The sequence below is a fragment of the Aythya ferina genome, assembly GCF_964211825.1.
Source record: "Aythya ferina genome assembly, chromosome: 1".
Taxonomy (NCBI): Eukaryota; Metazoa; Chordata; class Aves; order Anseriformes; family Anatidae; genus Aythya; species Aythya ferina.
This window is the reverse complement of record NC_140296.1, coordinates 83,520,154-83,586,293: the sequence shown is the minus strand read 5'-3', so window position 1 is coordinate 83,586,293 and position 66,140 is coordinate 83,520,154. Positions and strand designations below refer to the sequence as shown.

The window sequence follows — 66,140 nt, the reverse complement described above, 5'->3', positions numbered from 1 at the left end:
GAATGAAAGGATAAGAATATAACTAACACCAGTAAGTGTGGTTTAAGGAAAAAAAAAAAAAAAAAAAAAAGAAAAAAAAAAAAGATCTTGGCAAATATACTGAGTTTCATTACTTGCATAGGTGAGAAGCCTGAGCACAAAACTGTGTAGACAGAGTAGACTTCGGTAAAGTGCTTCACACTGTGCACCAGTGAGTCTCACTTAGCGTAATAGATTAAATGGTTTAAAAGCTAATGGACTGACAGATCTGGAGAAGTGATGAAACAGTTGGATTGCTCATAGAAGTGGAGCCTTAGTTATGGTTATCTGGCCCAACAGCTCCATCCATGGTCTAGAAGTAATCATGGTCCGTGCTACTTGTGACAAAGATGGTGGAGTGGGTAAGTAATGAGGAGGAGGAAAAAGACAATAATGCAGAGCAGTCATGTAGGCTGGATTACTCTATAAATGGGACATTAAATAAGTTGTCTTAACATGTCCAAACACAGAATTACCTATCTAGGATTAATGAATACAAGTCATGTACCTAGAAGATATTACTGAATCCTGAAAAGCAGAGAGTTCAGAAAAGACTGAAGGAACGCAATTCCAAGACACCTCAAGAAGAGTCTCTGGAGTACAGCTGGGACTTAAAAAGGATCATCGATATATTGTAGAAATAAGGTGAGTTTATACCTGCTTAAAGTCTAAATAGCCTGAAAACCAGAGAGAGCACAAAGAATCAGAAAAGTGATTTAAAAGCTTAAAAAATATTTTGCTGTTTAGTAACAGCAGAAGCAGACAAACATAAAAAAACAACAACAAAACAGAGATAGATGAATTAGGTAGTGCTTTTCTGGTAAGAGGTCATTTTAGTCTAGACAAAGACATAACCAAGATTGATAGCTGGAAGTTTAAACAAGATGGATTCATTTTCAAAATTAGACTTGACTTTCTGAACAATAAAATATGAGCAACCACAAGCAAAACAAAAGGGATAGCATGGGTTCTCTACCTTGGCTTATTCAGCTCAAGATGGGATAGCGTTCTGGTATATTTCCCTGAATCCAAGTCCTTCAGGGAGCGAGTGAAATTTAGTGGCTTATGACACAGAGAAATTTAAGTGACCTCATCATTTCAGAAGTGGAAGGAATTACAGGTACCCAGAAGAATATAATTTATTGAAGTCATATTTTTTAGTATTCAGATTTTTTCTATTTAAGAATAACTAAAAAAAAAATTAAAAATAATATTTCAAATCATGCCCAGTAGTAGTTGTCACTATTTGGTAGACAGTAAAATCTGCATAGAGCTGTTCAAAATTTCTAAAGAGTTGTCCAGACATAATTTACATTTAAAAATTAAACTAATGTAATTATCTAATGAAAGCCTGTGAAGAGATCGGAGTAGAGTCCTCTAGTGTCTGTGCTCTGCTGCTTGCACACGGTCAGTAGTGCCTATTTCATCCCACTCACATTTCTCTGTATTGCCAGTCCTTTGACTAGCAAAATGAGATGCTATTGCTGTTTTTCTTTGCTGACTGCTTTAGGAAAGGGTCCTTCTGTGTCCACCACAAGAGAATGTTGCCACCACGGTGCTGTCACCAGCCCGCCCTTATCTCTTGGCAATCACTTGGTCTTTAACCAAAACTGTCCCAGGTTAGGTAGTCTCAAGGGTTTCCATGCAGGACACAGAAACACCCAGTAAAGAACAGACTGAGGCCTGCAGAAGGAAATGCATCAGAGATGATTTGATCCCAGGCACCATGCCCCAAAATGGGTCTGTAACTCTTCTCAATTTGAGCAAAAATTTTACCAGGAAAACAGTTGCTGGAGCCTCCCGCAGCGGTGCTGGTTATTGCTGTGTGCTGTGATGAAGGCTTATGGCCGTGCACAAGTCTGAATGTGTGAAGCAAAGTCCCTTGAAGCTGCCTACAGAAAAGTGAAGAGAGCTGAAGTCATCTGTAAGTCACAGGATGTTTTATCCACAGTATGAAGTTTTAATAATTTTATGTCTGAGAAGCCAACATCATCAAATTCAGAGAACTCACAGCATGGGACAGATGCAGTGAGACAAAAGGATGCAAGATACTCCAAGGTGTGAAAGGCTGTTGAGAAGAGCCAGGGCCTGGAACTCCTGCTGGGTAGAGGAAGGAGAGGTTTATATGATTTATCTTTCTTGCAGGTAAGGAATCACAAGCCTATAAATCTGTCCAGGGCCCGGTATGCATTATGTGATCCACAGGCAACAAAGGGCGAGTGCTTTTTAACCTCACAGCCCTCTCCCAAATCACAGCTCCGTTTGATATTTTTTTGGCACTAAAACAGGCACAGGCTGCTCACAAGTAGAGGCTTCCTTTCTCCAGGTAGCTCTGCTCGTTATCTGCCTCATTAAAAACAGGACTAAATCAGTGCAGAACTCCAGGACAGTCACCTGCCATGTCCCCTGACTTTGGCACCTAGCAATCCCCATGGATTTGCTGCATGCTCCTGCCAGGTGGTATGCCCCCCACAGAGCTGGAGCACTGTCTGAATGCCACAGCTGGGTGTGCTGCCCATCACCCTTCCCCCAGGAGGCTGTGAATGGCTCTGACCAGTCCATCTGCTCTTCTGCCATCACCGCTGGTCTTCAGAGCATGGTGAGACCCAAAGGGAGAACTGGCTTGATGTTGGTGGGAAGCTTCGCACGGCTCCTGGGAAACAAGGCTTGGAAAGCACAACACGAGCTGGAAAAGTGCCCAGGCTATCAAAACACCCAGGCTTCAGGTAGCATCTAGCCTGATGTTTGTCAGAACAAACAGCTGGACCACCAAGACATGCATGCCACAGCCCTTACACCAACACCCTCAGCACGGAGCCACCGACTGACTTCAACCGGTGGAGCTCAGGGACAAAAGTGCCAATTGAGCTTGGGCATACAGAGCCACCCCATGGTATAACTCAATAATTACCTCTAGGACCAGAAACAATTTTTTTGGTTTTGTTTGTTTGTTTTGTTTCTGTTTTGTTTTCAGCCAGCTTGGTTGAACTTGACCATGTGTGTCTGTCTCCACATCTCCACATCTCCACAAATGTAGATAGCCAAATAAGACATTTTAACTGGACTGCCCATGTGTACAGGCCGTCAAAATGCCCTGGAGCCAGCGGGCTGGGTACAAAGGAAGATGGCTGAAGACAATGTAAGAGAGAAATATTTTCTTTTGATGAGAAAACTAGTTGCAATGAATGAAGTAATGTAAAAAAATAATATTAATCAACCTGGTCAATCATCTATTACTACACAAACTTCCTTTGAAGAAATTGCCACTAAAAATGCTTATCTTGGATAACCTCTCTAGTTAAAAACATTAGAAGCAGGCAGCATAGTGTCACTTATTTTGAAGCTCTCTGACGTTTTGCATTATACAGGTTTTTAGTTGCTCATAAAACCTTGCCAGTTTCACAAGTCTGAAATTTTCCATTAGGGGTGTTGGCCTCAAACTGAATTTTTGGGAAGATTCCAGACACAGTTTTTTCAGCTGCCTAAGATCAAAACTGCAGATTTTTTTTTCCCTTGTTAATAATAATAAATTAAACATCATAGTTACAGAAAGAAAAAAAAAGTTTTGAAAAAAGATCTTATATTTAACAGCAGGGTGGTCCTTGTGTTGTGTAGGGGCCTCTGGCATCCTCTGGGGAACTGACAAGTGGTTTGGCTGCATTAAAAGCTTTGAAATACGTTGGTTTACAGATATTCAGTAGACTTGTCAATGTTTAGTTGCTAAAGGTAGGGTTTCCACAGGCAATTTTAGTTCTAACTCTTCCTTATCAAGTGCTGTGCATGCTGAAAGGAATTTTTAATTAGGTAGGGAGGTTAATTATTTATTCTACAATTTCAAATAACGTCTCCTTGGTTCAAACTCCCATTGTTTTAGGGGGGGAAAGGAAAAAAAATATTCAAGGCTTGCCCTATAATTCTGTAAGCTCACTTTTCAGTTGCCTTATTTCTCCATGAGTCAACCCTACCACTTCCAGAGCTGCTGGTGAGTACATGCAGTAAGGGCGAAAGGACTGGTAAACATTCAGCTCAATACGTTGCTGGAAGATAGCCTAATAGGTTATGAAAAAGAAAAGCTAGAGAAAATTCAAACAGTTAAAAGGTATTTCTATTTTCTCTTCTTAGCCAAAAAAAAAAATTGCAAATGGCCCTGAGGGCTATCTGCTTCAGTGACTACACAAGCATTGTATTTTGAAATAGGACTGTGCCAGCCCCTCCCTGTTTCTTTAATAAATAGTTTAGCAAGACAGCAGGGCATTACAAAACAAAGCATTGCATTAAGGGACCAACTCTGTTTTCAGTGTGACTTGAATAGGAACAAAATTTGCTGCTAGAATAGCATGAACTGATTTTTAGGTTTGGATTTGTCAATTCAAAACTGTGTTACTTGCTCTCTTTCAAGCAAAGCTCTGTTGTAGCTGCAGCAGCTGTGCTCTACGTGAGCTGCAACAGTACTTTGAAACATTGAGATGTCAAATACCCTATAAAAATGAAAAGTGGGTTTCTCCAGCACAGACACGAGCAATCTCTTTCCTAAACTTGCATAAAAAATACATGTCACGACGTGAAACTTTCATATAGGACTGGACTGATGGGACTCAAGAATGGAGCAAAAGTGAAAAACAAAAACACAAATGAAATTCAAACTCCTGGAAGTAAAGCTTAAACTCCTGAAGAAACTCCTTGTTCCTCCCTGTCCTTACGTGACTTGGGATGTGGAGTCTGTGGTCTACTTAAATTGATAGTTGTTTGCGATCTGCTCAGTACGTGTGGAAGCTTGTCAATAGTCCATAAAGTTGCACCACTAAGTACAGAGAGCCCACTCTTTTATTATTTTAGTATTAAGTGTCTAAACAGACACTTCAACATAAAGTTATAAACTCTTTCCAAGTCAAATGTGAGGTTTTAGCTGCACGAATAAATTGCCATCGTGAGAATACATGATGGGGAAACAGTGATAGCGTGAACTGTCATGTAAAGAAAGAACTATACCTTCAGGAAAATCGAAGTAACTTGAGATCAAAGTTTCCATAACACTTAAACCACAAGCTTACCTTTAAGCAGATAATAGTCCCACCGGTATTAACAGGACAATCCGTGTGTCTGAGGCGTACACATGCATCGCTTGCGTGGCCGCACCAGCATGTGCAGGCTCAGCATGTTTAACACACGTGTTATCAGACAGCCAGAGAAGAGGCAAGGAGCCAAAACCATATGGAGAATATGTGAATGCTTGCAATTGTTATGGAAGAAATAATTACGCTCTCATACCTTTGTTGGTGAAAAGTATGACTCCATTTTAGATTTATAAAGGATTAAGTTGTATACAATTACTGCCAAAGGAATAAACGGGAAATGCTTTTTGCTAAATTTCATCATCAGCATTTTGGCTGTAGGCAGGAGAAGTACAAAAGAAAAAATATTCTACTCCTGTATGTACAGTATGAGTTATGTTAGATTAAAAAAAAACAACAACAACAAAAAAACTTTTTGAATAAAAACTGCCAAAAGCTGAGACTGAATTCTGAATGCATGTAATGCATGTAGTAGTTAGGGCTATGTGGCAAACGAAACATTTTGAGATTCATAATGGATTACATAGTCTAACAGATGATTAAGCAAAACCAGGAACAAAAATGGACCAGAGAACTTTACAGCACATTTACAGAAGAAAAAACTTTTCAGGGCTTCATCATTAAATAAACTGAAACAGTACATAAACATAGAGTCGGGTACTATTTTGCAGGGGATGAGGCTGAGGCTGTCTTTGTATTTAGAATGACTCCTGTCTGACATTTTAGATTTCTTTACAAATGTCAACCAAGAGACAATAAAAGAGAGCTGGTGCTCCGGTTAACTTGAATGCTTCAAAAGTTCCTCAGAAAAGTCCTACATAAAAAGCCCCCTAAATTGCTAGGTGGTGATAAAATCATGTAATGCAGTCTGGTGGGCCTTGTTCCTGCTGTGAATGTGAGAACTGAAATGACTGATAGACACCTTCTTGCCTACCCTATATTTTTTTCTTTTGATACTTATTATTCTTGGGATTATGGAACATGAGGCTTTTTTTTTTTTTTTTTTTTTTTTTTTGGTAGATGTACTGAAATATTAAAAAGAATATATATGCTGGGCTTTAGAAGCAACTTCTTGATCTGAAAAGTTGGTGTTTTCAAAATGCAGGCCCTGTAAATTTTCAACGAAGCCTTCCTCAGCAAAAGTAAAAATCACATATGCACATTATTTCAACTATTTGGACTATTTTCATCCATGCTTGAGCTTGGTGTTCTAATTCCTTGTATCTTATAGAAGACATTTAATATAGAATCAGAACCATCAAGGTTGGAAAAGCACTCCAAGATCCTCTGCTCCAACCATCCCCCTACCACCAATGTCACCCACTGAACCATGTCCCCACATCCAACCTCTCCTTGAACACCCCCAGGGACGGTGACCACCACCTCCCTGGGCAACCCATCCCAGTGCCTGACTGCTCTTTCTGAGCAGAAATGTCTCCTCATTGCCAACCTGAACCTCCCCTGGCGCAACTTGAGGCCATTCCCTCTTGTCCTATCAGCAGTTACCCATGAGAAGAGGCCGACCCCCAGCTCCCCACACCTTCCCTTCAGGTACCTGCAGAGAGCAATGAGGTCTCCCCTGAGCCTCCTCTTCTCCAGACCAAACAACCCCAGCTCCCTCAGCCACTCCTCACACGTATTTATTTAAATGCTTGAAGTAATTCCTTTGACAAGATTCCTATTCCTTGCCACCAAAATTCTCCTAGTTCCTCCTCCTGTGTTATACATTGCCCATGTTAGGGTTTAGGGTCTTTTGTTTCTTTGTTGTTTAATCCTTTCAAGATTAAACAGAAAGGTGAAATTATTTATGTGCTTGTGCTCCTTACATAAGTTTTTGACTGTTACAAATGAAATGTTATTCAACACAAACAAAAAACTGTCTAAAAATGTTTATTTTGCCTGGGCTTAGTCCAAAATGATGTGGAACGAGCACTCTTACTATGGCAGTAAGACAGACTGGAGACGTATGGGAAATTAGATGTGCACAGAAAGATGCAGATTTACAGAAACAAGAACAGCAACGCCAGGACACACTCATAATTTTAGCATCACGGTACGTGAGCATCAGCTTTTAAGCCAGCTGTGCCAGAATAGTGGTGGTAATGGAAGAACTGATGCGCGACAGGCCGTACGCAGGAAGTCTGGCGGTTTGGGGACAGACCACTGGATGTAATCATGCATACACAAGCGCCATCGCATGGTCAGGAAGAGACAAGCCCTGGAAAGCAGGACTCGGTGCAATGTTTAAATATTACTAGTGGAAAGGGGGAGGCAGCTGTTTGAAAGTACGTAGGGGTTTTTGGCCTTGTCCTTGAAGCAAGGCGTGATGCAGAAGGGCAGGGGCGTGCATAGCCGGGGCCTCTGCCTGGTGGAGGAGCGATGGGATCCCAGCACATCAACAGGAGGGGGGCAGAAGCCACATGGAAAAACAGTGGAAGCTCCTTTTCCAGGAGCGAGCTAGAGAGAACTCGAGGGGGCAGATAGAATACATAATAGAAGTATCATTTTAAAATGCTTGTGGATTTTTACTTTTACTATTTTTTTTTTGTAGTAGTAGTAGAACAAAATCAGCAAAGATGTTAGCTGAAAATTAGCAAAGATGTTAGCAGAACATGACCTGAGATTTGGCTGAGAAACGGCATTTCCCAAGTACGTGCTAAAAATTCAGAAATAATTAGTCTGACACGGCCCATTAACTTTGTACCACTGCACAAGATACCTCCTTATTGTACTAAAGAAAGGCTCCGTTGCATCAGGCTGCCTTGTTAAATAATCTTGAAGTAATGCAGCCTGACAACGTCTTCAGTCAGCACTGTATCCTTCAACAATGCCTTAGTTTAACTTGAGCCAGTACAAAGCACTGTGTGACAAGTCAAACTTTCTTCCCTGTTACACCACTCAAAAGCATTCAGTGTCTCAGCCAGGAAGCCAGAAGGTGTTAAAGTATCAGAACAGCTGTTAAAGTATCAGAACCTCTAATTGCCCTCATTTTTCCCCTTCTGCATTTAATTTTGGCTACTTTAAAAGAAATCTCTATGAGATACCGGGAGAGCACTCTTCCGTGAGAACTGAACTATGAAACTGGAAGGTTTCACCACTGGTATATTTAAACTCCCACAAGAACAGATCTATACGTCAGAATATAACCACAGGGTTTTAATAATGAGGTAGAGTTTAAACATTTACTTTTGGAAACTAGTCCTGCATGTTGGAGCCAGACTACTTAAGAAGCATTTTCTTATTGCCTCCATATGTGAAGGGATGAAAGACACAGACTCCTGATGGCTCTTGAACAGAAGGCCTTTATTGCCCTTTTTCACTACTACATACACTTTCCCTGTAGCCCCACGCGCTGTCCACATGCCCGAACCTGTCATACAGCTGGTTTGAGACCCTCAGACACACGCCTCAAGCCAGCCAGCAACTGGCCACTGCCCAAAGCTCATCTTCAACACTGTCACCAAGTTACTTTATCTCAGCCTTGCTCAAGTTTTTGTTTCTACCACTTTTTCCCTTGTGATCTCTAATTCAGGAACGTGTGAAACAGCACGAAGCTACCTGCAAATTCCTTTCCCACATTTCCCCTTTTTTATTTCCAACCAACCAAACGCTTTCTATAGATTTTTCTATCAATCATCGCAAACATTGCAATAAGCACAGTACAGTAAGCAACAGGGTGAGAATCACATGCAGAATTACGACTGTAAAGCAGCGTGCCTACTAGAGTCTACATCAGTCAACAAGCCACTAAGCGCTAGGGATGTTGCTTCGCAGCAATGCTGCTTCTCACTCACACAGCACAATCACACAGTAATGCAAAGAGGCCTCTTGCACTTCTCATTCATACCACAAGAAAATATCACTTAAAATAATTTGTCCATGGCTTCAGGGGGTCCTTGTCTACTCCTGTAGTGAGTGGCTGAGAGTGGAGACCCCTCCGAGGAAAATGCTTGGGGTGCAGCTAGGGGCGTCCGTTCCACAGTCGATCCCACAGCCGAGCAGAGCAACTCCTGGCACAAGGAATGATGCCATTATAGTTTTGTATAATTACACCAAAGAGATGCATTGCAATAAGGAGCAAGTGTGGCGTTGACCATTTGTTTCATAATCTGTTTTTTGCCCATGCAATTGAACCTTACACATGCTGTTGCTATTACACATCCCAGGATGTCTAATTCCTGCGGCTCCAACGGGGCTATCGGTAATTGGACCACCCAACCATCCCAGTTGTTCATTGCCTCTCTGGAGGCATGTCCTGTATCCGAGAGGTTCCACCCCCCCCCACAAGGTGTGGCCCTGTCGATGTGCCCCTAACCAAATTTGTCAGATCCTTATCTTCTAGTGGAATCTAGGCAGGTCGTGAACGGATTTTGCATGCTTTCCATAGACAGACACATATGGTTTTGTCCAGTCATGTTGGCAAGGGTGACCCAGATGTTTTGTCTGGGCTGGATTGAGACCCAGGAGGTGGTCAAGCTGCAGAGATGGACGAGGACGATGGTCCCAACCATGGTCGCACGCCACGAGCCGGCACCCATCATGGTCCTTGTCCTGTGGAAACACAAGCGTACCCTCACCCCCAGGTTATGAAGGGATATGGTCCTTCCCAACCCCCAGTATCCAGATTTCTCATCATAACCATCGCTTTTCCTGTTGGAATGGACGTTAGTCCTGATTCCATTGATTTAAAATGCTTAATGGTGGTATTTCTTTGTATTGAAAAGGTAGTGTCAAATGATTCATGACCTATACCACTTTGTTTAATCTATTCTGTGGGGTCTCCTGTGTCTTCCCCTTTTTCTGTTTTGCCAATAAGTCCTTTAATGTGCAGTGAACGCGCTCTGCTATTGCTTGTCCTGTGGGTGAGCGTTGGATGCTTGTCTTGTGAGTGATGCCCCAAGTATGGAAAAAAACCCGCATAGAGCGGCTCACATAAGCCGGGCCATTATCAGTTTTTATTTCTTTAGGGATTCTGAGGGCGGCGAAGGCTGCACGGAAAGGCACCTGTACGTGACAGCTTGTTTTGCCCATCATCGCAGAGGCCCAGAGCACATGCGAAAAAGAATCTATGGACATATGAACATATTTTAGCCTCCCGAACTCAGGAAGGTGAGTAATGTCAGTTTGCCAAATCTGAAGAGAAGAGAGGGCCCTAGGATTAATTGTATTTGGTGGGCCTGATTGTTGTTAACAATCCAGGCAGGTCTGTACTATGTGCTTAGCATCTCCTATGGGGATGGAAAATTGTTTGGACAATGCTTTTGCTGCCTGGTGGAAGAACTGATGTGATAAACAAGCCTGGGACAATGTATTTGGCACGGGGACTTGCAATGCAATGTTGGTCAGTTGACAGGCCCAGGCCTTTCCTTCTGTAAAGAATCCCGGGAGTGTCGTATGACTTCTAATGTGCATCACACAATAAGGGTGGGTACGGTGCTCTACAAGAAATAATAACTCTTTAAATTTTAAGAATAGCGCCTCGTTCTGGATGTGTTTGATCTGAGATCTTTTGATTCATTGTGCTACTGCATAATGTGAATCAAACACAATATTTAGTGGAGCCTGGTCCTATTGCTTGAATGCCATTACTACCACATGTAATTCTGCTATCTGAGGGGAGCCCTGTATTGTTTCTATCACATGCTGCCAGTGGCCTCCTTGTTCCCACGTGACTACAGCTTTTCCTGTTCTCCCTGACCCATCTGTAAATGCTGTTTGTCCTTGGGCTGGGTGCCATCAATATAGTGGCTTGTCCTCAACCTGTACGTTATTAGAAAAAGTAAGCATTTTATGAGATGGGAGATGTATATCAAATTGACCATTGAAACCCAAAAGGGCTGACTGTAGCTCTAAGCTATTCTGGAGGCACCAATCAAGGCAGTCTTCAACTATCAAAATGATAATGGATTTTGGCTTTTCTCCAGCCATTTCTATAATTTGTTCTCTGCCCTTCCTAATCAAATCTGAAAACATCTCAATGCAGGTGGCAAGTGTCTTTGTCGTTTGGTGAGGTAGAAACACCCATTCTAATAGTAGTAATGGGTCTGTTGTGTTGGAGTCCCATTGAGCACTAATAGCTAAAGGCTGTGGATTTTGGTTGCATATGTAGAGCTGAACAGGTAAATTTTCTGCTCACCACTAGCATTGCTGGGCAGAGATCTCCTCTATATGGTGTAGTGTCACCCTGTCTTCATTAGTTTAGTGTCTTCAGCTGGCAGGGCGTATTAATATCAGTGTCCCCTTTTAACAACTCGAACAGGGGTGCTAGGGTATGGTTGTCAATTCCACATTGCATTCTTATCCGATTGATATTGTCTATAAGTTTCTGGACATCATTGAGCGTGTGTTTTTCCATTGTAATGGCTAAATTTTGGGGTTGAATACTTTGCTGCAGTATCTTCCAGCCTAAATATTTCCAAGGAGCCTCCATTTGATTTTTTTCCTGCACGATTTGTAATCCCCATTTCTGTAACTCCTGCCATAGAACAGGCAGTACTTCTTGCATTGTCTGTCAGACTGGAGAGCAATATGTCATCCATATAATGATAATGTATATGTGCGGGAATTGTTTGCATATGGGTCATAGTGCTCCTGCTACGTATGTTTGGCAAATTGTTGGGGAGCTTTTCATCCCTTGGGGCAACACAGTCCAATGATACCTATCCATTGGTTCTATCTTACTGATTTTGGGGACCAAGAACGCGAATCAAGGAGCAACAGCAGGGTGAAGCAGAATAGTAAAGAAGGAGTCCTTTAAATTGATAATTATTATATGCCAGTTTTGAGGGATCATAGCAGGAGAAAGTAATGTGGGATGGCGAGCTCCCATGTCTTCCATTGCACTGTTTATTTGACATAAATCGTGAAGTAATCGCCATTTTCCACTTTTCTTTTTAATAGCAAGCACGGGTGAATTCCAGGGGCTGGTTGTGAGGGTAATGTGTCCCAATTGTAACTGTTCTTGGACAAGTTCTTGGAGAGCAGTGACCTTTTCTGCAGGGAGCGGCCATTGATTCACCCACACAGGATTATTAGTCCTCCAGGTGAGTCTCATGCGTGGTCATTTGTCAATGGTCGCTATCGAAAATTTTCTGGAAAGCTCAGGGTAAACTCTCCCTGTCCCATCACATTATAGAGCGAGCCTTCACGAGTCTTAATAGTAAGCATATCCCGGCTCTGAAAAGTATCGGAGACACCACCAACTCCCACAAAGCTTTTTGTGGTGGAATCTAATGGCCAACCTTTGGGCCAATCCTGAAGAGCAATGGATGCCCCGGTATCCATTAATATGGTTATTTGTGCACTCAAGGGGTCACCTCTGGGTGATGAAGTGTTACGGTCAGTGTAGGTCTCTTGATGGCGATGGCCGAGGCCCAAAAAACTGATGGGGGTCCCGCGTTGTGTTGGTTGTGTGTCTCTGCTTGTGGAACTATGGCTTCAAATAGCATGAACTGTCCAATTCTAGTCTGCTTGGGTATGAGCATTGGAGGAGAGGGAGTCCATGCCATTGCTTGTGTTATTCCTTCATAATCAGCATTGATTACTCCAGGCAACACAAAAAGACCCATTAGTGTGGTGCTAGACCGCCCTAGCAAGCGGGTGCTGCATCTCTTCCCTATTGATCCCTTTACGTTCAGAGGTATTTCACAGACCCAAATGTCCCAAAGGGTGCAGCTCATTACTGCAGAGCCATCCCATGTGGCGCTTTCTTGGGTTTGGGCTGTGCAGGAACCCATGGTGACGCAGTCGGTGGGACTGCTGGAGCAGGGGGCGGCTGCGGTTGCGGCCCAGTAGTCATCACCACCTGCCCCAGTGACTTCTGCGAGGACGGCCCGGCCACTGGTGTCATCGTGCAGCCCTGTCCCACGCTCCGCTTGCCGTGTCCCTGCCGCGGCTGTGAAGGCTGACCCTCTGCGTCATGCTTCCAGCGGCACTGCCTAGCCCAGTGCCACCCCTTGCCGCACCGCGGGCAAATGGTGGGAGGAGCAGGGTTACCACCTTCCCCCCCGGCCCCTCGCTGTGGGCATTCGGTGGCAAAATGCCCCGTGGCCCGGCAGTGGAAACACCGCTTACCCCCGCTTTTAAGCGCGGCAGCAAAAGCTGCGGCCAAAGCGGCAGCGTGATGGTCTATGGACCCAGCTCGACTGCAAGCCTTTATCATTTGTACCAACGTAGCGTTAGCAGGCAGGGCACGGAGTATTTTCTTACAGTCTGCGTTTGCGTTTTCCACTGCCAGGTTTAGCGTAAGGACCTCCTTCGCCTCGCTGTTGTCAATTTGTCTGTCCAAAGCGCCTCGCAGTCTGCCAATGAACTGCATGTAGGGCTCGGTAACGCCTTGCCTGACGCTGGTAAACGATGGCTCGGCTTCTCCAGCTCCAGGCAACTTCAGCATGGCCTGCAGGGCCAGAGAGGCGGACTGCCGCAGGACGGCGGCGTTGAGCCGAGCCTGCAGCCTCGGGTCCAGGAACGGCCCCGTCCCCATCAGCTGTGGGACCCCGGCCCCGCGGAGGGGGTCACCAGGCGGCCGCTGCATGTTGCCCAGGGCGGCTAACCTGCACCCTGCTTCCCATTTTTGCTCCCAGAGCAATCTGTGTTTCGGCGTTAAAACCAGCGCGGCTATCTGACGGCAGTCGTACGGCACCAGCAGCTGGCCAGCCATAACATATTCCAACAACGACTGAGTGAATGGTGCGCGTAATCCATGCGTGGTCACAGCCTTCCTTAATTCTTTAATTAGGTCCCACTGGAAGGCATTACCGGGGGTAGGCAAGGCAGGAGCCAAGGGGTTCAGCAGCAGTCTGCGGCCCTCTTCCTTGTCATCCCCCAGGTCTATCAACTTGCACCGCCCTGGGGACCTTGCAGGCTCTGATCTCGGTTCGGCTGCTGTCATGGCCTGGGCAGCGGTGCTCTGTACTGTCTTTTCTGCCTGCCACAATCTTAAAGTCTCAGTCACCAGCCACCACGTAGTAATCACCTCAGCAGCATTAGTATCCCCCCTGGACGCTGCTTCCCATAGTATTTTCCCCGCTTGGTCCCAAGTTTTTACATTGAATACTGTGGAAGCCATTGAGGGGAACCCTTGTTTTCGCAAAAATTTCAATAGTAGCTTTATCTTAAACGGCTCATTTTTTACTCCCCTGTCTATTAGGAGTTGCGTTAGTAGTTTCACGATAGCTTCTTCCTCTGGCGAAAGGCTAGAAAGGCCAGCTCCCATGATTAACGCCCAGCTGCTCACCTGTCCTTCAGGCCATGTCCCGGGGCTGAAGCTGCAGTCCAGCTGTGAGCTTGACTCCTTCGGCTGGGTTCCCTTCAGATGCTCCTGCAGCGCTGCTCCTCCCACGTCGGGGTCACCATTGAAGGGATGCAAGACACAGACTCCTGATGGCTCCTGAACAGAAGGCCTTTATTGCCCTTTTTCACTACTACATATACTTTCCCCATAGCTCCACACACTGTCCACGCGCCCGAATTGGTCATACAGCTGGTTTGAGACCCTCAGACACGTGCCTCGAGCCAGCCAGCAATTGGTCACTGCCCAAAGCTCATCTTTAACACTGTAGCCAAGCTACTTTATCTCAACCTTGCTCAAGTTCTTGTTTCTACCGCTTGCTTCCTCATTATCTCTAATTCAAGGACATGAGAAACAGCATGGAGACACCTGCAAATTCCTTTCCCATGCATATGTATGATTACAAACCAAGCTTTCCCCAAACCTCCTCTTTTTAAAGTACAAAAAGCAGAAAAAAAAATCATCCTAAATTTTTGTTGAATCTAAGCCTACTCATCCTTTTAAGACTTTATATGTTCCTCAGCATTTTATAATTTTCTTCAAAGAAAGGACCTCAATAAGCATCGCACACAAATACAAGCTTTTACCTTTCTTTATCCCTTTGCTGCATCACAGGATTAGTTTCCTGCATATCCATTCACTGTCCTATTTGCATTGAGCAAGTGCTACACGTATGCAATACCCTAACCAACAAACATACTAAAGCATTAGAGAAAATACCAATATGTTACTAAGATAATGACGGTTTTTTCCCCAGTATTTTTGTGAAATCATGGCTTTGCAAGCCAGCTTTTAAACTGTTAACAGCAGCAGCAGCACCACAATTCTGGGAAATGCTCTCTTCATGTTACCTCCTTGTTGCACAACCAGCTTCGTATCCTAGGAAATGGCCATGCAGACGCTTTGCAGACACTCGGGCATGCCTCCTTTCTTTAATCAGCGCAGAGTAACTCTCAAAAATAATTAAAAAGTAGAAACAGCCAGAATCTTGGGGAAGGAAAAATAGAGATGTTTTGATTTTATGGTTTTATTTGTATATATATACTTTTTTTTTAAATACACGCTGCTTGGACTTGTAATACTACAGTTACACCATCCTGGCTTTAATTGCATTACCAGTGTGAATTAATGGACCTGTGCGACTGATGTATGCACATGGACCGGAATTTATTTTTAGTTTAATGGAGATAGAGCACAACAGTATGAAGTCTTAAGTTACATTAGATACCTAAGGAAATGAAGGTTAATTTCCTAATTGGGGAAAGCAAGAACAGGATTTCCCATATTCTGTCACCTACAATCTTACGACAGATGATTTGGCCTTGAAACCACATTTTAAATCCAAGCTGCCAACAGAAATGCATAGCCTTTGACCTGATTCTCTTTTAATTCCTAAAAGGAAAATGGATTTTCTTCCAGTAAAGTTGTTACTGAACTCCTCGGAATGACCGGCAGCCAATGTCTTACGAGTTTTAATAGAGAACCAGTTACGGGTTCATTAAAAGACAGCTAACTTACACCAGTCTCATAGATTTTTGACATGCTGGAATGCTTTTACAAAATATGTAGTGAGGTGATGTATTACCTGGAGCATTGTGTCCAGTTCTGGGCTCCCCAGTACCAGAGGGACACAGAGCTACTGGAGCGAGTCCAGAGGAGGGCTGCTAAGATGATGAGAGGCCTGGCACAGATGTACATGTATAATGTTGCAACGGGCACAAACTGAAGCACAGGAGGTTCTGGCTGAATATCTGAGGGCACTTCTTCACTGTGAGGGTGACAGAGCACTGGCACAGGTTGCCCAGAGAGGTTGTAGAGTCTCCTTCTCTGGAGATATTCAACACCTGCCTGGATGCCATCCTGTGCAATGTGCTCTAGGTGACCCTGCTCAGCAGGGGGTTCGACCAGATGATCTCCAGAGGTCCCTTCCAGCCTCGGCCGTTCTGTGATTGACATTACTTTCCTCCGCATAGCTGAGAGGTTCCACCCTAGCACCCTCCTCAAGCCAACTACCAAATGCTAACAGATCACTGGAAGAGATCCAGTTACTGAAACACGGGTACCTGGTGCCACCCGAGATGCCCTGCTGTATCCTGCCTGGTTGCCAGCTACTGCTCCAGAGTGCAGGAACCGATGGCTGCCAGTTCCATACACGTGCCTTGGCTATCCAACACACCTGAAGCAGGCACCTATGTTCACGTTGCTAAATCTGACCTACAAAAGGTTCAAATAAAAGAGCTCCTTTCAAACAGATCCTTAGTAAAGGGACAGGGCACATGAGTACTGTTACTATTTTTCATTCAAATCAAGAACATTAAATAATTAACTTCCTTAGTTTAGTATGGATCTTTTCTTCTACTTTCATACATCCAAATCATGGCATCTCAATTTCATCTCTGTAGCCAGTGAATGCCAGGTGGCTGTACACAGACACATCAGCACATTACATATGTACACTTACAACATTTGTATTTGGCTCTGACTACTGTCATGTGCCTCATGTTTACATCTAAATCAAAACCTTTTTTTTTTTTTTTTTTTTACTACTCATACCAGCAGAGCCAAAGCTTTTCAGTTAGAGGAAAATTCTAGTGACAAAAAAAAAAAAAAAGTGCATTTTACACGCCCCATTCACCACAGTGTGACAAAATATATAGCACACTTTGTCATATATAAATCCCAGTTCACAACTCAGACCACCCACGCATGCTCCTAACATCCCTTTTCTTGGAAAGGATCAGGAACAGACTTCATTCCAGACAGACAATTCTTCAACAACCATCCACTCTTAGGCAACTCTTTTTCTGCATGACACAGCATACACCCACATACAATGAGCCTAATCCACCGTCAGGAGGAAGTTCCAAATAAAAGAAACTGCTGTAGGAGAGGGCTGCAGCTGCTCAAACACCTAGCCAAGTCTGTTGGAAAAACCACCGTGAAAGCAGGCTGATGTAAAAACAGACCAGAATCAAGGTTTACCATCCTGGCACCCAATTGCTTCTACTCGCTCACTAGTTCCCATCAGTTCCTGTGCACACGATCAGCCAAACAAGGTATTGCTTAATGTTTCAGAGGGAACAAAACAAAATTTCATAAAGCACTTTTATTACTGATAACGTATACCTAATGTATAAATTTGATATTAACTACAGCAGTATCAAACCATATTTTAGACCCAAGCTAAGTAATGACCTATGGATATTGAGATGGAGTGATGTAGTTACGGCTACTGATCCAGCACTAGGACAATACTAGTACTTTGCATTTATTACCTACCTAAGTGAAGGAATACATCAAGTGTTTTGGAAAGATTATAGCACTTCTTTTGAATTTCAGATCAAGACATTAAGGCCTAAACTCCAAAATACATGGATGCCTAAAAATGCCTGTGGGTGCTTAACCAATATATCAGAAGCATTTTGGCTTAGCATTTCTTTAGTATTAGACCCACACGTTGAGGGCATCCAGGAAGAACTCTTTGGAGTAGATTTCAATTTTGTGGCAGAGTTGTTCTGGCACTGACTGTGTTGGCTTACTTTCGCTTCTGTGCCCTCATGCAACCAAACTAGGTAAGATTTTAGTTTATCCAAGTCTTTAGAATTCAGAGTTACATAAACGAGCTTCCAAAGCATTGAAGATGCAATCTTTGAGACATCCATGTTCACTGTATACTGGTCAAGTACTAGGAGAATCAGGAAGAACTGTATCTGACACTTTTTTAAAAGGAGAAGCACTATACAAAAATCAATGCATTTAGTCCCAACACTGTGTGAGGTAGAAGTACTTTACAAATGGAGAAACTGAGTACAAGAATGTAGATGGAATAAGGCAACACAAAATACAGTGTGAAATCATTAACAAAACCAGTCTGCTTCACTGAAGTCCATTTTGATGAGTGAAACAATATTTACCCTTAGAATACCCTTGACCATCCTAAACACAGTAGCTCAAACCAGATTTTGAAAATGAAGACAGTACTTTGTATAAAAATATGGGAAGCAGCATGACTTGCTAAATAGTCTACTATATGAAATACCTACAACTAATTACACTAGGACAAATGAAAAGAAGTTAAACCTAAAAGAATGAGTGTTAGCACCCCACAATAAGTTTGTTACATTGTTTTCTTCCAAGGAGTATGTGATCCAGGAAAGCAAAAGTGGTTTTTATACCTTTCTCATCTCATTGTGATTTTGTCCTTCAAAATCATTCCCTTAACAGCCTTTTCCAGCTATTTTATACTTCAAGATCACAGCTAGTAATTGCTCAATAGCTTAATTTACAATATGCCAGGTTGCTCACAAGTTCCACAAGGATAAACAGCTATGCTTCAAGTTAATCCTGTTCTTTTTGTAAACCCATTCTAACGTAAGTTCAAAAAAAAAAATAAAAATTACTGTCAATTCAGATCCAGTTTGTGTTTTTTCTTTGGGGGTTTATCCAAAGCTCCTTGTAATATTGAAAGTGACAAATATAAGTCATCTTAATTATAACATGTACTACAATCACAATCCTACAGTCAGAACCATACAAATTTCAGAAGAAAGCTTTTACTGTAAACAGCTGACTAAATAAACCAAGATGTTGTGCAGAAAGGGTACTAGTCTTCCGGGAAAGGATGTTTTTTGCTTGTTTAATTCTTGTACTGGTTGAGCAATCACTGCTCTCTTTTGTTATTCAATATGTTTTAGGAATTAATGAAAATAAGTGATATTATTTTATTTCCATACCAGATTTATGGCTTGTGTGTTACACTGGGGCTGGCTTGACTGATATTAAACAGATATGTCTGAAAGAGAAAACATAAATTAGACATGCCATGAGACATGTGCAATTAATTTCTACTAAAATGTGGATAATGAAACCCACTTCTACAACATTTCTTTTACACTTTTAATGGTGATAATGACTAGTATTTTAGTAAGAGGGTAAAATTCAGTAAGATGTACAAGGAGAGCCATACAACTCAAAGATAATGTTTGCACAGCTTCCAATTTCACTGTGAAAATATACCCCCTCCAAAGTAGATAGGAATAGGCACTTCATCTTTAAAAATGAAGCACTCTTTTTCGTTCTTCAGTCATCATCGACAGTTGGCTTGATTGTCACTCCTCTTCTGATTTGACCCCAACCAATTAAACTGTAAAAAGAAAAACAGTTTATATTACTTTTAATAGCAGTTAGAAATATCCAGAATAAATCAACGTACTTCTATTGTGCTTAAGCCTTCAATTCACATATTTTGGATTTTTTCCCCACTTGCCTTCCTCACAAAACATCCTGCAAGATCTAAGGATGAGAGACATAGAACATCTGCACGATTGTTATCTATTAAGAATGCACCTCACAACAGTAAACAAAAAATCTGAAGGTTTTGTAACATAAGTTGCAATAGGTAACTGTAAATATAGCTAAATCTCTTTCTACCTATATGAAAGTGCTGCATTACTTTCAGAGAGAAATAAAAATGTGAGGATTCAGACAAGATGGCAGTAAAATTATAAACAATTCTAACTCTTAATGAAACTACAACCTATAAAGGTAAATCAATTCTCAGTTTGGTAATCTTATATTAAGGCCCCTTTTGTAGGCCATTGTCACCTCAGAAAAACATACTTAAAAGAATTTAAGATCATGTTCATTTACACAGTCATCAGGCAGACCATATTAACTCAACTATCTTTAATGCATTTTGCATTTTCAGCAAGGAGATGCACAGGAACTATGTGCATTTCAATTTCATTCACTAATGGTAGGGGCTCTCATGATGATTCGGTAATCATCAGCAGAGCACCGAAAAAAAGTAACCAAAATCAATTAACATTGGATTTCCTACTTTTTGGGACCATACTTATAGCTTATAACTAGTCCACATTTGGAATCTGTGTTCCCTGGAACATACAAGTACATCTTGTTTGCTTTGCCATTTGCTGCTTAACTTCTATGCCTTTATGTATTTATTTTCTATTTTTTCTCCTCATCTTTTCTTGCTTTCTTACCACCTTCTCAGTACTCCATTCCCTCAGGCAACAAGTTCCTTCCCACAATACTGTACAGAGACAAGTGTCCTTTTGGCAAACTTTGCTTATGTTTTATGAGTGGGAAGTACGAAAGACAGATGCCTTTGAACAAAACTTGTATTAAAATTTGCATAAGTTGACAGTCGCTGGCTTAAAAAAAAAAAAAGCACTGTTCTGTTTCCAATACATTCTCCTCTTCCTTTCTGCTTTTGCTATCTTAATTTAGGTTCTTTATTTCTCTTCCCTTCTTCTTTCTCCTGTTCAAGAACTTATCTTTTTCTTTTCTTCTGCTCACTCTGTGCAGGGTTTCCTGATTCATCAGCTATCTCCAGGACAAGAAGCACCAAATTCCTGTCTGTGCTTTCCCGTTGAACTGAAACACCCATCCATGGATACTAAAGCCTCAGTTCTTTTTCATACAGTAAGAACTTCTCGGGTGAATGCTCCTGTTTCCTTATACTTTCCCCTCATACTGCAAGAATTGTGCAGGGTCAAGGAATATAAATACCCTTATGTTCTTATGGAATAAATACATAAGAGTTACAGTACGCATAATCATCTAAAGAGCAGTACAGCACTAAGCTTAACATTAATCATCAATCGAATCCGCTTATCATTTTTAGCCTCCATGCATTTTTTGTGTTTATATCATAACAGCCAGATATTCTACCAATTTGCTGCCCACTTACCGCCAGTGCTTCTCAACTCTTCGACTCAGGGCAATTTTTTCTCCTACTTCTGTGCACACTGGGTTGGTTAGCACAATCTTGCCCAAATCAGCCTTTACTGCACTGACTCTCCCTCCAGTAGATAAGGATCCTATGTTTACCATTAAAACTTCATTCTTTGATAGTTTTTGCACCTGAAATAAGACATACAGAAGTCTGAAACATAAGCTTTAGTATTTAAAATAACCTGCTCACACTAAGCCAAGATCATTTAGCAATGCAATTCCTCAAATGAAGAGAAATACCACCGACAGTACTGAACATTATTACCTAATGGCCACAAAAATGATACAGCTGAGAAATGTAAAAACCATAGATATCCCACATAAAAACCATGCAAAAGCATCAGTGGATAAAAAGTTTATATTTTTAACTCTTGTGAAGGCCAATACACGTAGTACTGCAGGTTCTTGTTGTACCTAAATCCCAAGAAGGTATATCCTATTTACTGTAATACATACCTAGAACTGCACATACTCTATCAAAAGCAAAATCGTCATCTTACATATTGCTACAAAGCGTTTTACCGTTCTTTTAAATTATCTGGATATTTTCATTTTCCTTATGCCTACATACATCAAAATGATTTCTCAAAAAATAATTCCACAGAGGATCTGAGGACTGAAGTATTTCATTTATTGTTGCATGAAGCAGGCTGTGGATGTTAACGCTAAGAAGGAACAGTATGATCTTCTGGTTTTGTTAGTATAAAATGGACCATGGAACACAAAGCCATACTGTGTATCAAGTTCAGTTTCTATTCAGCTATAGTCTTTCAGAAATATTTAACTTTAAGAAGTTCTTCAAAGAGAGAATCTACAAAACGCAGGCAAGTAGGAAGTAAATCAGTGTGTGCATATTGCACCAATGAATATGCTGATAGCAAAGGAAAACTACCAATGTGTTTAAAAGAATATGTAACTTGAAGATATATTTGTATTTCATAGTATTTTAAGCTACTCTGATATGAATTCCTATTCCTCTGAAGAGCTTTATTCTGTAAAATTTGAGGTAACAGTTTTGCAACAACCGTATACAAACAAGGAAACAAAATGCTACATCAAAAATGTAGGTATTAAGGAAACTTAGCACATGTTGTTAAAACAGAAATCAGAAAAAAAGTACATGAAATACTTTTTTATTTTTTATTTTTAAAAAGGGTACAGACCTTTGCAGCTTTCTTGTCCCCTTCAGTACGCACACCTAATAGTCGTCTCAGCAGGAAATAGGAAATTTCTAACTCTGTAAATATTTCAGGCAGTGCTCCAACTGCACCAAGAACTTGCCCTACCATTCGGTCAGCCCGACACAAAGTTGGATCGATCTTAGTTCCAACTCCTACAACATAACAAGGAAAGTCCCAAGGAGTAATCAAAAGGGAGATGTCACATTTACGTTATTAAAATATTTGAATGAGACCTCAAAACAATAAACTGAGAATGTACTGTGAATTCCCTGTGAACTTGGACAGCCCTTTCAGAAAGACAGATCAGTCTTGCTGGCAAAACACATGAAGAGATATTCTACCATTATAGCTGATAAAATTAACAGTTTAAATTGATTGAAGTTGGCTAGCGACAGGAAAATTATTTCATAAATACTTAGTTTTCACACACATTGTCTCTTTCTACATCTAAGTATTTGAAATTGCTCATATCCCTTTTGGTTTCACTTAGCAATGGATTTCAGTGTAGTAACCAAGTGTTTTCAATAAGCATTGGACAGAAAGATCTTTCTGTAAGAGAATATCCTTACCTATAAGACCTCCTGGAGCAGCGTACTGTAGATCATTGTGTTCTGCAAAGAGTGACACTATTTTGGAAAAGATTGGCTTACACATGAGTTTTCCTTCACTGTCCTTGGACACAATACCAGGCCGGACCTCAATTTCCTGACCAACCTAATTACAAAGGTGAAAAAGTGGTTAACAGGTGGTTTCACAGGAACATGAAGAAACTACTAGTCATAGGTAAGACATACTTCTTCCAAGGCCCACTGTTAATACAAATCCTATGTTTTGGGCTACTGTAGAACTTCTACGACTTTGGCACTGCTTAATGCAAGCCAGACAATACCTAAAGCTCTGTATCTTACAGCCAATCAAGCAATTGCTTTTCCTTCCAATTAATTTTAAATAACTGCTTTTGCAAAGGATCTTTATCAGCTTTAATTATGACATATAAATTAAGTTTATTTTTTTAATAACATTTCATTTAGAAGTGTTACAGCACCAATAAAAATTGTGTTAATTTAATCTGTGTAACTGATCATTGATAAACCAGAAAAAGAAAATACAAGTTAAATAAATGCTCAAAGAGGATTTGCTTTCCGGTCTAATGCAGTAACTTTTGAAGTTCCCACCCACTGACACAAGAAAAAAATATTTACAGAATACTTGAGACAGGAAGCGAGACCTGTGGGAACCTACACACACTTCAGAGGTACCTTTAAAGTTTTTCCCCTTCCTCCACAAAATAATTGACAAAGTAAGAGTGGTAGGACAGGGAAAAAGTAATTAGCTCCCTCAACTTTTGTTAAGCAATGAAAACAGTATTATTAATAATAAAAGGATACAGAAATATTATTTTTTTTTTTAAATCAGTGTTTCTTGTTACATTATTTTAAAACAGGAAAGTAGCAATGATGCACATACAGACAGGATAGCTGCCACCTGATTGTATTCTTCTTAAAAAAAAAAAAATGAACTACATAGATTAATTTTGTACTGAAAACGTACAAAAACTACTCGTTATCACTAAAAATCTCCAAAAAGAGAGAAACGATTACCTTTAAAACACCCTTTAGAATACTGCCACCAGCTACTCCCCCCTTAAGGTCATCCACTTCACAGCCCGGCTTGTTGACATCAAAAGATCTAATTACTGAAAAGGACAAGAAACAAGTTTACATTTAAGAGCCAGTTTTCAAAGAATTTGTGTTTTTTCAACAACAATTTCAATTACTTCCTTATCGTTATGAAGGTATCCAACTATTTATGAAAACATAATTCCAAGAGAATAAAACATGAATATTTAGCTGATTTGTTCTCAAATTAATTTAAGCAGCACATATATATAAACAGTATTTTAAAAATCTATTTCTGCATAACACACATTAAGTTAAATATCAATACCTGAAAAATAAAGCAATGATCAGCTATTTAGAAAACTTCAATATTCACAACGTCAACTTCTTTGTAACCTTGTTTTAATGTATTCCATTCATATGCACTATGAACATGTTCTGTGGGTTTTGGGGGAAGAGGCAAAAATGTGGTTTTATTGTAGTGGCACTGAATTTCAAAATATGCTGTACAAGAACAGAGGCTTTTTAATACAGGAAATTTAACCAGGCTACCCTAACTATAGGATTTTCACGTAAATTACTTTTCAAACGAAACAGCCTGTCTATACTTTGTTAAATCAAGTTTAAATCCACAGCAATTAATGTTTAAGATACTGACAAATTTCTCATCTTTATTGCATTTTACTACTGTTGGACACACAGAACATATACAAAAGAACAATTACCTTGGATAGATTTAACTGGCTTAATTTTGCTATCAACAAATTATACAGGTCTCGGAAAAGAGTTTTAAAGAGCAAACTGAATGCTCCTTTTAAGCCCATGTCTTTTTAGAGCATTCTGCAACATGGTGTTCTGAGTGTAGGTAAAGGTAGGAAACATTTAAATCACAAAAGCCCGAAGATAAGCATTTACATACCAATAAGCCTTGGTTCGGATGTGAAGTCTCGCAAAGGGACTGGGATTTTCTTCACTATATACTCACAGACTACCTCAATGTTGTATTTCAGCTGTGCTGAGATTGGAATTATTGGAGCTCCTTCTGCAACTGTACCTAAAACCAGTTCCACATCAAGCCTTAATATAATATTTATAGAAGCATGACCAAGTGTTCTGTCATTGTTATAAGCACTAATGAAGTTTGAAGCACACTTTACACGTATTTCTCAAGGCAGTATCACAACATACACTCTTCCCTTCAACATCTTAGCTCAAACCAGCCAGACCTACTTTTCCAAGGCAGTCTGAAACCACCTTCGCATTGCCACTGGATAACTCCACACAGAGGAGTTTTACAGTTGCTCTATGAAAACTGAGAAAGGTAATCTGCTTCTGGGTGAGCAGAAAAAGTCTTAAGAGAATTTCCTCAGAGAGATCAGATACCTAAACATTTGATACATTGGCATTCATTTTAAAGTCAGTTTTTGTGAACCAAAACGTGAAGCACAACTCCAATCACTTATTTTTTTTGAGATTAACAGACCATGTGTATCAGTGAAGTCCAATTCAGGGCTTTTCTATATGTTTATAAACAAACAAACAAACAAACAAAAACCATCTCTATGTCCCAACACCAAATAACTTCCACCACTGACTGGATTTCTGCTGGTGAAAACTTACCTTGTACAAATGCAAGAATCTGTTCATACTGTTCTTTAGCCTGGCTCTCTTTCACCAAATCAATCTTATTCTGCAGAATCAAAATATGTTTCAGTTTCATGATTTCTATAGCAGCTAGATGTTCTGAGGTCTGGGGTTGAGGGCATGACTCATTGCCAGCTGAAAGAAGAAAAGGGACTGTGATATAGAAGCTAGAGAGACTGACAAATCTCCTGCACTTAGGACATTTAAAAAAAAAAGTCAGCCTTTTTTTTAAAAAAAAAAAAAAAAAAAAAAACGTAAGCTACATGTGAAACACCCACTCTTTCCCAGAACTGCTGGATTCAGCATCCACAGAATATGATAGATGAGTGGTTGCAAAACCAGTCTGCCATTCTACTTGCTCCCAGTGGAAACAGATTTAAAGTTTCCCAAGATACTGACAGCTAACTCACATCTACTTGAATCATGCCACCCTCTAGGTCTCTAGACATCTCAGTACTGACTGTACTGGACCTTTCAAAAAGGTATTAAAATTCTTCAGAGTTTTCTTATCACTAACAATAAAACCAGCAACATCCCCAAACTGTATGACAGACAGTAAAGATATTAAGTATGTGAATAGGGCAGTTATCAGTACAGCTGGCCATCCAAGAAGCCAACTTTGACCCCATGTGCCATTATGACAGTTAATCTCACTTTAGTTTGGTCTATCACACTTTCTAGACTTAAGATGTCACTCCCTATTTATCAGTTACCTTGGACTATTTAAACTTCAATATCTGAAGTTGGTGTTCTTGTTTGTTGACATGCCCTGTCCAGATAACGTAATTGCCATGTATCCCTGTAGAGCATTCTATTGTTTCACAAACATAAAAATGAGTTTTACTTATTTCTGATCACTTGCAAATCAGAACAATTGTTTTAGTCAAGCTCAATCTCCTGTACCTGCATTTGCCCCATATTCACCTGCATTTACTGCTCATACTGATGGCTGTGTACTCTCCTGTATGACTAAGACTACAAACTTAAAGCAAACTGAAGCTTCAGATAAAAGTAACCGTATCCAATGCATTTCCATAAAATATAAATGTTACAGTAGTATTCACTACAGAGATTTATCTTGGCCAACTGACGGCTACCAGGCTATTGACCATGTATAGCTGTATTTAAAAAAGCTTGTTGGAATGTATTTTCACTGTAACATCACTTAAGCTTCTTAAACACATCTCAAAAGCATTCTCTTGTTTTAACCACTCACCCCACCCCACTAGATTTCAAAACCCATACAAAGCTGCCTTATGGTATTAAAAAAAATAGAGCCCTGCTTTTGTGTAACAATTCTTACCTATCAACAGTAAAGCTGCATCCATTACTGCTGCACCGTTCAACATAGTAGCCATCAAAATATCATGGCCAGGACAATCCACAAAAGAGACATGCCTGTTGTAGAAGAAAGGGAGAAAAAAAATCAAGAAAAAAAGCCATTAATCAACAACTTCTCTGATTTATGTGAATGGTTAAGCAGATACACAAGTTAAGATAAATAAATAAAAACAAATAGAACGAGTTTAAGTAAATAAAGAAGCAAACAAAATTTCAAGACAGTTGCTGAGGAGTAATATATTACAAGTATACACATAAGAACACAAAGACTATGGAAAGGCTACAGAAAGACTGAGTTCCAAGATTCAATACCATATACTCACACTAGTTATTGCTTTAATATTTCAAAAAAATACATGTAAATTAGACTAGATTTAAATGCACCAGAACAAAAAAAAAACACAGGAACTAGCACATTGTACACCATCTCTCTGATCTCTTTTAAGATGCCTCTCACTCCAATTTTAGAAAATGATGCATCTTTAATTACATGGTAACAATTGCACTTCAAAGATTTATCCAGAGACAGCACTACAGCTGCTAGCTCCAATCTTATGAATGCGTTGTGCAGCTGATAACAGTCAACACACTACATTCTTGTGTGAAACTATTCAATGAAGAAACCTTGCAGCATGCCACCAAAAAGCAAGAGACTAATTTTCCGCTTCGCCAGCAACATTAAAAATCTACAATAAGCAAATAAACAGCAAGATAAAGAACCTAAAGCTTTAAAGCAATAGCTTAAACATGGCTGCACAACAATCACACTCTGACAGAAGCTATTGTTAGAACTAGTGCTCTACTGGGAATCTGAGGAAAAGGAGGAAATACATGACTACAGCAGGACGCCTATTTTATACGTAAGCATGAACCAGGAATCCTGTCATACAACTGCCTTTGTGACTACTCTCATTTGAACAATCATTGTACAGACTCACACAACCACAGCTGTGATTACGATGCTTGCGTAATGACTATGCTATGCTTGTGAAGTAAATGAAGGACGCCTGTCCTCCAGTACTAAGAATCAGGCTTTAAGAGATTCATTTTTAGAACTAGGAAAACTTTTAATCTTTTTTTTTTTTTTTTTTTAATCCATTGAGGCAGAAAAAAACACACACATCAGAAATGAATTTTAAAGATGAGTTTGCAAAGTCCACATTAGTTCTTACTCTGGTGGCTTGAAAAATGTACTTATGGTAAGAGTAGAACAAAGCATCGTTTCACTTCAGTGTCCTGCAAACAGACAATGACAGAGAACACAGTTTAAGAGATGCCTCAGATCGGGGTGTCCCATCTCAGCATCTACGAGCACGCAGTCTGTTATCATTCAGCTCACAGCTCAATCCTGACTATTTTCATTTCTGTAAAGCAAATGCAAATAAAGGAAATACAATTTGCACCACTCATTTTACAGCAGGTACCTGACTAGTTTGAAATTCCCTTTGGTGCCAGGAATATCTGTAGGGAATTCATCTGGGGTGCTACTTCCACAGGATCGGTAACACTCTGGTCGGGAACAGCTCGGGTCATCCAGCTTGTAAATCTGGAAGCAATTTTTAAAAATTGAGAGGTTTAATTAACCGTTAATCATTTATAAGCTTCCATCCACCCTGAAATATATCAGCAACATATTTGCTCTATCTCTACCAATAACTCACCTTTGCATTAGCATAGCCCAGCTTGATGGTGATATTCCTTTCCAGTTCATTTTTAAATCTGACAGTATGAACTCCAGATATAGCTTTGACTACTGTCGACTTTCCATGGGCTACGTGGCCAATTGTACCTATGGTTTAAAAACAGATGCTTGTCAATAAGCCATCGTTTAATTTGTGCAGTGTTCTATTATGGTCAACACATAATCACCCCAAACTCTCTGGAGCCAGCACGCCCAGTGGTACAATCACAATAAATATGGGTTTCTTAAACGCACAACACCCTAGAACTGTCTCTTGACGTGCAGATCTTTGCCCTGTTGTGATTTGCATTTTCATGAAACTCATTTCAACGTGTAATTTTAAGGTATAATAAACTTTACTTTAGCAACTACTCCCCATGTCATTCAACACGGCGTTCTTGAAGTAAAATCACAGTGCTTTTCAAGTTAAAACAGTTTGACTAGTCCCTTCCTGCATCTTGACAAAATTTATAGTAAGAATACCTTATCTACATTACTGTGCTTCAGTAAGGATTTCTTAATTTTTTTTCAACACAGGTACCATATGCTAACACATGAGCACCACAATAAGTTACATTGTTATGCCCCCAGCCCCTCGTTTTTTCAGAATTTTGTTGTTACCTATGTTAATTGTGGCTTGTCTGCTGATGACTTCTGGTGACAGAGGCGTCAGCTTGGTAACATCCTGTATGAAGGAGATTTTACAATTTATTCATCCTGGATCTAAACGTTTAGAGTACTATATGTATTTTCTTAAAATTTATCCAGTAGTTCTATTAAGCAAAATCCAACCGAGCTCATTAAACCACCTCTAGTGTTACGCATTCCATTTTTTTTTTTAAGTATGCAGAATAGGACAAAAAGCCTACAGTCAGAAGAGGTTGCAGTGTTAAAGAAAGACGGAAGAAAAGTAAGCAAAACAAAAAGCTTCAAAAGGAAGCTCTAAAAATAAAAATACCTCGCATCTATCCCCAAACTGAATTGGTTGCAACATGTAAAATCATGTTACCTTTCCACGGGCTACACAGCCAACTGTACTTATGTTTTAAAGAGAAAGGTCTGGCAATAGATGGTAGTTTTCTTTGAGATTAAGGTTCTATTAGAGAAAGTGTATAAATGCAGGTATATTTGCAGCGTTGTGGAGTAAGTAGGCAGAGGGACGTCATTAACGCCATGGCTCTGATTCTGATTTTTTGAATGACAACTTTGTCCTCCAACACTATTATTTCCACCTCGTGTACTGGAAGAAAAAATCTGTTGTCCTCAGCAGATTGCTGCTGGAAACCACTGGCAGCACCTGGCCAAATACGGCATTTCTGCAGCCAGCATACTGCCTGCATCACCCACTACAGCCTTGTGACACCACCCACCCTACTCTCGAGCACCACACGAGCAAAACGTCCGGGTTCGAGGCAGCTTCTGCCCACCTACTGCCCTGATACCGCTACTCCTTGTTGCCTGCCTCGCCGGGACGAGGCTCGCCATGCCGAGCGCCCTGCAGGTGGCAGCGGAGGCTCCGCGGCACCGCGCGAGGCACGCAGCCCGGCGGGGCTGAGCTACGCGACTCGGGCCGAGCGGAAAACGGGCAGAAAACGGGCGAAAAAAGGGCCGAGCAGGCGCAGCCGCAGCCCAGCAGCGAGGCGGGGAGGCGCGGGAGCCGCTGGGGGACGAGCACCGAACCGCAGCGGCGGCACCAACGGCTGGAAGCGCGACACGAGCCCGGTCACAGGCCGCGGGGAGAGCCCAACGGCCGCAGGGCGCTGAGGGGAGCCCACCCAACGGCCACGGCCACGGCCCCGCGCCCCGCCCGCCCCTCACCAGGGTGCCCAGGTCCTGCCGGGAGAGGTGCGGCTGCCCCAGCGTCACCCCCGCCTCGTCCCCCGCCATCTTGGCCGCCAGAGGAAGCCGGGGCTGCCCGCGCCGCCGCCTGTCCCCCGGCCCCGCTCTCGGCCCCGCCCCGCGCCGCCCTCAGCCCGGCCGCACGGCGCTGCCCGCCGCAGCCGGCACAGCCCGGCTCGGGGCCGCCCCGCCGTGGCTTGCGGCGCGGCGGGGCGGGCGGCGGCGGCGGCGCGGAGAGGGAGCGGCTCAGGCGCGGCGCGGGGCAGCCCCGCGGAAGGCCCCCGCCGCCCTGCCGCCGGGTGATGCAACCCGGCTCCGCGTGCGGCAGCGCCGCCGGGGTGCGGAGGGCCTCGCGCATGCGCGGGGCGGGAGGGCCGCCGGGTAACGGTCGCGGGCTGAGGGGGAAGGGGAGGGGAGGCGGGGGCGGGGCGGCGCTGAGGTAACGGCCGCCCTAACGGCCGCCGCGGGGGTCGGGCGTCGCCGTGGGATGCGGGGGGGGGGTGAAGGCGTCCGCGGCGGTCACCGCGCGTCCAGCGGCCCGGAGATGGAGGTGTGTGTGTGGGGGGGGAGGCGGCGCGGCGCGAGGCGGCGGGGGGGCGGGCCGCCTGCCCGTGTGCGCGCCCAGCGCCGCGGCTGTAACGGCTGTAACGGCTGTAACGGCTTTAAAAATGTCACCGCCAGCGGGCCGGTGATCTCCGCTGGCCGCCAGCCTGGCGCGGTTGCGAATGACAGCCCGCTCGTTCCCTCGCTGCTGGCTTCTGGAGGCGGAGTGCTGCAGGGGACAGATATAAGGCCCTGCCCCAAGACATGAGCTCTTCTTTTATACCAAACAGCCCCCAAGCCCCCCCCAAATGCATGCTATGTTCAGCAACGTAACGTGTTTACAACATAAACGTGTTAAGAATGGAATAAAACCCCTGATCGGTGCTGACAGCCATTTTAGAGACTTAACAGAGACTAAATGCCAAATTCGCAGCCCTCCCCCGTGGGGAATTGAATTGACTTCTCCATGGGAACTTTTTAAAGGCCTAGGGGAGGTTGCTACTCTAATAGGATTTCTTCAGTGATCAGAGCAACTGGTTTCACAATGAGTAACCGCTGTCAGATGCATCCACATTCATCAACAGCGGTTTTGCTTACTGGAAAATGTGGAGGTTCCCAGATTTTGCCCGGCTAGCTGTTCGGGTGAAAACAATGGGTCTCAGGCACACAGCGCACATGTGATTAAAACGCGATGATGGAAATCTGTACAAAACTGGTATGCCTGGTTTAACAACGCGCGTAACCTCCCACTTTCACAAATGCTATTCCCATACTTTCCTGCTACAAGATCCAGGAGTGACTCCTGCTGTATATACCCGTAGCAAATACATTGCCAGCATTCTTGCTTTGAAGAAAAGAATACAAGAATGTGGCAAGAAACTGTACGGTGATGATGTTGCCAGTGACAAAATGTATTATGTCTTGCAACCCAGTAATTCTGCACAAAAATAAAACACGTTTGCATTTCTAGTCTTTCATCAGGCCGCATGATGTTTTACATACGAATTGTAAATATCTTGCTTTTGGGAGAAACAATATATGGTTATGACAGATAGACAAATTATAGTGAGAGCGCGATGTGGTACTTGAATGTAGTTGCCTCGACATTGGGCATGAAAATGAGCTGAAAATACTAGACTCTACAGTTACTTAGTTATATATTTATGCAATAATGCAGTGCAGTATAAAATTACAGAAACAGCTTTTGTCACGTTTGCAGCAATCTTTAGAAATGATTTAATCCCTGCCAAGAATTCTGCCAGGAATGAGAAAAAATCCACAAACGGTTGCGCCTACTTTAAACAACGAAATGCTACATTTTGCATATTCTGATGTTTTGTTACTAGGGTTCACCGTATTTGCGAATATGTGTAGTGTGAAGAAAAATGAAAGTCTAAAGACTGCAAATGTCTAATCAAAACAAGGTAAAAACGTTTCTAGGAACTGTCAAATATATGATACGTGCATGCTTAAATTTAATGTCTAAATTATAGAAATGGAATAGTGAACTGCATACTCATAAAACTCAAAAACTTAAGTCCAGAATTATATTAATTTCAATAGTCTCAGTTAAGGCAATGGTAACTACTTAATAACCGAGGTTGTACAGATACCTAAATGAGAGGAGTCAACCTAAATCTCGATGTAAATTAGTACTAATTAAGGTAGTATTGACCCTACTCGTTGCTGTCTGGGGCCCAAATTTAAGAGTCTCACATTTTTAGTTAGGAGACTGAAGCATTATTAACAAGTTATGGCTTTTACAGTGGAGGTAAATTGTCTGATGTGGAGGAGGAGTGGTTTTTTTGTTAACACTCTAATACTTTAATACATGCTTTAATAATGATGAGAACAAGTATGTAAAAATGGCTGGCTTGCTTTGTTTGTTGTTTTTTTTTGCCAGGTTTGAGGTCCATTTCTATGGCAGTGTATAGGAGAGACCCGAAGATCATCTCACACCTCAGCTTGCCACAAACTGCAAACAGCAAAATGACAGTCAGGTAAAACCAAAACAGCCCTGCTAGCTTTTTACACCCTCCTTGAACTATGAAGGCCAAAAGTCTGAAGAGGGCAGAGGGATGCGTGGTGTTTCAGTTGTGTAGTTTCTGCGTGTGTGGAACGTATTCTGTAGTGATTCTCCCTGTCAAAGCACGAGATATGAGCGGTGTGGTACGTGCTTGATGCAGCAGAGGACACAGCCTGTGAATAAGGGAGAGCCTGTCTTTCGGAGGCTGAGGAGGCAGGAATGGTAGCAGCTTTGGGATAGCGGGTGTGTAAAAGTTGGTTGTCTCACCGTAACTGCACAAGTAACAGGTTTTGAAACCGTGACCGGGGAAATGGGGCAAATTTACTGCGTGAGTAAGCGCGTGAGGAGGAACGGTATGAAGTTGGCTGAGCAGAGAGAGGTCAGGTCACTGGTTCGAGGGAGTGAATGGGAGCGGGTTGTTTGCAACATGGAGTAAGTAGGCCATGAGGGAGCAGCAGGAGGTCAGTTGGACAGAGCGGGAAGAGCAGCGGGAAGTCTTTTGTGAAGCTGAGCACGGAGTAACTAGTTGATTGTGCGAAGCTGTGAGAGGTGGGATAGACGCTCAGGTCGGGGAGGCAGTTCTGGAGGAGCTGCGCTGCTGTTTTATTCATCGAGAGCGGCTGAAAATTGGCACGCAGGGGATGGGAGCAGCAGTACGCACGGGGAGGATGGCAGCGGGCGTGCAGCCTGTTACAGCGGGGAAGGCTGGGTTTGCTTTCGGCCTCGAACAGCAAAGCAAGGAGGTGAAGGCCGGGCCACGGCAAAGCCCCGTGCAGCCGGCGGGGCTGCCCGTGCCGAGCTGTGCTCAGCCTGCAGCTCCCGCAGCCGGCCAGCTGCGAGGGGGAGGAGTTGCGCCAGCTCCGCCGAGGGCTCGCAGCCGCTCGCAGCGCGCTCCGGTAGCGCATCTCCGCCGGGAGCCGCCCGGCCGTGCCCCGGGGGCCGCCGCCAGGCTGGCGAGCCGCGGGGCCGGCCCGAGGCGCGGAGCCCCCGCAGGTGGCTGCCGGCGGGCGGGGAGCCGAGCAGATGACGCTCCTGGGCACGGCTCTCCCGATCCCCAGCGGCCGGCGGCCGCTGCTCGCCCCCGGTAAGCGAGAGAGCGGCGTCGCAGGGGCCCGGCCCGGGGAGGCGCCGGTGTGCGGGGCGGGGGAGCGGCGGCCGCCCTGCGGCGCCCGGGGCGCGGCCCCTCCCGCGGGCTGCCCGCCGGGCCCGCAGGTGGCGGCGGAAGTGACGGGCGGCGGGGGGCCCCGCGGCGGGGGAGCATGGCGCCGGGCAGCCCGGAGCGCCCCTGGCCGGGCGGAGCGGGGAGGAGGGAGCTCGGGGTCCCCCCTTCTTCCTCCTCCTCCTCCTCCTCCGCCGCCGCCTCCTCCCGGCTTCGCCTCAGCCCTCGCCCCTCTCCCCAGCCCCCCGGCGCGGCCCGCCGCTCCCGCCGCCTCCGGCTGTATGGTAGGCGGAGGGCACCCTCTCCTCTCCGCCGGTTCTGCGGGAGGAGCCGCGTCTTCAGCGCCGCTGCCGCCCAGAGGTAGGCGAAGCCGCCAGCCGCGCCGCTGCCGGCAGCTCCGCCGAGAGCCTCCGGGGCCCTCCTCCTCCGCTCCGCCCGCGGAGCCCGGCCGAGGCGGCGAGCTCCGTGCCTACGGCCGCAGGGGAGGGGGCGGCGGTACGGCTGGGCCGCGGCGGGCTGCCGGGAGAGCGGGGACCCCAGCGCGGCGCCGCGGGCCCCGGCGGCCCGTCTGGACCCGGCGGCCCTCCTGCCCCGTTGGTCGGGGCCGCTCAGCCGTGTGGGACGCGTCGGTAGGAGAGCTGAAGTAGGTCAGCCAAGCGCCTGCCGCAGGAAAGGGCTACTTTGCGATCGGCGGCGTTAGAAAAAATAGTGGTTACTGGTAGCGGGAGTAGCCTGCCACTCAGGATTGGTACTGGGGCTTCGACCCGTTTTAAACGTCACTTAAAAACTTGAAGTCTTTTTCATTCCTTTAAATGAAGAATAGGGGAACCATAAAGCTGTTACCCGATAAAAAGGCAGAGCTGCTGAAGCGTGGTGTCCTGTTGACTTGTTTGTTGTGTCATATACTTGTTCCTAAGACGTAACCCAGCCCTTTCACCACCATCACCCCAGTTCACACTTGGATCCCCTTGGCATACCACCATGCGTCAACATCCTTTCTGTGTTTTTTCCTTCCAACACCTAGCCAATGTGTCCTAGCCAATGTGTTTAATTTCTACCACATGTCCTATAAGCTTTCCTACCGTCACTCATCTCCTTTCACTTTCCTTAATTATATCCTGTAGCTGGTTTGGATCTACGCGTGCTGATCTGCCTTTCAGCAGGCGAAGCAAAACAGATAAGTTGAGCTCATGCTGGAGGTAGCACTGGGTCTTTTTGTTTGAGTAGCTGCCAATTTGGTGCTGATTTGGAGAAGTTTGAGGCTTCTGTCCTGACAAATTAAGTTGGCACTTGACAGTGGGGTCAAAAGCTGTGCATCTTGGACAAAGGGCACAATCTCATCATTCTTATTTTCTCAGAGGACTACTAAAAAGCACAGCTGAGTTAGCAATAAATTTACTGATGATAACAAACAAGTCGATGAGTTTTAAGAAGTAGTTAAGATATCCTAAATTTAATTAAAAATAATTTTTATGAAGTAGTAACTTACAGCTCATTACCTTTTATTATGCTAAAATTATATGTAATAAGAGCCTAAGTACTTTGCTGTAAACGTGTAGGATTAGATTTTGGTGACTGAGTAGGAAATACTTAATTTGATATTTTCCTGTATAAAATACGCTGTGATGATGTTCATAGTATGTTGACAATGAGAAAATCACAGGTCAATATCATTCTGACATTTGATACAATAATCATTATATAAATTACAAATACATAAATAATGTTGACACTTAAGGTAGGGCGGTCCTTCTTTGAGAGCAGTGGCAATTCAGTTTTCATCCCTGCCATCATTTAAGTCTTACATATTAGTGTTACAAGTTTTTCTTGTTAGAGACGATTCTCGTTCTTATGGCTCTATTAGAAATATTTTAGACTGCATGTCTAACATCATGTTAGACATCATGTCTGACATCAGTAAACGTAGCTGGAACAGCATTGGGCTGTGCTTGTCCTTAGCTCTGGTGCATGTTGTTCGTAAAGGTGTAGCTGCAGTGATAGTTCAGCCAAATGGTTTAAAAATCTCTCGATGTCTGCGAGGTGCAATTACGTCATCCGCTTAATGGGCAAACTATGCAAAACTAACATATATGTCATTAATGTTAATTCATGGGACAGAAACTGAGTTTAGATTCAGTCAGGCGAGGTTAAACTGGTCAGGCAACTGCAGCAGCTTAATATGTCTGGCAGTCTTAAAAACTTGTCAAGCATCCGCTTTCACCAGACACCTGTTGATTATCATCCTAAAGCTTGATTTAAGGGCTCATCCGGTGAGCATATTATTCTTCTCTGGTTGTTAGCATTGTAAAATGCGAAGTTTCTGACAAAATCTGTTAGTATTTGTGTAAATTGACTCTATGTGATACCTACATTCTTCAATAGAACCATTTAGTTTTAAAGACTATTTTTTGTGTGTGCATTTGGATTCTTCAGTGCAGAAAGACTAAATTGGGTTGTAATGCTGTTTTTTAGGAACAGAAAGCAATGTGAGTCGAGAACCTTATCCATTATGAGTACATATATCTAAGAGCAGCGACACATCTGCTTTGGGTTAGACTTTTTTTCAAAACAAAAGGCTCCCAGTCCTGTACGCTGTGGTTGAAGCACACTTCCAGTGTGACGTATAAGCATGCAGAGCTGAGACGATCCATATGTCATTTAAGTATGTTTGGTTATAACTAGTTCTGATGACACTTCTAGCTTAGCCATGATGACCTCACAGGCAACTGATCTGCTGCAGAAATGCTGCTGTTGAAAGCTGCTGTGGATTGCTTGGAGATAGCAACACAGGTAGAGACTGTCGGTGTCTGATGTATGCCCCTAAAAGAAAAGCCTTGTGCAGTGGCTAGTTTTCAAGAGTACCCAAGTGTTAGCTTCTGAAGTTCTGGCAGCGTTGTTCCTTTGGCTCTGTGACTGTTAAGCCTACAGCTCTTCACTTCTGAAGTTAACTGGATGCTTCTGGAATTCTCACCTCGGGCTGGGTGAAGTCCTCAGCATGAACTGCCAGATAATGCTGAGAGGTTTAAGAAAAGTTGTTCCACAATTTAGGATTATAAAAGATTTTACACATACAAAAAATTGATGTGCTTCTTTGTTTCCTGCATCTCCAATTATTCCGGCAACGGAAAGTTTTGATATCCACTGTTACTGATCCTTCTCACTTTTATATAATTCCTTCCATTGCACTTAGTGGGGAGCTGTGAGGAAAAATGGTGGTTTAGACAAAGTTTGGTGGGTTTAGTGTCAAACCATATAAATAGAGGCCTAATTTGGGGGATAAATTATACCGTATAAACATGTTTATACACTCATTACCTATCTGCATTCAAAGGCCCAATTTTTCATTGACCAGTGTATACAACTGAAAGTTTTGCTTGTAAGTAGCCTATTTTCACATATATGTATAAAATCTGACTATGGAGAAATGTTGCCTTAGTGCAGGACAGTGTTGGTTTAAGTAAAGTTAGTGTGAAAGAGTGCTCCTCAAAGCAGTTTTTGCTATGTGCTGTGCTATATAAAGCGTACAGACTGGCTTTAAAATTTAGGTTTAAATGCATGCATTGGACAGATGAAAGGAATGGGATAGATTGAACAGATTTCTGTTTTTTAAGCTCTGTTTTAGTACTTTATGTTACCAAAACACAGCTATACATGTATATGTCTTGTGAAATATCTTTTTGTGTAACCTGGAGATGGTGTTCTATTATGTGAAAAAATGTGGTTCAGCTGTGTTCACATAGATGCTTTCTTAGAATTTCTCTGAGGTAGGTAGAATGAACAAGGTAGTTCATCTGAAGCTTGCTAGTTCTGTCTCAGCATCACAAATGAGTAATTAAGGAACAGCAGGAAAGGAAAGCAGAGATTTGCCTTTCAGATGCTGTTCCTGATCATGTCAGTGTTTTACTGGGACAATACATTTCTATCCCTAGAAAGTGCACACAGAGTTCTGTATTAAATACAGATGCTTCTTTTTAGGGTGCTTTTTTTCAGGAAGTACTGCTTTTGGATAGATATTGAAATCAAGAAGGGCGTAAGCCAAAAGTAAGTATTCTATAACTTCCTTCTCAGTAGCCTGTGCATTTAGCCTCCATTTCTTCTACTTGTGACTAAAAGCCTCAGACCCTGAGGAAAGAAGGTTCTCCTTGTTCGGCAAGAAAAAGCAGTCTGGAGCAGGCTTTTCAGACATTTATTACAACTGCAGAATAAAGATGAGAAATCAATGTTCCAAGAAAGAGCTTTTACAGTCGCAGCAGAGTAGACTGTAATGCATTATGTGCTGAAAGAGGAAGAAATGTCAGGAAAAGCTAACAAGGTTGAGCATATTTGTCTTGTTTTTTTTTTTTTTTTTTTTTCAGCAGAGAATCTTACTTCCTGTGCTGCATTACACTGATCAGCTCTGTTATGCGCAGGACAATGCAGAATGTCAGCTTTAGGGGTTTTTTCCCTTTATTGTTTATACGTTGGAATTTTTTGTTCCATTTTCGTACAGATCACTGTAGGCTACATGTCTTCTGTCAAATCAAGTGTGCTATTGTGATTTGCATGGGTGGAAAAAAATCTACCTCTGAATTTTGCATTTTTATTGAAAGTAAGAAAAAATTGTTACGTTATTGTCTTCTGGGAAATAAGCTGCAGCATTTGAATAGTGCATAGAATTACGTCGAAGATTGCAAGTGTCTGCGTGGGAGGAATAGGATAGCTGTGCTTTAGAAAAATGACTTCCTTTGAGAGTATTTTGTATTGCTTTTTTAATGTTTGAGCTACCATGTTGCTGTTTGCTTTTGACTTGGAATACTGGCTATAGCAATGGAGATTTTTACCAGTTGGTCATAATATGCGTTTAACTTTTACTCTTTCAGTCTCTGCTGAAGACTTTATAGAAAACTATTTTAACCCCTTGTTAAAGTATATTCACTGGCCAATATAATTTTGAGTTTTAAAGAAAATTGTGACTTCTGATATCGTGTATGGCTTTGTACTGGAAAAAGAGTATTTACTCCTTTTGTTTAATAGAGGGAGATGAGTAGTCTTCTCCTTGTTACTTGTAAAATTCTGAGGCTTCTTTAGATGGGGTTTTGGTGAAGTCTTATTTGTGTGTCTTCCTAAGACATCCATTAAATGCAGTGTGATGTTTGGGAGGAAGCATTTTGAGGTTGAAAATTGTAGACTAGCTAAAAATAATGTAAGCAGAGATGTGAAAAGAAGGATTAAGTGACTTAAAACATCACATTCTCTGAAACATTGTGAAATAATAATTTCAGAGTGTTGACTACCTTGTTACCGTTGAGTTTTATGGCTGACTTCTTGTTTTTATATATATATTTTTTACCAAATAACTACCTTGAGGGAGATGTGAAAATTGGAACCTATTAGGCACTTCCTCATGCAGTTTTTTTTTTTAATGCCTTTTGGTGATTCCTACCACCTTACTTTTTGATAGATACAAATTTGAATTGTAATAGTTTATTTCTGATTTTTTTCTTTTTACTATTGTTTAATCAAATTTAAAAAAAAAATAATTAAAGCAATTGCTATAAAAACATCTTGATCACAGAATCAAGGGATGGCTGAGGTTGGAAGAGACCTCTGGAGAGGTTGTCTGGTCCAATCCCCCTGCTCAAGCAGGGCCATCCACAGTCAGTTGCCTAGATCACTGTCTGATGCTGGGTTTTGGATATCATGACTTTATTTATCAAGATCATTAAAAAGATCACCCGACTTGCTCCTCTGGAGTTGGTGCATTTACCTTCTGGGATTTATCTCTCTTTATCTTTGCTTGCTGACTTTTCCTTTTTGTTGCTTTGAGGGTGATGAGAGCACCCTTTTAAAATCCCCGAGTTCCTCTCGTTTACAGAGTATGTATAATGTAATTATCTTTCTCAAATTAAGGGCAAAGGCCCCCAACATGTCTTACTGGTGTTGTTCCTATGTGGTCTTTATGTATGCAGTAACATATGTATGGTTTTGAAGAAACCCCTTCCACAAGATTGTCACCTGTGTGATGGGAAATCCCATTGTTTTCAGATTATTATATGTTGCTTCAGTCACCTGGGGAATGTTCCTTCTCTTGTGACTTTTTTGTCCTTTTATATATATATATGTGTGTGTGTGTGTGTGTGCATGTGTATATATATATATTTATTCTTCTGTTATTCTGTTCATGTCTCACATTTGCAGATGTCAACTGTCCTTCTGTCCTGTCATCTCCATTCACCTTGGAGTTGAAGCTGAGGTGTATGCCTTAGTTATCTCCTAAAGAAATGTAGCTAACCCAGCTTTGCTGCCTTAGAATCCTACTAACCTTTGAACCCTGTGGCCAGTTTCAAACCCGATGGAGAGGCAGTTGTATATACAAGTTGCTCTATATTTTGTGAAAATGGGGAGCCCATTTAAAGCTTGTTTAAAGTAACCATGAAGTTTCATAAAGAGAGAAGAATTTAGTGTGAGCTCAGCTACTGTTAGACATCAGAGAACTGGAGGTGGACAGGGAGGTGTTACAAGTGCTCTAATGAAAGAAAAAAAAATCTAATATTAGTGCTTGTCTTTTATTTGATATCACAGTTCCTATTGGAAAGCAAATTACTGAAGCCAGGTTTTATGTTTCTTCTTCTGTTTGTTGCTTCTTTTTGAGATGGTAAGGGTTAGAAGAGTAATTCTATCCTTTCCTGCTTTTATACAAGAATTATCAACAGCTAAGCGGAAAATATTTGATGATGATTTACCTTTCTGGAGTTTACCTTTCATGGATACTGGATCACCGGAAAGTATTTGGGTTGTCAGCTTTGTTCCCTTGCTGCTGCTCTAACTTTGAGGAATTTGAATTTTGCTTTTAGGCCTTAATTTGCCTGAATTGCTCCTGGCCTTAACTCTATTCTATGATTGTCAGCAGGCTTCAACAGTGTGGGAGTGGTGCCAATTCCACAAGGCGCGGCTACAAACACCCACACACCACTGTAGTTTTGTGTAGACAAAGAAAATCTCAGGTTTTGTTTCCCAGAATGGGTGTGGATGAGTTAAGGAGAGGAGGTGGTTATCTGTTCATGGAGCCTCATAAAATACATTGCCGATAGAATGGCAGCAGTCAGGATGCTGTGCTTTGGGTGCAACGTGCTAACTGCTCTCTGAAGTTGTGAAACCTTGGCCAACCTGGTCGCTCTCTGGTTCTGTTTTTCCCCATGGTTTATTTTCTACCAGGCTTAAGAGCTGAATGGGTTTTCCAGAGCAGTCCAATGAGCAGCAGAAGTGGCACAAAGTAGGCAGCAGAAGCTTAGATTCCAGGTTGAGGACAGAGGGAGAGTGGAGCACACTATTGCCCTGTGAGTAGTGATAAATTGTTAGGTTGGTTCAAGCTGTTTAATGGAACTGCACCCTAGCTAGACCCCAGGAAGGTGAGCAAGATTTTGACAAATTCTTGGATTTTGAGTACTTTTTTTATACTGCTTTTTACTGGTTATTAATCTTCCTTAACTTTTACAGGGCAAGATGCTGCTGGTCTTTATTTTCTTTTTGACTTAATTGTGGTTGACCCTAGCTTGCACAGAAGTAGCACTTTAAAAAGCAGTTAAGCTTCACTAAACCCAGTAGATAGAATATTATTTCTTGTGACTTGATCCTGTCAGTGCTTCCTGTGGCCTTTAGTATTTTGTAGTTTATGAATCTCATTATGTAAATAATTCTGAGAATAAGAAACAAGAGGGAAGGTTGGACTATATTGTTGTGGGACAAATGAGACACAGAAAACTTAAATAGTATCTTCGAATGCAAAATGTTTCATTTCCCAGAAATAACTTTTGAGTAAATTGATGTACATTTTTAAGGAGGGTAATTTTATTTACTTATTTATTTTTATGTTACACCTCGTACAGTTCTTTTACAGCTTGGTTCTGAAGTTAAGGAAGTTCCACTTCCTTTCTGAAACCTTTCATATTCAAGAGTGTGTTTCATTGCTCTCCTGAGATACCTTCTTTAGAAAGACTGGGGGGGGGGGAGGGGAAGGAGGGAGAACAATGGTGAGCTTTTTGGTATTGTATATTCATTATCTGACCACTAGGTAGTGTGGAGTGAGGAATTACTTTGGTATTATTGCATAGTTGTTCTTGTTCGTCATCCTTTCTTTAAAAGGAGAATATTTGGGGGCGAAAAGTATTTAAATTTCGAGTCTTAAGTTGTTTTTTCAGTTAATTTCTCAGCTGAAGATAAAACCAAAAGGATGGGGAAGACTTTTAAGTCTTAGTGAAAGCAACTTCAGTTAGGATTTATCTGGTCAGGAAGAGTTTGTGATGTGTTCGTTACTAGAAATAAAAATTTATTTTTATTTTTATGTTTATTTTTTTCCCCCAGGTGATTCATGGCAGGGGACGTGGAAGGGTTTAGCTCCTCCATCCATGACACCAGTGTCTCTGCTGGATTCAGAGCACTGTATGAGGAGGGATTGCTTCTTGATGTCACACTTGTCATTGAAGACCACCAATTTCAGGCCCATAAAGCACTGCTTGCCACCCAGAGTGATTACTTCAGGATTATGTTCACAGCTGACATGCGGGAACGAGATCAGGACAAAATCCATTTGAAAGGTCTGACAGCTACAGGCTTCAGTCATGTCCTCCAGTTCATGTACTATGGAACTATTGAACTGAGTATGAACACTGTTCATGAAATCCTTCAGGCTGCCATGTATGTCCAGCTTATAGAGGTGGTAAAATTTTGCTGCTCTTTTCTGTTAGCTAAGATCTGCTTAGAAAACTGTGCAGAAATTATGAGACTCCTGGATGATTTTGGTGTAAACATCGAAGGAGTCAGGGAAAAATTGGACTCCTTTCTGCTAGAGAATTTTGTGCCGCTCATGTCCAGACCTGACTTCCTTTCATATCTGAGCTTTGAGAAGCTCATGTCTTACTTGGATAATGATCATCTGAGCAGGTTTCCAGAGATAGAGCTGTATGAAGCTGTTCAGGCCTGGCTGCGCCATGATAGAAGACGCTGGAGGCATACGGACACCATCATTCAGAACATCAGGTTTTGTTTGATGACACCATCCAGTGTTTTTGAGAAGGTTGGTGCATTTGAAAAGCAATAGACAGGATTCATCATTTAGCTAGGGCAGCATGCCATTAAATAGGTAAGATTCCCAGTGCTGTTAGGAGGAACAAAAATACGCCATTTATTTTTCTAGTATACCTGTAGAAGATAATCAGATGACAATACTTTAAGATGTTTATTAGACAATAGTATGTACAGTGGCTGGAGAACAGGTAGGTTTACAGTACATGTGTTTTAAGTGATTTCATATGGAAAGGATGTTTTAAAACAAGGTCACCTGTATCAAGTTTTATTTTAATCATTCTTGTTTTCTACAAGTTGCTTCTTGCTTTCCAGAGATTTTGGGACTGCACGTGTTATATAGGGCATACGTCATGACAAATGTTACCAATATAATCAAAGCATTCTGACTGTGGAGTTTGTGTGTTTTAAGTACTTTTTTAAAAATTCGAATTGTTTACAAATGAAAAGTGTCATCTGCTGTTAAATCTGCAGGGTGTTTTTGTTGTTATTGTATCTTCAGTACTTGTGCTGTTACACAGAAGTTGGAACTAAGTCCCTGTCCCTCAAAGTTACACGTGCAATTGATTTGATACAAGGCAAATAATGCAACCAAAAGTGATTGACAGTGTGAAACATAATGACCTCGAATATCAGAGGAATCTTTGTAATAGGTGATCTAAAATTTATCTGATGACTGTGTATGTTGAGAGGTTAAAAGAGAAGTTGCTTTTTCCACTGTTCTGTTGAAGAATAGACAAAAAATGTTGTTCTTTAGTTCCTGATAATCTCAGGAATATTTATTGTCAACAGTAGAGAGCTACAAAGCTCATAATCAGCTCTCTTACAGGCTAGTAGCAGTAAAGGTATTCAAGTTAAGAGTTACTTAATTTATGCTATTTTGTTTTAACTATGTTATTAATTTTGTGCGATCAGACGAACTTTAATTTGTATGTTTTTCACCTCCTAATGAATTAATAGGATTTAAGGCCCTGTATTGGGCCTTAAATGGGTTGTTTTTTTGTGTGTGAATTGAGTAGAGAACTTAATACATAAAATATATTGGTGATCCTGTATTAGCCTGTGGACATAAAATAAATCTAATTACCTAGAATTGTTTCAGAACACTAATGGAATGTTTATATTGGGTTAAAATGTTTCCAGCTAGTAAGAGCTGGATTCTGCAAGATACCATGTGGTGCCTTGTTTTTTATAAAGCTTTTACCTTTTTATGTAATTTAAGCCTTTCAGTAGGAAAACTGTTAGGATTCACCAGGTATTCTTAAAGTCAATTTAATAGGTTAAGATTCATGTGGAAGAGGCTTCAGCTCTTTGAGTTTTTGGGATAGAAGTTCAAGAATCAAGCTGTCTCCCATGAAATTTCTGCAAGCGCAAGTGAAAAGTGTGTGTTGATTTTTAGGGTTATATTCAGGTGTAACTTCTGAAGTTGGTTTTGATATCACTGATATCTGTCCTGCATACACGGCTTTTCATGGTTTCTCTTGGCAGCTACCAAACAGATAGAACTTAAGGAGAGATGCTGTTTTCAGTGCCCCGGGTTATATACCCACAGGTGAAAGCTGTATCTGTGAATGCCCTACCCATAACTGTATGTGGCAACGGAGAGACGCCAGTGCACTTTCTACAGGGACACAGTGCTATATTCAGCACAGGGAAGCACAGCTAAATATGCATGTCATTCGTCACTGCAGCTAGAAATGTATTTGTCTTTTGACCTGCTAGAGAGCACTGAGTAATCCAACATGACAAGTGACAAAGGACATCTGCAGCTGAAGCCAATGTAAAAAAAAAAAAACAAACAAACGTTTTTTTTTTAAATAAAATAACATGTCAGTTAACTGTTCTGACAGTAACTTGAGGAAAACCTGCTACTGTGTGTAGAAGGGGGAAGATATTGATTACTCTGCTTTCCTGGAGATCAAAAATCAGACAAGAATTCCTCCTTCTGAAGCCAGCGCATGGTAAACTCCTGCATAAATGTACCAAATACAGTCTGAGGCTGACTCTTACGGTTCAGCAAGCTCAGAATTCACAATACACTCACTGACATGTCATATGTACTCTTATGTAACCTTTCTAACAGGCATTTCTGAGATGCCTGTCATTATAGTACATAAATAACTTACATAATTTTGCAAGTTGCAGTAAGGATACTTTTTGCCTCTTAGGCCATTGTGTTTCTTACAGCGTTTTTAAAAAGAGATTTACAAGCTGAGTGGGATGCCTTGTCTTTTTAAAAAGGAATCGATGAGTGACTGAGTTAATACCTCACGACTGACATGCATTTGGGATGCACAAGAGAAGGTGTGGTTTGTTTGCTTGCTCTAAACGGTTCTGGAAGAGCTGCCTCTAAAGTAGGAATAGGTACTTTGTTGTTTGGCTCTTAAAATAGATGTATGAGGAAAATGGAAGGATAAATATAAGGATTTGGGGAAATTGTTGGAAAAGGAAAGGTTCATGACTGAGAAGCACAAGTTCCATTAGACATTACATTTGCCTTTATTTTAAACCTACCCATAACTCTTGTAGGTCTTAAGGCAAACTGAGTTTTTCTCTGTTACTGTATGCAACCATGTTATGCTTTCCCTTCATATTTGATTTCGATCTGTGTACTGCTCAGATGTAAATGTTTCAAAAACCTCTGTCCTTAAATCATGGAAGTTTTTTGAAATAACTATATTTTAGAGTGTGTTACGACTAGTCCGTGCTGATTTATAAATTCTGAATTTAAATCAGTGTCCTGGTTTCAGTTAGAACAGAATTAATTTTCTTCCTAGTAGCTGGTGGAAAGCTTACTAATCACTAGGTACCTCAATTTGTACTTTAGAGATACGATGAAAAGCACATTAGTTAGTCCATCTTTGAGTATGTGCTTTTCTGTATCTAGCAAATGATTGCTTTTGAGAAGATGGCATTATAATGTTGTCATTGTGATTTTTGTCTTTGATAAATGTATCTGTCTATATTTTTTTTCCTCACCTCCATATCTAGTAAATTACACATCAATATTTTCTACATATTTCATATGCTGAGGTTTAGAATAAGTGTCTAGTGGATAAGGTTAGTGGTTCCCACTTCTCTTAAATAGGTGCTGCACATGATATTTTTCTGTCTGAAGGTTATCTCTGACTTGGATAGACTTGCTAGCAGTATTTATGTGCTGAACACCTCAATTCTGGCATATAGATTTCTGGTTCTATAGGAGAGTTCTTGCAATTAGATTCTAGCTTGGCTGTGATAATTTTTCTTGCTGCTCCCTTTTTTTTTTTTTTTTTTTTTTTTTTAACTGGGGAGACACTCTGAGAGCACTGTTCTTGCTGCACAGTCTTTTTGTCTTTTTACAGCTAGGCTGAAAAGCACTACGTGATTTGTAGCACTCGCAGAACAGCCCTTCAAAGTCCTATGCAGTTTTCACACTGGCCATGGGCTGTAACGAAGTAATCACCCATGCTAGAGAAAGGGAAAGTTAAGTACAGCAATTTACCTAGTGTCATGTATGCTGATGTTGGGTTGCAAAGTAATTTTGGTTGCTGCCCTTTTAGAGACATACATGTAACTTTTTAAATTTGACTGAATTTTGACTTGGAGTAAGCGTGCCAGAAATTTAATCATATTTGTTGACAGGCTTCTAATCGTGTTTAGAATATGGCCAGAGATAAGGAGATGTGAAAATAATATGAATTATAGCAGAGTTGGTGGATCTTTTGTTTTGAGTCAGCCTAATCTCTAGTCAAATCTTGATTATTTTTTTTTTATTTTTGCAAGTAAAAGGTGGAGTTAGCTCTAGAAATCTGATACATCTTCTTTGGAAAGACTTAGCATAGCTTCTGCGTGCCTGGTAGTTGAGTTTGAGTTGCTTCACTTACACATTCAGAATTAGCAATTTTAAAAAACTCAGGAACAATTTTATGACCTTTGAAATAGTTTTCTGCTTATGTGGCTAGAAATTGTGGAGTTTTTTATGAGCCATCCAAATCTTTCAGAGTTTTTACCAGTCCTACAGAAGGAACTATGCTAATATCTACCTCAGATAATCACATGTTAAGAATTAGTTACTGAGTTTACAAATAAGAGATGTTTATTTTGGCCACTTCAAAAGCAGCTTTTCTATATATATATATTTTTTTTTTTTGTAAGCTTTTTACTAAAAGACCAAGTAAGAAAAATACAAATAGAGCAAGAGTGGTAAATGGCTGCTGAAAAAAAAAAGCTATGCTTTGAAGGCAGACTACTGTTAAAGGAAATTTACCCTGCACTTCACTATCTTCCCTTCTACTTATTGATTTCCTTAATTGTTAGAGGGGAAAAATAAGACTGACATAGCACGGGGTTTATCTGATCCTTTATAGGGCTCGCTTTTCAGACTAGATACTCTAATGTAAAGGCATATATTTTGGGTTTATTTCTTTTCAGAATACAGTTAGAAAAATTATTTAACTTGCATGCATTGTGATTCTGCAGGAAAATAGTCAGTGATGAATAGTTGCTTTATTTTGGAGAATCAGAGCTCTTTACTGAGTATCTCATGGATTCAAATTGAAGAAGAAAAAATGCATTCCAGCTCCAATTTACTATGCCTGGAAGGATGGTGACAATTTTGGTAAAGTTTTGGTGATGGCTGTGGAGGTGAATGGCTTTTAATTATTTTCTTCATCTTTTCTATGGAATGAAACACTTCATTTTGTTCACGCTGTTTTCTGACTGTGTACCTAGAAGTCTGTCCGTGAACCACTGTAACTAGTAGATGGTGCAATGACGTACTTCTCCTGTGGTTCTTTGGGTAGCTATGTCCCAGTATTAATCCTGTATCCTAGCAGAACCTCTAAGAAGGTTTTGTCTGGAAAACTGAAGAATAATACTGGAAAGAATGCAAAAAAAATCACAGGAGGGAAGACTTATCACCTGGATTAAATTTCATTTTTATAATAAGACTGGTGTTGGTAAGGAAGTCTGAATCAAGCTTTCTGTGAGACCCTCCAGCAAGAGAACAGAAAGTCTCTCTAAATTCTGGGAATGCTGTGAAGCACTTAACATTTTTATTATCACTACAGAGCTGATGATATGCTTCTTACCATGCACGTTTGTTTTACTTCAAATTCATCACAGTTAGTGTACACCTCCATCTGTACATGTCCCACACAAGCTTTGAACATTCTCTTTAATTTTATATTATATGTTGGTAACTAAGTGCATGTTCTTTCTAGATCTTCTGCATTTGAACTTAACAGAAAAATATGGTCTGCTATTAAGCACTTAGATATTTGTTGGACAACTACTTTTTCTACTTCTAGCCTACTTCTGAACACTGAGGGATTTCCATTAGCATATTTTTGGTATCAGACAGTAGTTCGCACAACAGGCTTGTTGTGGGCCATGCTTGTAATTTACTGAAACTAAAACATATACAACTTTCTGTTGTATTTTAACCACTAACCACATACATTTTAATGCTTGCTTCCCTTTTTTATTATACACGCAAGTAATTAAAGGTATTATAAAATTATTCCAAAGTGTAGGTGTATGGGAAGTTTTCCTTACTATGATCTGGATAGGACTTTCAAGTAATTCCAGATCTCACACAGACGAACACAGGTGAATGTGAAAGTGGGCCAACTGTCCTACAGTTGCCTTGCCTTTGTTCATACCAAGCAAGCATGAACAGTCTCTACTTGTTCCTGTAGACACATAGCAACATTCATCTTAAACCATCATTTGAGCCTTAGGAGAAGTACTGTTCCTATATGGCTGAGGTGGTGCTGGTGAAAGGTGGAAGGCTAGCAACACTGATGTTTTTCCCCACCAGCAAAGTCTAGGAAGCCTCCAAGTACCTTTTCTTACTGGTGTATAGAGAAACAGCGTACCACCCTAGTTTTTGTTTCTGAATATTGTAAGAATTCCCAGTGCTTACATATTTTCTTCTGTTTAAGATTGTCTGTGTAGCTAATCAGACATAGGTCAGTCTGAGAGGGTCGTTTATAACTGGTGGTTATGTTTGCTTCTTGATGTCTTTCTTACTGGTTTAAGGTAAGAGGTTGAAGCTTTGCTTTGATGTTAGTGCCCTTATCAAGAAAAGTAGTGATAAACTACTGAGAGCTGGGCTCCTTGGCCTTGAGAGGCTGTCTCTGAAATAAGATAGATCCCTCATTTCTTTTCGTGTACTCTCATGGTGTGTGGTTTAGGCTGTCTAAATAAAGGAGTAGAGTGACGAGGATATATGAAGCTTATGCCAGTTTCCAGCTGGCATTTCCATTTCTAGGTCTAAAGACAGAATCGTAAAGACAGACGGATGAGGAAAGAAACAACACCTCCCTTCTCAGCCAGCCTTTGATGGCATGCTTGTTTTATGCACGTTGATCTTCCATAATCATCTAAGAAAGCTTCAGATGCACATAGGTGGAACAAAAATCATCTGTCTTTTTGCTTAATTCCAGAAATGACTGCTCCACTGTTTGGGTGCAAACAGTGTGAAATTGTAGTTTTGTTCTAGAATTTGAAAGTAACTTTTGAGGATACCCACCTTGTTTGTCATTTTTGTTTTACTTATTTGTATTTAACTTACTGTTTATTTTATTTTATTTGAATCTTTAAGTCTACCTGTGGTTGGGATGTGGCTTGAAATGATTTTTTTGAAATGTTTATCTGATAGCAGAACATCGTGGTTACTATGCAAGGAAGAGAAGCGATTAACAGAAAGCTAATGTAATTTGCATAGTCCTTGTTTATGGAGCTATTTTATTCACAAAGTATAAACAATAGTTGTTTCAAAACTGCTTTTCATATATGTGAAAACTCGTTCACACCATAAACACTTACCTAAGTGGTGCTCTGGGCTTTTGCCTCCTGGGAGTAGGAGGAAGTGGGGGAACAGATGTTGAAATACAGTAGTTTCTGATGTTATTGTGTGGTTACCTTGAAATTTTGGAGCTACATGACCCTTTTTCAGAGCATTGCTCCTCCTTTTGGAGCTGGTAGGAACTAAAGGTGTTGAGCGTGTTAGAAAGCAATCCTTTTATTTATTTATTTATTTTTTTTTTTGTGGAAGATACTTAGAGTTAGGATCGAATCTGATAGAGGATTTGTGGGTTAGGCAATATTTGGGAGTGTGGGGTTTTTTGTTTGTTTGTTTTGCTATGTTTTAGAGGTATAATTCAGAATGTTGCACAGAAAGAGTGAAGCCTCTTTGAAAAGAGTCACAGGGTGACAGAGGGCTTCCTGGAGTTACATAAATGAAAATGTTCAAATCAGATGATATGTTTTGGAATCACCTCCAGACCAGTTTCAGGAACTTAAAGGAGCTTAAATACTAGGTAGAGGCCTGGGAAGGTAAATTACAATCATTCTTTCAGAAAAACTGAGCAGAGAGAGCTCTTTTCAAATTGAGAGATGGCAGCAGGAAGGAGAGCTTCATGACTAGGCATCGATACAAAGGTTTTAAGGCTCACTGGGGAAGTGGTAGTTCAAACCTACATCTGCAATTTACCAGTAAAATGCACAAGCAAAAGAATATTTGTTGATATGTTTTCCTCTTGTGTTGAAGGTGTGTGTTAACCTGTGGAGATGCACAGAGGGGGAACCGTAAGGTAACCATGATGAAAAGTGTGTGATCACATGCCCTGAAGGAAGGGGTTTGTGCACCTTCCCTTTCCACCACGATTAAATGGCCCTCTGAGCAGAGCCTTGTGTTCAGGAATACCTGCTTGTGCTCTGTGGTGAGAATTCATTAGAAATTAGTGTAAAGTGGGCACAGAATGGGTGTGTAGAATGTTTTTCAAAACTAGGACAATGGTGCGCTTTTAATTTTGGCACTTCATTGATTAAGCAGAAGATGAATGAGCTTTTAGGGAGAAGGAATAATGATTTTTAAACTAGGGGACTTGAGTTGTGCATAATCCCTGCTTAAATTTTGCATGCGAGTATTCCACTGAAACTGTTAGCCACCGCTGTTAATTTCTCAAATGCCTTCTGGATTTTGGATAAGAGTGCATTAGCTTAACCTTCCCTACACAAATGCAATTGCTCTCGAGAATACCCGAATGAAACTAAGTAAAATAATCTTTTAATGACACATAGTCATTTAGATTTTCTGGAATGTTTCTCTTGGTCAGAATTTTAATATCTTTTAAATGTATTCATAGGTAAAAACATCAGAGTTTTATCGATACTCCCGGCAGCTGCGACATGAGGTTGACCAAGCCATGAATTACTTTCATAGCGTTCACCAACAGCCTTTGATGGAAATGAAATCGAACAAAATTCGTTCTGCCAAACCCCAGACTGCTGTATTTAGAGGAATGATAGGACACAGTATGGTAAACAGTAAAATTCTTCTCTTGCACAAACCGAGGGTCTGGTGGGAACTCGAGGGTCCTCAAGTACCTTTACGACCAGACTGCCTTGCCATTGTCAATAACTTTGTGTTCCTATTAGGTGGGGAAGAACTGGGGCCAGACGGTGAGTTTCATGCTTCATCCAAAGTGTTTAGATATGACCCAAGACAGAACACTTGGTTACGAATGGCAGACATGTCTGTCCCACGGTCTGAGTTTGCTGTTGGAGTGATTGGGAGGTATGTTTACGCGGTGGCTGGGAGAACCAGGGACGAAACGTTTTACTCAACCGAACGGTATGATATTACTGAAGACAAATGGGAGTTTGTGGATCCCTACCCAGTCAATAAGTACGGACACGAAGGGACTGTGCTTGGGAACAAGCTGTATATCACTGGTGGAATTACATCATCTTCAACCTCTAAGCAAGTGTGTGTGTTCGATCCCAGTAAAGAAGGGACAGTAGAGCAGCGAACGAGGAGAACTCAAGTGGTCACTAATTGTTGGGAGAACAAGTGCAAAATGAATTATGCGAGATGCTTTCACAAAATGATTTCTTATAATGGTAAGCTCTATGTCTTTGGTGGTGTCTGCGTGATTCTGAGGGCTTCCTTTGAGTCTCAAGGGTGTCCGTCTACAGAGGTTTACGACCCAGATGCTGATCAGTGGACTATACTGGCTTCTATGCCGATCGGTAGGAGTGGTCATGGTGTAGCTGTTCTGGACAAACAGATAATGGTTCTTGGAGGCCTTTGTTACAATGGTCATTACAGTGATTCGATTCTCACCTTTGATCCAGAGGAAAACAAATGGAAAGAAGATGAATACCCGAGGATGCCGTGTAAGCTGGATGGCTTACAAGTCTGCAGCTTGCACTTTCCTGAATATGTTTTGGAGCATGTTAGACGTTGCAGCTAAAAAGGAATGAACAACCCAGTGAAATTTGAAAAGCTGAACTCCTTTGTCAGAAAACACAAACCAGTTGAATTCCTTCAGAGACATTAGCTTGTCTATATGAACAACTGCTAAATGCTTCAGAGAAATGGGGATGTACAGGGAGAGTTCTTACCAAGTTTATTGGAAAAGTCAGTAGTTGGTCTGATATTGTAAAAGCTTTTTTTTAACAAACATAATTGTAAGTAGGAGAAAGAAAAATATATTTTTGGGTGTGTTTACTTTTTTTGATAGCATTTCATGTCCATAATACATTTTTTTTTTTCTTCTATGGCCATGATACCACACTGCTTCTGAAATCAATTGAATTTAACAAAATATTTGTGGAAAGAAGAGAAGAAAGACTTTATTCTCATTTTTTTTATTGAGCATCAAAGTAAAACTCATTAGCTATACTAGGGTACAACCAGGTTTAAAAGAAGAAATCTAAACCATTTTTGTGTTTTGTGTTGTCTTTGGATGCTTTTCCCATTAATTGCAAAGTATTCTCAAATCTGCTAGGTGTTTCTGTTTTCCCTTAAATACTTTCAGAATAATCCTGACCCCTTTGCATGGCTTTTTTCCTGGTTTTGTACAGTAGTACCAGTGAGTCTGCCAAAACGCAATTTACACGTTTTCTACAAAATTGAAAATGGAACTTTTTTTTATTCAAAACACTACTTCTGTGCTGCCTTTTATTGTCTGCATTGTGTTTGTTGGTGAGTAAGATATTTACACACACGTGCATACACTGTAAAAAAAAATAAATAAATCTTTTCATGTGCAGCTATATTTTAACTAGTGCACAGAGTCAGCCATATCTGTTGAATTTAAGGTATAGTATTTTCCATTCATAAACTACATAATTCAAAGTTCTTAAGTAACTGGAGGCCTCATCTGGTATCAAATTCTCTTTAGCATATACTGATTGATTCAGTAACTTTAAAATCTTTACGTTGATTCTACATAATGAACTGTTAATAATTTGTTATTTTATAAATTATTTTTTAAAAGTAAACATATCTTACCTGAGTTTCTTTTATGTTTGAATGTGCTGCCCAGTCATCATTTTTATGAAAATGGAAAATGTAAGTAAGCAAATGCACAACGGCACGGCTTTGACCCACGGTTATTTTTGGAACTGGATGTACTTTGTTTATTCTCAGCAGTGACTTTGCTTGTACTCATGTTGGAGTGGTATAATCTTTTATTACTATTAATTTTTGAATTATCAGCTGCTGTGAACTACTGTGTTTTAAAAATCTGGAGCCTCGGTGGTTGGATGGTTGGTAACATTTATGTTTCTTTTACAAAAAAATCCACAACAACCTTCATACCTATAGCTACTGACCTCAGAGTGCCTGAACTGAGTGAGCTGTGTGGTCCAAGCGGGCATTTAAAAAGTCCATTGTGTTAACTTGCTGATATTCAGACTACATGGGTAAGAATTATCTGCCAAGGCATAAATAATGATGAGTAATTATTTAATCCTCATTTTCTCTAATTACGTGAAAGTAGTTGCTTCTAGAATCTGAAGGAGAAATGTGTGGAAGTCAGAGGCTTAGTTCAGACATGTAGGGGCAAAATGCTGAAACATGCACCTGCATATTTTGTAAAATCTTACGCTACTGTGTTTTTCTTTAAGCAAGAGACTCTACTTCATATGCAGCAATGCAAGTCCACTTTATTCAGCATCTTCCAGTCAGAAATCACTGTAGAAAAGGAATGTACTGTACTCAGGGAGCTCAAAAGAATGCACTTACAGAGGGACCAAAATCACACAAAAACGTCCTGTGTTAAAAATAACACCTACTTGCCTAAACTAAATCTGAAATCATCAATAGAAGTTAAAACAATGTCTAAAACTCCTTATCCATATACTTAACAATACCTTTGTAGCAGTTACGCTGGGTTCAGGTGTGAGGATCTGGAGCTACATGACAAGTCAGCAGGATCTTTTCCATAAAAATGATTTATTGAGTATTTTCTTTCCATAAGTTTTAACAGAAAGAGAGGATATATGCCATCATAGCTGTGGTGATCAGTTATCTATGTCAGTAGTGACTGGACCAAATATTGATATTCAGTCTTCTGATGCAGACTGGGGTTTGCAGTTATATTTAATTCTTTACTGAGTAAGAAATATAATTTAATAGTTTAACTTAAAGCCAACTTGGTTTACACTAAAACCTCAGTTTCACTATGAGATGTCCGTGTACATCGCCCCGCGTGGGCGCAGAGATACCTGATTCCAGGAGGTGCTGGCTGTGCGCAAGTAAAAAGGTTCTGCTGTACCTATCTCATAGGATACTAGGGCACAAGAAAAAAATACTTTTTTTTTTTTTTTTTTTTTTTTTTTTTCCTGTTCATAGTCTATTTCTACCAGCGTGTTTCTTAAGTGTATGGGGCAGCAAAAACCTAATCCTGCTCAAGTAAGCTTTAATGGGCATAATGGGCACGGAGTACTTTACCAATCAGTCTGGGGAATGGATGTGGTTCTGGAAACCTGGTCTTCCATGTTTCAGGTGTACTAACTGCACATGGCTAAGACTCGATTAAAAATAAGGATGGAGGTGTCCCAAATAAAGTTTGCAGCTCTGCATTTAAGTACCTTCTTAGTTTTGTGGGCTAAGCAACTGCCAGTGAAGTCATTGGTGAGTATTGACACCGACGTGAACAACCAGATCATTTTTAGGTGCTCTGCTTTGAAGCAGATACCATCTTCAGATGCCCAGTTCTGGAAGCCCTTGTTCAGGATTGTAACAGCAATTATTCCATGAGGTTTTGACTTGCACTGTTGGTTTCAGCTTCCCTGAAGTTGTGTTTCTGTCGAGAAGCTGGCTGCAATCTTCGAACATTAGGAATGACTGGAATTTGCTTGGGTTTAGAACGTGTGTGGGTATGTGAGAATGTTATATTAATTTTGTAAACATTTCTACCATGCTTTTATTGTTTCAAACACAAAATATAAAATTAGCTTACATTCTCTTTTTTTCCACTGCAGTGGGAACTTCTGAGCCAGTCGTTTTTGTTATGTCCTGTCTCAGAGAGAGATTTTATTGAAAGTTTCTCTTTGTATTTTCTTTTAGTATTTAGCTCCAGATCATTTAATGTTTTTATTTAAACAAAATTAGTTTGGCTAAAAAGAATTGCTTATTGCTATCAATTTTTAAGTGTTATGAGTAAGTTAATATAAGGAGTGTTTTAAGACCATCTAAATGCCTCTCATTCATCAAGGGAAAGGTAAGTTACAGTGTTTGATCAGCAAGCTTGGGAGGTTCTTCTATTTCCTCCCCACCCTTAAAAGAATACCAGCAAATCTGATCTTACCTACATACTTAGAACTTAATGTATCACCTCCTTTTAAATAGCAAGTGTACTTGCCTTTAATTTCAAAGGTGGACATAGTGAGTTACAGCCTAGTTGATTCACATTTATACCAAAATGTATCAGCTCCTTGTCTTAATGTAGCACCTAGCTCCAGGAAGGAGGTTTGTTTCCAAATGAGCCAGAATGGACAAAATGTGTAGTGCTTCTGTGAGTTGGTTAAACACTGCCAGTTGCCATTCAGCATCCTGTCATGTCTGTTTTTACGGGACAGATTACTCTTTTCAAAGTACCCCACAAGGAAGAATTAGCTCATTTTTTTCCCCACAAAGCGTTGGCAGTAGTTTCATAGCGGGAGGTATGAGGTGGGGAAAAAACCCTTTTGAAATTCTTTCTTCATCGATTCAACCGGAGGAAGGCAGGACTTGATTTGACAAAGGGTCAGTGCTCTTTCCGAAAGCATCGCTAGCAAGAAGGGCTAGCAGCAGCATAGCAGGTACCTGACAGCCTGCTTTTGTGTTACCTTTTTTTGAAACATGGATGCCCTACTTTCTGCAGCATGACGGCGTCCTGCTGTACCTAGTTCTAAGGGGTTGGGACTTTAATATTGTGCTGCTCTTTGAGGCCTGCAGCCGTTTTTTCTTATGGACCTCCTGCCTTACAAACACAAGTGCTGCCTTTTTTTCCTGCTGATAATACAGTATTTGCATTGGGGATGAAGCACTGACGCTCAGGAAGCAAAAGATAATATTCAGCTGGCACAAATTATAGGAAGTTCAAAAAGAAAAACATTGTTTAACTCAATATGTCCATTCTTTTGCAAAATGAAGGCAAGCACTACGAGGAGATGCGAATGGCTCTTTAAAAATAAACTTCAAGCTTATGTCAGTTTTGTAAGTGGCAGTCTTTTTTAGAAATAATCCCATTTGTAGAGGTGCCTAGCCTTTTTAATGCATTTTTTCCATACAAAACTAAAGCAGTGAATTGGGCCCCTCGTTCTTTCAGCACTTCAAATGCGTCCTTCATGTATGTGAACAGTCCAATGTAAAGAAAACAGAACTGTGAGGTACTTCTAAACTAAAGACACAAATGTTATAAGCTGTGCTTAAGTATTTCCAGGGTTGGGTCATCAAAGAAAACATCCATGTTGTTCTTCATTTAATAGAAAAAAAAAAAAAAAAAAAGGTGAATTTAACTTGAATAAGCATGGTCCATCACATGTGGCAGGGCTCACGGAAGGAATCTGGGAAAGAACATAACCGGGAAGTACGCGTAACTCGTTTAAAACAAAGCTTGCCAGTGTCCTGTAGCTATCTTGTTGAGGTTTTAATGTTTGTAAAACAATCTGAAGCTGCTTAAAGTAAATACTAATGACTACTTCTGCATCTGTATTCTATTTTTGGAAGTTGATAAGCAACTTAGAATTTCCCTTTGTATGGATGAACTTCATAAAAGCATCGTCAGTGTGGCAGGTGGCAGAAAAACCGATGTTTTTTTTTTTGTGTACCGCTTTCCTGGATTTCTCTCTGCTATTTTTTTTTCCACTTCCCAGATTTCAATTGATGTTTATATAGTCTTTTAAAATAACTCTCAACGATCAAATATCTTTGGATTAATATCAAGTTGGTAGCTAGGGGAAAACCACTTCTATTTGCAGGCAGTAGTTTTTATTTATGGCTCTGGTAGAAAGCATTGGTGTAAGTCCAGGAAATCAGTGTTACGTAGGGCTGTAAGGCTATATGTAGGGGGCTTGTATTACCTCAGTGGAACCCACCTAACTTTCATGTCAGTTACGGGAACAGGTGGAGGGGAAGAGTGAGCTATGTTTTTTATTTTAAATATTTTCCCTATATATTGTTATTTTTTTAGATCTTTTAAAAATATATTATTATATGCTGAAGAATGCAATTCTGCTATAGTATCCCACTTGTTTCCAGTGTACGATATCAGATTGTTTGTATCGAGAGGAATGTATTTGATAAGTTAACAGGAAGAGTTATTTTCAGAGTCTGCCGCGTTTCTGTCTAGCAATTGGAAATACTTTTCCTATATAAAATTAAAATTATATATATATATATATGACCTCATATGTACATTTGGATTAACTGTCTAATGACTACCCCAGGGCTGCTATAAACTCTGAATTATTTAAGAATTGCCTCTTTTAAACTGTTTAAAAAAAAAAAAAAATCTTGTATCTTTTTGGCAGAAGGTAATTTTCCCTAGCTATGGATACAGTACTTGCTCAGACTTGCATATGCGCTGTGTTTGGTTTTTAAACTGAAAAAAAAGATGTATAAAATGTGTATAAAGAAAAGTGTAAATAAAATATTTTTAAGCTTTAAACGCTCTTGTGTATACTTTGTAATACTTATTGTAGTGTACCTGGCTTGCAGGACTTTACTAAATTTACATTTAAACAACAAAAATGGGAACTGAGGCCAGCATTTCATGTTCCTCAGAGGCTGGGAGAAGAGAAGGTCCAACCAAATCTATCAACTACATGGAATCAGGGGCTCTGAGACAACGTGCATTTATTACACACTTGGACCCTGAAAGCTAAGTCCTACCACTTTGGGTTTCCCATAACAAGGTATTAATTTCAGGAGTGATGTATCGGATTAGGACAAGATTTGATACCAAGAAGGGAGGTAAAATGAAGGAGGCTGTAATCCTTGTTTTCTCAGGCAGGCTGATGTAAGCCTTCCTTGTCAGTCCCTTGACACATTTTTCCTTTTCTCTGCAAGCGTTCTTCAGCAACTCTCTTGCTGTCAAAGTCCCAGGTTTAAAAGGCTATTACAAAAAATGTTTGAAAATAACTGATGGTCTTATCACAGTCCAAAAATAGTATTCTAATTTTATTTTGGTACATGGGGTGACCTAAGACTTTTTGCGCAAAGTGGCTTCTTTTCCTCCCTCTTCGGTGGCCTGACTTGATGCCACACTAAGCAGCACAAATCAGCAGAGAACAGCGCAGATCCACTGGCCCCAGGGAGCGTGCCACAAGAAAAGGGGCCTCTGAATTGTGATGTGTCCCCCGTTTCTGGCTCAGACCAAATGTAGTAGACAGGTACAACAGAACAGAAGATGACAGCAATCTTTCCATGTCACAGATTTGTTATTTACAATTATTTTTGTTCATCTTTTAGCTTCCTTTCTTTGTGAGCGAGGTCACATTTCTGGTGGTACCTTTCTACCATGATGCTACACTTGGCTGCCTTTAGCACCTGCTTAGTTGATTAGGAACCTTAAGTAATGCTTCCATTGTTTCACTGTGGAGACTCTCAGATTAACTGGCTCAGAGTTGTTCTTACCAAATTCTTTACTTTTTGGAGTACGTGGCCTCATTTTTTCATGGTAGCTCACTCATCTGTGTTCACTTGCTTTGTGTGATATTAAATTAATGGTAGTTTGGCAAAGGTAATTTTGTTAATTCCTTCTAGATTTTTGGTATGTTATCCACCCTTGTTGACTTGAAATTCTTAATTTTAACAGATGTTCCCTGTTAGTTATGGATTATTTTTTTTCTTATTCCATCAGCTTCATAATATTAAAACAAAAACTGTTGATTTGGGTGTTCCACAGATGCTGTATTTCTTTGGTACCTTTGGAGTTCACAACGTACTTGTTGATGAATCCCCTCCCTGCCCCCAGGGTATCAAGTCTTCAGCCTATCGAGTCTTGTTGATGTTTCAGTGTCATCTCTTCATCATAGCACCACCTTGGCCAATGCAACATTCTTGGCACATGCAAAATTTTTGCTTGTTCAAGTGAGAGGGTAAGGGAATGTGTGTAAAGATGATCGTAATTTCTTTTCGTTAACATTTTTTACTTCTACGTTGCTGCTTTAGTTGAAAAGTTAGCTTTTGGCAATGCTTACAGGTAACAATAGGTCTCACGGTGATCTCTGTTTAAATACCCAGTCTTCTGTCACTGACATTCATTCCAGCGATTAAGTGCCTCATGCTGAGCACCCAGCCTTCTGGATTAATGCTACGTATTACTTGAGAAAATAAGAAAAAACTCTGCCACATATCTGATATCTGTCAAATGTGTCTCATGGTGATGTCGCCCTTGGTAACACTTCTCTAACGGATAAAAGTTCAATAAATGGTGCTGAGTAAAATACTTGTTTTCTAATGAGATAGATGGCTTTAGCGGTTAACCCTTTTGCTGCAGCATTTAGTTTTACCAGACAGGTTTGTCTTTGACCTAAACTGGCGCCTTTCTTTCCCCCACCCATTTTCAGTGTGTCCCCAGGCACAGCGCAAGTGTTGTTTCTTTTACTCTTTGTTGCCGTGTTGCTCATCTCACAAGCCTGAGTTCAACCGACCATGTAATTCTTTATTCTCTGTGACAATCTTTTCTCTCCTGTGGTCAATCGTGCATGTTATGGGTATGTGTACATGTATTTGAGTACTACTGATGAGATTTTCACTTCACCATCCCTTCTTTGTCAAAAGAATCGCCTGATGCTAACTGAAAACAAGTATTTCACCCACGTGCTGCTTTTTTAACTTCCATAACCTGAAGAGAGCAGTTCCAAGGTGGTCAGTATATTCCTCTTGTATATATTTACCTTCCCGGATTCCTGAAGTCTTACAAAATCCACAGAATGGTGTTTGTGGTGGTGCCAGTACAAGGGACGAACAAAGCACTCTCCCCTATTGGAGGAAAATTCAGCTCACCCCTAGAAAGAAATTGCTCTGCTATTTTCTTGTGCCTCTCGGAAAGCCCTCTTGGCTAATTTATTCTTGGGATGGAGTCCTAATCACTTGAGCCTTCCTGACCAGCTGTGGATGTTCTGTGGGATTTGCCTTGTGTAACAGCTCTTCTGGCTTCCTTTTCTGGCTCATGCAGGTCATTCTTCTCACATTTCTTATCTAACATGGGTGGCAACTTAATACCAGGAATTTATTTGAACTTCCAGCAGTAATTTTTAATATGATAATAAACCCAAAACATTAAAAAATGTAAGTTTCAGAAGACATTTTACAGTGCAAAACCTCCCCATCCCTGATCCTCAGTTCATATTTTTCCTTCACTGTTTCTCCTGACAAATCATCCAAACCACTTGGATAATAAAAATATCCGAATTATTCTATGGAAAGAATCTTGTAGATAAGGAAAAATAAGTAATGATAAGTAACTGAACTAAAGCTTTTATTTTAATGAAACTTCATGTCCCTAAAGATAGGAGCTGATCCAATTATACCAAGCTTATTGGAAATTTTTAGCTGATTTCTGAAAGAGCTGGATTTTGGCACAGTGCTGTTCTCTGAAACCAAGGTGAGTACGTGAACTAACCTAAATACTGTAGCCAGAGGAATCTCCATACAAGCTTATTAACACCCAAATAATCAACCAGCTGCTCTTCAGAGAAGTTCTGAACCTAAGCAAGGGTGATAATTGTTTTAGTTTTATCCAAAGTTTGCAGTACAGAGTGTGGTTTTTATTAGCGTTTTTATTTATTTATTTATTTTAAATAATTACAGTGAATATATCAGTTCTGCTAAACTTATTAAATAAATGCAGGAAGCCATGTTTTCATATTTGCAGTCTGTTCACAAAGCAGGAGAGAATGTGTTAAAGCAACTATGTGGGTTAGCAATTTTCCAGTGCTTTAACTTTGAAGACTTGTGCTGAGGATCAGCTGAGGATGCAAATCATCCAGTGTCCTCAAGAGATAATGCCTGTGACCAGGCGTACAATTTAGCTGCTTCATATTCCTGTTCTGCTGCAACAGTAGACTGATCCTCGGGCTTTTCAGTTTATGAAATTGCCATTTCTTGATGTTCAGCAAAGTCATTCCTATTCGTAACATTCAGTTTCGGTACCTGTGTAGTACCAAACATTGTTACAAAAATATAGGAATAAGAATCTATTAAATCGCACTTGAGAAACGTGACATTTTTTCTCCTCTATAAAACTGCTAAAGCATTGTTTTCTCAGCTGCACTGGGGCTGTGTTGTACTACGCAAGACTGATGCAGCTGACAAGTTGAAGAGGTGTTTCCAAACCCTGTGCTAGAGAAAAACAGTGAAAAGTGAAGCCTGTCAGTATTTATACCATTACCAAATACCTCTTTAGTTCCTGCAACAGAAACTATGACCCCAGCCCTTCTCCATAGGATCTAGGGGCGAAAATGTAACTTAGTTCCCGTAAGAAGTGCTAGGTGATAACATGGTAAAGATATAAGGTTGCCAATGATTGCTCTGAAAGAAAAAGCTGCAGCAAACTATGGGGATGAAGGTTTTCTTTAATGCTTTTGAAAGAGCCTGAAACATGTCTTAGCACTTCCTAAATACACTTCAGGATTAAACCTGTGTGAAGCTGAGTGTTGCTCTTCCTTGGAAAATGTTACTTTTTTTTGTGGAAAAGAGAAACAGAATGCTCCCAGAATGGAAATAGTAGTTGAAGGTAGCAGATGTGATCTTTTTTTTTTTTTTTTTTTTTTTTTTTTGATGAATATAAAGCAAAGAAAGCAAAGGGAGAATGCAAAGGTACAAAACAAGCCTGAACAACCATAATTTGCCACAGTACTAAAGAGCAAGAAACTGTAGTGGGACTTCCTGGCTAATGACTTCTCCACAAAAATGCTGGATTATATCCTGAAAAATGTATCATGCTTCCAGTTTTGCCTCATACCATTCATTCTTTTTCAAACACACCCTCTTAATTTTAGCTATTTTCTGTCAAGCTTAATAAGAACAACGTTTGACTGCATGGACACCATAGTGGGCCAAGAAAACTAAAGTGAAGAGGTGACTAATGAATTATATGGAAATGAGGACCTAGAAAAGCAAACCTTTTTAATAACCAAATACATTTTTTTCCTCCCAAAAAGGGTGTTATTCTAGGTTGAACAAATAAAACCACTAAACTAAATTTTACCTTCTGGCAACAGAACAATACAGGGTTTTTGTTGCGCTCTTTTTTCCTGTTACATCAAATGGTGGTGGCAGCATCAGGGGAAAAGAAATTCACGCTGTCCTTACTGTGCTACTCAGCTCCGTCTCACTCCTCTTTTACGCTGTACAATAAACCTCTGGAGAATGATCCTTTTCTCTTAGGATTCCTAGGATCCTCCAAGGTTTCACGCTCTAGCCTAAGGGCTTAATAGGGAAGCAAATCAAAGCTTAAACCAAGAGTTAACTAACTGCATAAGTATGGGCTTTACTATTCAGCATACACAAATCTTTCTCAGTACAGCTAGCTTTTATCATGCAAGGTGTAGCACAGCATATAGTAGTTTACCTTGCGTTCTCCAGGAGCTTTGTTTGTTTGTGTGAGTTGGTAAGTCCCATGGACTTCATGTAACTCCTCCTGTCCTAGAAGTGTGAGTGGATACTGTTAGAATATATGTAGATACCAATATCAATATATTTGTAGGCAAATGAAGGAACGACATCACATTTTCTTGCGAAGAAATGAAGCATTACTGTGAAAATAACTTATTGATGAAGTTAAAAAATTTGATGTAGTAAATAATCTAGAGACTGGTGATGGTCTCTAGGTTATTTACATCTTTTATGTTTTAGCCTCAGTTAATGTCCAAAATATATCCAGATCTACTGAAATTTGAGATGTAGTTAAATTTTGAAAAGAGTTGGACTTTGTTGTGATGGGTGCCAAAAAATATCAAAAAATATTTGTTAGTTTATATGTTCTCACTGCCATTAGCAGTGTTACAACTGTGCACTTGAAGATGATCGTTACATCACACTTCTAGCTAATACCTCTGTTGGAAGTATGATCAACTTGATAACAGAAGAATTATTCATCAGTGCTGGAAAGGTGTAATTCAAAAACATGGAACTAGAGCTACTGAGTGCTGCAGTAAGAAGACAATGATCTGAACTACAGAAGGAACATCAGGGTGTTTAACCATAGCAATATCGAAAGTGAAACAATATTCAGTTGGATTACACTTACCTTTTCTTTTTTTCTTTTTTTCTTTTTTTTTCTTTTTTTCTTTTTTTCTTTTTTTCTTTTTTTTTCTTTTTTTCTTTTTTTTCTTTTTCTTTTTTTTTCTTTTTTTCTTTTTTTTTTCTTTTTTCCAGGATACATTTCTTTCTTTTCCCTGGCTTCTCTAAGGATTTAGAAGCCACTGAGTATATTTTGGACGCTGTCAGTATGTGACAAAGTTGATGACACAGCATGTACTAAAATGCAGTAATGCCTTTCATGCAGTTAAAGGTAGGTCAGTAAGAAAGCAAGAAGAAATCTGCAATGGTATCTCTATCCTTCAATTTAGTCATTTAGTGTATTATTTCAGACCTTTTAGCTTCTAGGAGAGCAACTCTGACAAGCATTAAATTCAAAATACTTTAAGAACTACTCACGTTTAAGAACGAAAAACAAAAGCACAAGGTAAGTTTCACTTCAGATAAAACCGTACGATTAATAATAATAATAAAACATATTTAACGCATGTTTTTGTTGTTGTTTTTTCAAACTAAGGAACAAATAAAATAGAATTAAATAGGATGCTTGTGAATATACAAAATACCCTCCCTTCAGAAAGGAACTTGGAAAAGGTCCATCATCAGCCACCCCTATAAAAAGCAGTTCAATTAGCTGTGTAACAAATATGTGCTAAAAGTGACAGGAACATGAGAAAAGGGTTGTGTGCTTTGGAGGCCTACGTACTAAAGCTGTATTCCTGATGTGTCACATCCGACTGCACTTTGTGCAGAATGTCTAGAAAGCCCACCAAAATATACAACCACTTTCAGTTCAGTTTATTGGAGCCCTTGTGATTATATATTTTCTACTAACTACATAGTTTCACAGTAACTTGAAAGGAAAAGGGACCTGCCAAACAGCATTCCTTTAACTTAAAGCACACAAAAAAGCAGTGAGAGGCAGAAAAGCAGTTTATTTTATAAAGATTTTAAAAATAAGCTTTAAACAGGCTGACAAAACAATAGTGGCAAGTCCTGGCATTAGTGAAAAATGAATGAAGAATATAATTTAATTTTAGTGAAGAAAAAGTGCTTGGAAAAAAAAAAATTATCATGAAAGAGAACCCTAAAATAAGCCAGCCTTTCATATATATGATGTTTTCCAAGGGTCAGTGTCAGTAGGTAACGGCACTGATATTTAATGGAAAGATGTTACAACCTCATATTTTAACAGGAATGTGCAGCAAATCCATTTTTTTTTCTACTGTACCTATAAATGTGCAGCAAATAGCTGTCATGTTGCTAAGAAATGACTGTTCTTATTTTACTGACAAAAAAATGAACTATAAATAAGCATTCTAATACAACTTTATGAAAAATCAGACCCTAATAGCTAAGACAAAGGATTAGTATCTTACATTATATTTCTGCCTGGGCTGACATAATTTATGGACTGTGACAACATTTTCAAAATTCTTTGAGCTGCAGCTTTCTAGAGGAAATATTTATTTCATGAGTATTTAGAAAAGCTAATTACCAATGAAAGGGAAGAATACTCCTTGCAAGTTAAAACTCAGGCTTGGTCCAGGTTCCTACCTAACATTAGAAGCAGCCAGGAGCTGATCATGCCGAAGGTCTTTTTTCTGTGGCCTCAGCAGCAGAAACTTCAGCTCCTTTTTAAGTTTGTCTTACAGTGTTTTGGGCTGTGCACAGTCCATTATGTCATATGCTATCACTGTCCTAGAGAAATTTTGCAGAGACAACCTTCTTCAGCAGTTATTTGGGCCACCAAAGTATGCAGGGATCTCATCCAGATTACTGTAAAAGAATAATACACCTACATGAAAACTAATACATCTCCATTGATCTTCTCTATAAAGAATTTCCCATTCTTTTTAATCAGTCATATCAATCACTTAAAAGATGAACTTTCACAAAACAAAAAAAATGAACTCAAGATAAAATTGGAGCCAATAAAATTATCTGCATTAGAAAATTTTATAAAACTATCTATTCTTCAAACATTTATATCTGCATTATCAATTGCTGTGTAGTTACTGCATATAAACAGATCGCAAAAATGTGTATTCGTATCACATACACCACTGATGAATAAAACACATCAAGAAATGTGCCTGCTTTGCAAACTACCCTGTCACTCTCCATACTCACAAATCTGCCGTAAAACACTGAAGAAACATTTTTCCCCAAATGTTTGCTACATCCTGACTGCTTATTTTCTGCAGATTTAACTGACTGCACAAACTACAATTCACTGGTGAAAGAGGCCCCTTTCTTTAACCGAAGGTCACTTCTATACCTACATTTTAGATACAACTCTTCCTTGCTAAAGAGAGAATGTTTGTAATCAAACCTCTAATAGAATATCTGAAAACATTTCCTTCACGAATGTAATCT

At 40.5% G+C, this 66,140-nt stretch overlaps 3 protein-coding genes across 12 annotated transcripts; 1 reads left to right on the top strand and 2 right to left on the bottom strand.

Moving 5' to 3' along the window:
• Window positions 1–8,372: 8,372 nt before the first annotated feature.
• Window positions 8,373–19,111, bottom strand: LOC311421122 (endogenous retrovirus group K member 24 Gag polyprotein-like). Of its 5 annotated transcripts, none has more exons than XR_014684706.1 (2): window positions 10,420–19,111; window positions 8,373–9,641 (listed from the first exon to the last, which is right to left on the bottom strand). XR_014684706.1 is itself a non-coding variant. In XM_084492699.1 (2 exons), the coding sequence occupies exon 2, from the start codon at window positions 14,302–14,304 to the stop codon at window positions 12,769–12,771; it is 1,536 nt and encodes a 511-aa protein (XP_084348825.1). In that variant the 5' UTR covers window positions 14,305–14,478; window positions 15,231–19,111; the 3' UTR covers window positions 8,373–12,768. The 5 variants fall into 5 exon arrangements, 1 of the variants encoding a protein (XP_084348825.1); XR_014684707.1 differs by having other exon boundaries at window positions 8,373–10,528; window positions 11,227–19,111; XR_014684708.1 differs by having other exon boundaries at window positions 11,227–19,111.
• A 150-nt stretch (window positions 19,112–19,261) lies between these two features.
• On the bottom strand, window positions 19,262–30,574 carry EIF2S3 (eukaryotic translation initiation factor 2 subunit gamma). Its single transcript, XM_084492718.1, has 12 exons — window positions 30,420–30,574; window positions 29,223–29,286; window positions 28,582–28,709; window positions 28,345–28,466; window positions 26,883–26,977; window positions 25,556–25,714; window positions 24,855–24,989; window positions 23,918–24,012; window positions 22,886–23,030; window positions 22,299–22,468; window positions 21,092–21,264; window positions 19,262–19,522 (listed from the first exon to the last, which is right to left on the bottom strand). The coding sequence occupies exons 1-12, from the start codon at window positions 30,486–30,488 to the stop codon at window positions 19,459–19,461; spliced, it is 1,419 nt and encodes a 472-aa protein (XP_084348844.1). The 5' UTR covers window positions 30,489–30,574; the 3' UTR covers window positions 19,262–19,458.
• A 115-nt stretch (window positions 30,575–30,689) lies between these two features.
• KLHL15 (kelch like family member 15) lies at window positions 30,690–58,117 on the top strand. Of its 6 annotated transcripts, none has more exons than XM_084492646.1 (5): window positions 30,690–30,821; window positions 32,330–32,407; window positions 32,887–32,983; window positions 42,509–43,220; window positions 51,364–58,117. In XM_084492646.1, exons 4-5 carry the CDS (start codon window positions 42,516–42,518, stop codon window positions 52,471–52,473), a joined length of 1,815 nt encoding a protein of 604 aa, XP_084348772.1. In that variant the 5' UTR covers window positions 30,690–30,821; window positions 32,330–32,407; window positions 32,887–32,983; window positions 42,509–42,515; the 3' UTR covers window positions 52,474–58,117. The 6 variants fall into 6 exon arrangements, with proteins under 6 accessions (XP_084348772.1, XP_084348774.1, XP_084348771.1 ...); XM_084492645.1 differs by lacking the exon at window positions 30,690–30,821 and adding an exon at window positions 30,904–30,990; XM_084492647.1 differs by lacking the exon at window positions 30,690–30,821 and adding an exon at window positions 31,032–31,698.
• The last annotated feature ends 8,023 nt before the right edge of the window (window positions 58,118–66,140 follow it).

Excerpts from the sequence above, each read along its gene's own strand:
- LOC311421122 (XM_084492699.1), bottom strand. The coding sequence starts at position 14,304 with ATGGGAGCTGGCCTTTCTAGCCTTTCGCCAGAGGAAGAAGCTATCGTG.
- EIF2S3 (XM_084492718.1), bottom strand. The coding sequence starts at position 30,488 with ATGGCGGGGGACGAGGCGGGGGTGACGCTGGGGCAGCCGCACCTCTCC. Across the intron at positions 23,031-23,917 it reads TTCTAAAGGGTGTTTTAAAG|GTTGGTCAGGAAATTGAGGT; the intron begins GTAATCGTTTCT and ends CTTTGTAATTAG. Across the intron at positions 22,469-22,885 it reads TGCTCCAGGAGGTCTTATAG|GAGTTGGAACTAAGATCGAT; the intron begins GTAAGGATATTC and ends GTTATGTTGTAG.
- KLHL15 (XM_084492646.1), top strand. The coding sequence starts at position 42,516 with ATGGCAGGGGACGTGGAAGGGTTTAGCTCCTCCATCCATGACACCAGT. Across the intron at positions 43,221-51,363 it reads CATCCAGTGTTTTTGAGAAG|GTAAAAACATCAGAGTTTTA; the intron begins GTTGGTGCATTT and ends ATGTATTCATAG.